Source organism: Camelus ferus, chromosome 6 (genome assembly GCF_009834535.1).
Source record: "Camelus ferus isolate YT-003-E chromosome 6, BCGSAC_Cfer_1.0, whole genome shotgun sequence".
In the NCBI taxonomy this organism is placed as follows: Eukaryota; Metazoa; Chordata; class Mammalia; order Artiodactyla; family Camelidae; genus Camelus; species Camelus ferus.
Genome location: NC_045701.1, coordinates 93013046 through 93081490, shown reverse-complemented (window position 1 = coordinate 93081490; position 68445 = coordinate 93013046). Strand labels below are relative to the sequence as shown.

The 68445-nt window shown below is 59.0% G+C and overlaps 2 protein-coding genes across 5 annotated transcripts; one reads left to right on the top strand and one right to left on the bottom strand.

The window, feature by feature from the left end:
• Positions 1-17678: 17678 nt before the first annotated feature.
• On the top strand, positions 17679-30124 carry TMEM179 (transmembrane protein 179). The gene is made up of 4 exons (XM_006183548.3): positions 17679-18149; positions 24880-25017; positions 26774-26852; positions 28179-30124. The coding sequence occupies exons 1-4, from the start codon at positions 17845-17847 to the stop codon at positions 28287-28289; spliced, it is 633 nt and encodes a 210-aa protein (XP_006183610.2). The 5' UTR covers positions 17679-17844; the 3' UTR covers positions 28290-30124.
• Positions 30125-31051: 927 nt separating this feature from the next.
• C6H14orf180 (chromosome 6 C14orf180 homolog) lies at positions 31052-40496 on the bottom strand. Of its 4 annotated transcripts, none has more exons than XM_032482804.1 (5): positions 40293-40496; positions 35013-35139; positions 34128-34257; positions 32694-32729; positions 31052-32229 (listed from the first exon to the last, which is right to left on the bottom strand). In XM_032482804.1, the coding sequence occupies exons 2-5, from the start codon at positions 35121-35123 to the stop codon at positions 32000-32002; spliced, it is 507 nt and encodes a 168-aa protein (XP_032338695.1). In that variant the 5' UTR covers positions 35124-35139; positions 40293-40496; the 3' UTR covers positions 31052-31999. The 4 variants fall into 4 exon arrangements, with proteins under 4 accessions (XP_032338695.1, XP_032338696.1, XP_032338693.1 ...); XM_032482805.1 differs by lacking the exon at positions 40293-40496 and adding an exon at positions 38643-38674; XM_032482802.1 differs by having other exon boundaries at positions 34128-35139.
• Between the last annotated feature and the right edge of the window lie 27949 nt (positions 40497-68445).

Here is a 68445-nt window from a genome sequence, read left to right as displayed (position 1 = left end):
TCAGACCAGTTGGTGGTATTTCAAAGCCTCACCAGTCACATGAGCTGATAATCAGAAAGATGAACAATGACAGGAAACATGTAAAAACACAGCTCCACAGTTCAGTCGCATGGACACGTGGATGACTGCGCTCAACCAGAGGTCATCTTCCCTAAGCACCCATGGATGACTTGTAAAACTGGTCCCATTTCAAAAAACCAGCAAGTGGGCCCTGCAGCCACTTTCTCTGCTCAAATGATAGTCAACTTCGAAATCAATAGCAAAAGATACTCATTTTGAAGTGAAAAAAAAAGCCACTTCTAAATAATCCAGCTTTGAAGAAGAGACACCAAGGAAATGAGAACATGTTTAGATCTAAACAGTAACTACTTACGGAGAGGCCGTAGGTTTTGCCAGTCTTTGTGTGAATCCAGCTTTTGGCTCGTTCTTTGCTCTGCATTCCGTTGATTCTGCTCACGACTTTGTGCTTTCTTTCCTTCTACATTTTTCAACTTATTCTATTATTTTTTCTCCTTCTCGAGTTGGATTCCTAACTCATGAATCTGAGTTATTTATTCTGTCATAGTTTTGCAGTTTTAGGTTATGAATTTGCCCTTGGTTGTCGCTTTGGCTGCACCTCCCTCATTAGACTCTGCTGCATGATTGTGCTTTTCACTTCTTTCCTCTTCCTGCTACTTTTTATGGTTTTTAGTTTCTGAGTCATATTCAAATCTCCCACTCTGGTTGTCAAGTTTTCATTGTGCACCTGCAAATTTTTGATTTATGGGTATTTGAGTCTGTGTTCACCATTCTCTGATAATTCTTTTAATCATTACTGATGTTTTTTCCTTAAAATCTATTTGGTCTGAGGTTACCGTAGTTTTATAAATGTTAAGGAAATGAAGTAGCAGTTGCTAAATTTATTTTTTTCTTCCTTTCATAGTGAAAACTTTCTGTGTTCTTATATTTTATGTCTCTTATAAAAGTATCTAGCTGGATTTCATTTTGTCGCATCTCCATTTTAACTTGCAAATTCAGTTTATTTTTATTTGCTGTCACATTTGGATTTATTTCTATAATTTTATTTTTATTTGATTTCCACTCATCTGTGATTTTTCTTTGTTCTTTTCCTCTCTTTTTCTGCTTTCTCTGTGGTTAATTTTGCTTTTTTCTTTTTCCTTCCTGGGTGTGGGCATGATGTGGATTTTTTAGATTCTATTTCTATTCTTTTAGTAGTTACTCTGAAGATTTAAAAACCATGTACACTTGGCCTAACAAAGTTAAATTTAATCCAAATTTCTGCAATCCTCTGGAATGTTAAAAGAACCTTAGAATGTTTTAACTCCTATTTTACTATTCTGTTTTGCATGTTATTCTGAACTATTTTAGTTTCGTCTTATTTTTATATCACAAAATTGGTCACCATTATTGTTTAATGATACTTACTCTTTTTTGGATTTGTTTACATATTTTATCATTTTACCCTACTGTTGTTTCTTGATCTCACTCCCTCCTCTGGTTTCAATTCTTTTTCTCTCTGAAGAATATCCTTTAGCAATTTTTTCATTGAAGGAACGTGAATGCTAAATCTTTGGTGTTTGTTGAGAGGTTTTGCTGTATGGTTCCCATATATGACTGGTAGTTTAGCTGGATATAAAACTCCAAGTCGGCCAATAGCATCTCTCGGTATTGTCAAATGCTTTCCACTTTCCTTCGGCTCCCACTGCTGCTGTGGAGGAGTTATGCTGTCGGTTTGGTTGTAGTTTTGCTGCAGGTTGTCCGCTGCTATGAGCTGAATTGTGTGCCCCTCCATTCATATACTGAGGTCCCAATCCCCAGCACCTCAGGATGCAACTGTGTCTGGAGCTAAGGTCTGTAGAGAAGTGATTCAGTTAAATTGAGCCCATTAGGGTGGGACCCCAATCCAACATGTCCCATGTCCTTATAAGAAAAGGAAGAGATACCAGGGATGTGTGTGTGCACGTGTGGGGCCCCGGCAAGAAGGCAGCACCATCAAGCCAAGGAAAGGGGCCTCAGGCGAACCCATGCCCGAGACACTTTGACCCAGGACTTCCTCCTTCCCTGTCACCCCGGTCCTTCTGGTTCTGAAAGTGATGCAGCGAGGTCTTCTGTCTCCCCTGTGCTTCTACAACTCCCTGAATTCCTGAGCCATTCCTTCCCACAGGTGCCTGCTATGTTCTTTGCCACATAACTATTTTCTTTTTGTTGGGGATTGTGTCTTTTTGCATTAAAAGTCCTTCTTTGTCATGCTCTTTGCCCTGATGTCCACTTTGTCTACCTCTTTCCGTAAGGCTTCACTGTATCTTCTACACCTTTTCAGGCCCCTCCTATAGGGCATATGGTAGGATGTTGCTTGTAAGCCAAATAGAATTTTTTCTTTTAATAGATGCATCAAAACCATTAACATTTATTAACATGACTCACCTGTTTGGCCTTGGCTGTTCTACTTTATCATTATTTGTATATTGGAATGCTTGCTATATGGTGTGTGTTCTTTGCTCTTTTTTTGTTGCTGTTTTTATAAGGGTTTGGATTTTTAATTTTATGAATACCTCTGTACTTGTGCTTCTTAAGTACCCTTAGTTTCCTGTTTTCTTATTTAAACTCTCACTGTTGGTTTGTCAATTTTTGGTGGTAACTCACTTCCCCTATTGTGTATGCAACACTAATGAGTTCATTCTCTCTTTCTCTCTTCTTTTTTCTCTTTCCTCCTACTTCTCAAAGTAGCATTATTTCCTATGGTGTCACAACACATAATATTATTGAATTAGTTTTCCATACTCCTCCCCAGCATCAATCCTTTTGCTGAAGTTCTCCCAGTCTTTTGGGTTGGATGAAGTTAATCTCTAGAAGATTCCTTACAAAAGGCTCTTGGTTCAGAATTTCTCAAAGTCTTGTATGTTTGAAGCTCTTTTCTGTGGTCTTGATACTTGAAGGACACCTGCACTGGATATGAACATGTTTTGTGTCTTAAGTTATTTATTTCATCCTGAGAGTAAGCATGAGATGTCTGGGTTAGAGATGTCTGGGTTGGAGGCAGACCACTGGGCAGCTTGAATTTAGTCTTTACTTCCAAGGTGGTTTTGCCTGTTTCTTCCTTTTCTTTTCTGATTTCCACCAACCTTTTCATTTCTTCTTGCTTTTGTCCATTTGTGCTCTTAGATTTTGAATTTCTGACTCAGGATGGATTTCCATATCCTCAGACGCTTTTGTGAGTATATTTAATTCAGCTTGGAGGGTTGCCTCGCAGTATTTTAATGCTTCTTTTTTTTTTTTCCAAGAAGGGTCTTTTTTTTTTCTTTAATCAGCCAAGATGTGTTACTGTTCATGCTCTGATTTTTTGTAGTGACTTAAAATAGACGTATTTTTAATGTGTCCATTTTGTGGATTTGGGGTGGTTACCGGATTCCTGGTTCACTGGCTCCTCTCCCATCAGTGTAGCTAAGTCCAGTGTCCTTAATGGATTTATTTTTCGGTGGGGGTGGGGGTGGGGCAGGTTGAATTTCCTCTAAAGTTTCCGTTCCTTCTTTTTAACAGAGCCTGAGGTTTCCGCCTTTTGCTCCTTTGTGCCGCCGTCACGGGTTCCGAAGGGGCGCATCTCCCCCTTTGCTTCTGCTTCTCCTTTCAGAGCAGCTGCTTTAAATGCAGCGCTTTCGGCCGCGCCTCCGCAGTGGCCGCGCTGACGCGGGCGCCGGCCTCCAGCGCTTCCACGCGGGGGGGGGGGGGGGCGCCGTCCTGCCCCGACTGCGCCCCCCGTCGCGGCCACCGCCAGCTGGGGGGCCGCCTGCTGGCCCGCTCGCCCCTTCGCACGCACGGCCTCTCGGCGCCGGGGCGCTGCCTGTCGCGGGCTGTGCTGACTGACGCCCGGCTTCCGCGCGGCTCTGCGCGCTCCGGACGCCGCGCTGGCTCTGGGGGCTCCGGGGAGGGGGGCGCAGACGCCGGGCGCGCGCCCCTCCGCCGCCCCACGGCCTCCTCGGGTACTTCAGCGCTCGCTCCTCGGTGTGAGTGAGGGGAAGCGCTCGTCCCCGGGTTTGGGAACCAGCTGACCTGATTTTCTGTAATGATTCATCTCGCTTGAAAATGTTCTTCTGCCAAGTTGTGGGCCCTCCTCCTGTTGACTTTTCACGAAGTCTTTACCTAGTAGGAAACCTGCAAAACCTTTCCCCACGTTCCTCGATTTTGTTGACTTTGCTGGAGCGATGCCGTCAGCTTGAGTGCAGGGCCAGCCGGTAGGCCTGGGGACGGGAGGTTTGAGAACAGGATCTGTGTGTGTGGAAGGCAGCCTGGAGCAGAGATGCCGGGGAGGGAGGGGAAGGAGGAGCAGACACGGACCCCAGGAGCGCAGAGGAAGAAACCAGGAAAGTGTGTGGTGGGGGTCCTGCCTGCTAGGTGTGCCGCCTGCCGAGGGGGAGGAGCGGAGACGAGGGTGGTGACCAGTGTGGATGTGAGTGCATTATCTGCGCAGCTTTGCAGAGTGGGGGACCATTTGCATAAATATTGTTTGCAAAAACCAATTAGCAGTTCATTTACATTCAGTGAAGTAGCAATTTGCACTTTTCTTTCAGGAACAATTTCTTTGCCCGTGTGCACAAATTTGATGCGTCGCAGTTGGCCTTTGACAGTAGGGCATGGCAGAGGTTTTAAATTTTTGGTTCTTCTCTTGGTTTCCTGAGCTATAATATTTTTCTTTTAAAAGAGGAAGTGCCAAAATAAGAGCAGAGATTCTCCATACCTGCCCTCCCTGCACTCGTCCCTCCTTTACCACCACCCCCCATCCGATGCTCTCCAGCTGGAGACGGGTTCCACATTCTGTCTGCAGCCGCAGACTTCTATCAATAGTGAGTGGGGGCGTCTGGCCCACGGGTGGGAGAGAGAGCCATCCCTGGGTGTGGGGCACCCCAGGCATCAAACAAGGTCAGGTCAGGGCACAGAAAGTTACCTCAGGTCCCTGAGGGCTTTCCTCCACCCTGTACAAACCGTTTTCTTGACCTCTTAAAAAATTGATGCGTGTATGTAAGTTTTCTCACCTGGGCAGTGGTTGGCCACACCCTCCACCTTGGGTCAGGCTCAGTGACCCAGGGTCTGCCCAAACCAGGACCAATGGCTATGGAATCTTGGTTCAATGAGACAGGGCACGTCCTGGTGTCCTGTGACCCCAGGAGGAGTATGGATGACCCATGCCTTGTCTGTACCAAATAGCTCCAACCAGGCGTGGCTTGCCCTCCCCACTCCCACTGAAGATTGAAGTTGAGTCTCAGCCAAAGCTTTAGCCGTTCTCTTTGTAAAAGAAAAAACATTGCACTGGATAATTCTAAAAAATGACAAGGAAGGCTTTATTCAAGACTTGCAAGTTGGAGAGAGAGATTGGGCTCAACACTGAACACACAGGGACAGGTGAGCATTTGTAGCCATCGGGTTGGGGAGGGAGCAGATGGAAAATTACCAAGGGGGACGCGGGGAGGTGTCAGGGGTGGGGGTTCTTGTAAACTGGACTCAGCAGGCCAAGGACGAGGCTTATTTGCATAGAGAGCTCAGAGGAGACTGAAGTTTGGTCATGAGGGGTCCTTGTCACCCCTAAGGGTTGTGACGAACAATACAGCAGGTGCCTCGTGGGGAGGCCCCGCTGTGCAGGTGAGCTCGCCGCCAGGCACCTCACTGTTTCTGAGAGACGAGAACGTCCATGAGGACACAAGGAAGAGGACTGATGGAGTCAGCAGGGAGGACCTAAAGCAGGTATGATTTGGATCCTGAGAAACGAGACAAACAATTGGGTGTTTCAGAGAAACAGTGCGAGGTCTGGGATTTAAAAAATCATTAGGAACAAACCAAAGATGTGTCTGTAGATGGGCTGAGTGGAGAAAGGACGTGCAGTGGGAGGGGCAGTAAGCTGGGAGGGGGCGCCCAGGGAGCAGGGTCAGGAAGCACAGGGACACACTGAGACGTGGAGGGGAGGTGTGGAAGGCCCCGTGTCCATCTGCCAGGATTCCAGAGACAGAGGGCAAGCAGGGAGGGGAGGGGCTTTTCCAGAGGTAAACTGACCTCACCAAGAGATCACCCAATGCCAAGCAAGAACCCCCAAATTTGCTTCTGGACACATCAAAGTGCAATGAGGCTGACTGATGATACAGAGAAAAACCTAAAGGCTTCCAAAGTTGGGTGGGGGAGGGGAGGGGGACCCCCCCCCCCAGATTATTGAAAAGGAGCAGGGGTCAGACTGACACTTGTCTTCTCAATGTTGAACCCAAGACAGCAAAATCTTCCCAGTTCTGATGTGAAATCTTTGGATAATCTGTCATTTATGTGTGAATGAAAAAGACAGGTAGCTCCCACAGTCCACCAATCTCTGAAAGAGTTGCTGGAAGACGTTCTAGCAAGAAGCCAAGGGAACCAGGCGCTGCTGGCGATGGTTGTTATTACTGTTATTGTTTGGCCGCTCTGCTAAGGGCTGGACAGGGATTATCTAATCCGACCCTCATGGCACTGCTGTGGGTCAAGTGCTACTATTCATGTTTCACAGGTGAGGATGGAGGGACAAAAACGTTAGCGCATTGTGAAGGTCAAGTTGGCATGGGCTATATAAAATGTTAACAATCTGGAACTAACGTTCCACGTGGGAGCAGCATGGGGGGCTTGGGGGAGGGGTGGGGAGTGGAGAGAAGTAAAATTGTGCCACGGGCCTTGTCTTGTTCCGAAGGCATCTAGGCCTGGCCCAATTCTTGACACTGTCAGAAGAATGTAAGCTCAAATCTATAGGCAACCAAGAGAAGACTGGAAATAGAATGTAAATATTTCAAAGTCAGTGGGGGAAAAATGGAAGAAGAGAAACTTTTTCTTTAAAATAAGATGAGGAAGGGGAAAAAACAAACAAATACAAAAAAATATAAAGTAAGATTTTATTTTATCACAAATCACAATAAATGTCAATGGGTGAAATAAATGTGTTAAAAGATAGAGACTCTCATATTAAATAAGAACAATTAACAAAAAAGGCTGAAAAAATTATCAAAAATGCCAACAAAAAGTAAGTAATCCTAGCACTATTTACATCATACAAAATAAAATTCAGGGAAAATATTTTAAAGGGGCAAAGGAGATATTTCTAATTGGCAAATAGGAAAGCTCATAAAGAATGCATGAGAGCCATAAACTGAAATATAATGAAAAGTATACAAAGCAAAAGGGAATTTATGAATCCATTTCATGGCGAGAGATCTGCCCCAGAAATCGAAGAATCTAATGGACTAAATTGTCTATGTAAGATTTGAGTCACACAATTTAAGCTTTATCTAATAGACACATAGAAATATATAATCAACCAATAGAATATATATATATTTAATCCATTTAAAATTCTCACAACTTAAAAAAAACTATGCAGTAGGTGACAAAGGGAATTTCAACAAATTAAAAATAATGTTGTACGGGCCAAGTTCAGTAACTGCAATGCAATAAAACTAGAAATCAAGAGCAAAAAGAAAGCCCCTTACAATGTGTGCAGCTGGAACCACAGTGTGAGCTTTTTAGCAGGCGTTAAAGAGAAACTAAACATGGAAACCGTAAACTACTTGTAAGTGAGTAACTGTGAGGCCATTTCATGTCAAAACCTGCAGGATTTGGCCAAAGTATTGCCAAGAGGAAAGTGCATATTCATTTATTAAAATTAAAAATTGAGAGATAAGATTTTCACCTGCAGAAGGTAGAAAAAGAACAAAATAACCTCACAGAAATAATGTGTTACCCATAAGGACGGGAACAGAGTCACAGAAGGAGAGGCTCAAGACTAGGGCTGGCCAGTGCCACCCTGGCACTGTGGAGCCTCAGGTGCTTCCAGTCACTTCGGCAGGTAGGTGCTGTTAGGAGATGCAGACACCTGCCCCATTAGCCTGAGCTCATTATCATGCACATGACCTCACTCCCCACGTGATTCCATGCTCTCCAAGGTGTCTTCTGAGGATGCCGTCCCAAGCAGGCCTGCTGACAGGTAGCAAACACACTTCACACATGGATGCCTGGTGCTGTAGTCCCGGGCAGATCAGTATCTGACATTCTGGGTTACATGTCAGCCACCTGAACCTGGCGAGAGTATAGTTACTGGGTCCCCTCTTGGTGGACCCGTAAGTGTGCGCTTCTGAGACTGCAGTGCTGAAGGCCACACCCCCAAACAGCAAACTGAACAAGACCATAGTGTCACCCTGTGATAGCTCGCCAGACCAAAGTGTTGCTGCAGGGGTTGGTTCATCATTCTTCACCCTGACCTTTCCACCTGACGACCTGCCTATTTACACATCCATCAACCTGTTTACCCCCACTGCTCTCTCAATGCATTATTCATCCTTCATCCTCCCTGCCACTCTTCCATCAACCTTCCCATTCAGCCACCCACCCCCTCCATCCACCCATCCAACCAATCATCCATCCAACAAATTATCCATTCATCCACCTACCCACCCATCCAACCATCCATCCACCCATCCATCCAACTATCCACTCAACTATGCAACCAATTATCCATCCATCCACCCCCTTATCCATTCATCCACCCATCCAACCAACTATCCATCCATCCATCCATCCATCTACCCACCCGTCAATCCATCCATCCATCCGTCCATCATCCACTGACCCACCCATTCACCCTTTGACCTATTCGTCAAACCACCCTACTGACATATCAGTTCATTGATTCACTTACCCCCATGCACTCAGCCACCCTCCGTCCATCGGCCCTCCCGGCAACCCGCCCTTCCTGACAGTCCTTCCGGAGGGACACACCCATTGCTCTCCCTGCACTCCGAGAGGACTGTGTCATGAGTGCTCAGGTGGAACACAGTGAGTGAGATGATGGATAAGCAGTGTGTCCTCGGCAGTCTTTTAGAAGGAAAGCAGATTTCTTTATTACACAATCCTTTGTTACGTCCTTCCCCAATAAGAACCGAGAAAATGGCATGAAACAGAGAGACTTTCCGAGTCTCCTCTGACCTCTCCTGTCAGCGCCGGCCTCCCCTCCTGTGGGTTGTCCCTCATTGGCTGCAGGTCTCGCGGGCGCCCCCTGCAGGCAGGGCTCTCTGTTCGCACATCCTGCGCGCCGCCACCCCTCAGCCGCCGCTCGCCCACCTGGCTGCCCGCCAGTGCCCCAGGCCAGAGGTGGTGGGGTGGTCGGGGGTGTTCCTTCTAGAGTCTTCTGTTTATGAGCCCCCTGCTTTGGAAAGCTCTCAGGTGTGCCTGGACCCTCTGTGTATTTCTTGACTCTCTCCTGGCCCCTTCCAGACCCAGACAGATCACCACTTCCTCCATCCCAGCCCAGCCTGTCGCTTGGCGTCTAGCACCTACGGCGTCTATGGCCCGATTTACTTAGAAGTCGGTCCTGCATCCTCCAGGTTTGGGAGCCCCAGGGGGGGGGGGGGGCGCGGCAGTGCTTGGCTCAGGGCCAGTAACGGAGCAGGTGTCCGGGAACGGTCCACGAGGGGATGGAGGGACCCTACGTGGATGTCATCCTGAGAACAGCTCTGGGTAGCAGCCCTGCCCCCAGCACACCTGCCAGGTGTGGGGAGACATTACCCCAGTTTGCAGAGGAAGCAGCAAAGTCTCCCTCAGGCCAGGATGGGGCCCGCTTCAGGTTTTCCTCTGCATCGCACCCCTCTTGTGGTCCAGATGCAATGCATCAGCTGTCCTGAGGACACGGGTGGGAGTGGTCACCGTTGTCGGCACCTGGAAGTAGCTGCTGCAGTTAACGAGCTAATGCGGGCGGCTGCCTTCACCCTCCGGAGTGTTCTTTCAAACCCTGGCAGCATAAGGTGCCTGTGGGCCGACGCGGGACCGATGGGTGGGGACACAGGCAGGCAGCCGAGGAGGCTCACATATCTTACACGAGTATCCAGCAAACAGCCAGACCTTTTATGTACAAGCATGCATAACACTGTGCACATTCCTTTGCAATTTGCTTTTTAAATTTAACTCTGTGACAGTTCATCCTTCAAGCCAAAGCCTGCAGACCCGACTTCTTCTGTTTACTAGAGCGTAATTTTCCCTCACAAGCAGGCGCAGGAACGTATTCAGCCTCTCCTTGGTTTTATAAACATTCTGCTTGTTTCTGTGTTTGGCCAGCACGAAGCGTGGTAATAAACATTCATGTGCATATGTCTTCACAAAAGGAAGCCTTTCTGTTGAACCACAGCCTCTGAGAAGTGGCAGAGCTGGAAGAGGCCGGCTCGGAAGGCAGCTTCCCAGATTCACCCCCGAGAAGCAGCACTCTCCCAGCCCCGCGAGCCGTGCGGGCACGTCCTCGGCCTGCATGACTGGCCTTTTATGGCTTCACTGTTTGACTTTTGTTTTGATCTGCATCAGTCACTATTGGAGAGCGTCTCTTTCCACCCACGTTTACGTTCCCACTATGTGAACTCTCTGTCCTCTGTCTCTTCACTTTGCCAAGCTATTTCTATGCCTGGGAAACGAAACCGCCTGTTTGCAGGGGCTGCAAATGTTGTCTGCTGCAATTGGAAAGAAAACTGTGCAAGTCAAAGATGTTTGTTTTTTGACTCAACACTAATATATATTTAGTATACTAATAACAGATTTAAAAATTTTTAGTTTATTTTAAATTTTTATTTATTTTTTCTTCTTTTTTTGAGGGGATAATTAGGTTTATTCATTTTTTTTAAATGGAGGTAATAGGGATTGAACCCAGGACCTCAGACATGCTAGGTATGCACTCTACCATTGAGCTATACTCTTGCCCCCACTAAGAAAATATTTTTATATTTAATATACTAATCTAACATTAAAATACTACTGTATTTCCTTCTCTGTACCTTCCTGCCCCCTGGTAGCCTTGGCCTCTGCTGTGAGCGCTGCCCTTCCCCCGCCCTCGCACTGAAGCCTGCTCCCAGTCCCGGCTGTCCCAGTCCTGCTACTCCATCAGTGCTCAGGGCCCCTTTCTCTGTCCCCCGCTGAGTCTGGGGCTGGGTGGCAAGGCCCTGGTGAATGTTAGGGGGTAAATTGCACCCACTTAGTGGCTAGTGGACAGTAGGGGCTCCTCCGCAAGAGAAAGGGACCAAGGCAGAGGGAGGGAAGGGGAGAAAGGACGTGGGGTGCGTCCTACAGGTCCTTGGAGGCGAGGCCGCGGAAGGCTGTCCTGCATGCTAAGTGTGGTGGCAGAACATCGCCGTGGAGTCAGGCCCACCTGCTGGCTACTTGAGTGCCCTGGACAGGTCACTTAAGCTTCCGAGTCTGTCCCTTTTCTTTTTAATCGAAGTAGAGTTGATTTACAGCGTTGTGTTAGCTTCAGGTGTACAGCGAAGCGGTTCAGCTACATATATAAATACATATTCTCTTTCAGATTCTGTTGTATTATAGGTTATTACAAGGTACTGACTTTGGTTCCCTGTGCTGTGCAGCAGTTCCTTGTTTCCTGCCCCGTCTTTAAAGTGGCTTTCCCAGCGACACCTGTCCTGCCCCTCTCATGGGTTCTTATGGTGATTTAAGTATGGTAATGCTTGTTCAGGAGAAGGGGGGAAGCAAAGCACTGCTATATTTTATGTCGCCACAGCAGGTTTAAATTTTATGTGGTTGAACTGGTCTGTCTCTCCCTTCATTGTTCCTGTCTTGCTTGAAGTGTTGCCCTCACCTAAAGTTGTGCAGATAGAGTCTTAGATCTTTTTCTGTTAGATTTTTGTTTTGCTTTGTTTTGCATTCTGGTCCTTTAAAGCATATTGAGTTTGGTTTTGTATTGGCACGCGGCAAGGGTTAAGTGAATTTTCTGTCCGATGTCTGTGTGCCCACGCCGTTGCGACGCGAGCCCTTCCTCCCTCTTGAACGGACAGTCCACGTTTTCCTCCACCAGGTCCCCGCACACACCTCGGCTGGTTTCTGGCCCCTCCAGTCCGCTCCGCTGGCTCTGTCCTGTACGCCAGCTATTCGTGTGCTAGGTTAGCATGGCTTCATGGCAAAGCTTAGCACTTGCAGCAAGTTCTGCCGATCACTGCATATTCATTCTTTACAAGAAAACTTCACAGTGAAACAGTGGGAGTTGGGTACAGTGCCGACACCTCCGCTGATGCCTCTGGGAAGGACTGGCCTTTGTCTCACCCGGAAACGTGGCATTGCCCTCTGCTCATTGTGTCTTGTTTCCTGTCCTTCAGTGGAGTGGGTGTCCCCGCGTCCGGGCCACGGTGCTCTCCGCTGAGTCGAGCCTTTTCGGTTCAGGGATTTTGCAGCCAGTGCGAGTGGGGTTCCGTTTACAGCTGGGGTTCTGGGGTGCTGTAACAGGCTGCACGGGGGTCCCACTGGACCGAGGTTTTGCTCCCTCACCTGCTGGTGGCCCCTGGTTGCCTCCTCCAAGGTTTCGGTGCCCCCTGGGGAGGAGTGCACACCCAGCGACTGGCCAATGTGGGGCACAAAAGTCCAGCCCCGGCCCCAGCTTGGGGCACTTCTGGAGGGCAGTCACGGTGGAAGTGCCTAGTTCTCTGTGGCCTCCCTGTTGCTGAGCAACTTCTTCCCAGCCCCGTCCTGCTGCTCTTGGTCCCTCACAGGGGCTGTTCCCGAGAGGACCCTCCCCTGTCCCTCAAATCCTCCTGCCCACAAAACCTCAAAGCCCAGTTTTCCCAGAAACTTGACCCAGGTGGTCCCCGGAAGCAGACGCTAATGCTGGGTTAGGGGCCGGGCCAGCCACTGACAGATGAGTTGGACATGGCCCCCGTTGCTGGTGCCGGTGGAGAGGTGATAGGGCACCGCGGTGCCTGGGGAAGGCAGCGCACTGGCTGGCCCCCCATCCGGGAGCTTGACGGAGGAGGGGGCGTAGTGACCGAGCAGCGCGGGACCAGGGGCTGGGGCTGGGGCTGGAAATGGGCTTGAAGGCTGAGCGTGACTGACCTCCAGTTCAAGGCCGAGTGTGAGAGTCTATGATCGGGGGTGGGGTGGGGGGCGTGAACGGCTGGGGACCAGGCCCAGAACTTGATTCTGGGGAGATGGGGTTCTCAACTTTGGCAGGTCTGCCCCCCAGCGGCCGGGTTCCCTGGTGGAGCCAGTTCCAGGAGGGAGGACTCATCTCTCCAGCTGCCCTCTTCCCTGTGAGGAGGCCACGCCCCGTCGGGGCCGGTGCCCTATGACTGGTCCGCCCGCCCGGGGACGGAGGCCCCAGGACTCAGCGGACGTGGCCAGCCCCCAGCTTGCAGCAGGGGCTTCCCCTGCGGCCAGCGTCCTGGAGCCGGGAAGCAAAGCCCCACGGACCAGGCAGCTCAACAGCAGAAGTGTGTTCTCTCAGGATTCTGGAGGCAGGAGCTGGAGGTCAGGGTGCCCGCAGGGCTGGTCCCTCCCAGACCACGGGGAGGAAGCTGTCCTGGGCCTCTTCCCAGTTCTGGGGGTGTCGGCAATCCATGGCATTCTTGACTCGCAGACGCATCACCAGCCTGTGCCTCAGTATGCACATGGCCCCCCTCTGTGTGCATGTCTGTCTCCAAATGTCCCCCTTTAATAAGGACACAGTCCTAGTGGATGAGGACCCACTCTAATGACCTCGCTTTACCCTGATGACCTCTGTAAAGATTCCATCTCCAAATAAGGTCACATTCTGGGCTCCTGGGGGTTGGGCCCCCTGCTATCTTTTTTGGGTTCAACCCCTAACACCTTGCTTGATGATGCAGGGGTCCCTGCCTTCCAAAAGAACGCCTGCCCTCTGGGGAGGCCCCCCCCCCACTACTGATGGGACCAGTAACCAGAGCCTCTGTTTGGATGTGCTGTCTCTGCCAGAGCAGGATAACGTGCCCCCCAGCACAAGGCATCCGGCCTGCCGGTCTAGGGACTATGTTCCTTTCCATCCATCCCCCACCCCTGAGACCGTTTGCATTCCCGTGGGAGGGTCTGCCGTCTTCATCTACCGTCCTGCCCCAGGGCTGTGTTCTCTCCTGTCTTCTGTGATCTTGTGCAAAGGGACTGGACCATCTTACAGATGTCGCAGTCCCGCATGGTCTACTGTGTCTGGCCTGAAGGAACAAAGAATGGCAAGGATGTTGGAGGCCTCATGAAGACGCCTGAGCCCGGCAAGACTCAGGAGCCCTCCACATCATCACCCTTTTAAGGGTCTAGTGGTCTTGGCACATGGGGGCATCCTCCATGAAGCAAAGAGCCACCACTCAGAGGGAGGGAGGACATCATGTGGAGGCCTCTTAGGGTTCTGAAGATCACACATTCCACATCTGGGGGTCCTGCTTGGACTCATTTGCTGAGTGACGTGGGAGGCTTCCAGCTCTGATTGGGTCCAGAGCAGGAAAGGCCCTGCAGACATTCTCAGTTGGGGAAGAGGCAGCCCTTGGGCTTGGGCCATGCAAACGGGCAGGTCTTACGTCAATGGTGTTAGAGGTATTTATGGTGGGAAAAGAAGCCATGTGGCGTTACAAGCCCCAACAGGATCATCCTGGCATAGACCCTAAGGTTCTGGAGCGAGGGCTGGCCACCAGCAGAAGAATCAATACCATTCGTGCAGCAGCCCCTGACTTGCTACTGGGCCCTGGTGGAGACAGAGGGCTAACCATGGGGCATCAATTGACCACACAGGCGGGACTGACCAGCATGACCTGGATTCTATCTGACCCACGACATAATAAAGTCACGCCCCCCCAGCGGCAGTCCACCAAGCATGGAAACGGTGCCTCTAAATCAGGAACAGTCACAGTGAAAGTCACAGCTGAGCTGCTTGGGCAGGTCTGTTGGCATCCACCTGGGAACACTTACAAGAGGCGGGTTTGTGGGACAGATTAGAGAATCACCTCCAAGTCTGCCCTGGAGGCGGGGTGAGGGGAAAATTCTCCGATGCGCAGAGCTTTAAGGAAGCTCTGGGTCTATATGCAGCACGTGGGTCTGGGCGAGCCAAGGTGTGATGGTGTCTCAGCTTGGGGCATCTCCCCGGGAGCATCTGACCTCAGAGTTTGAGACTGGCTGAGCCCCCCTTGGAGCTGCATCCAATCCAGCCACCCCTGCTCACTTCTGTGGCCTTGCTCCTCTACGGGCGCTGCCACACATAAGTTCCAGTGCCCCAGAGACTGTTTCCCAGGGACTTGGACCCACCACGCTGGTTTAGAGAGCAGCTGTTGCGTTTTGTATACTTGTCTTGTGTCCAGTCATCTTACAAAATCCTCTTGTGAATTCTAGTAGTTCTTAAATAGAGTCTCTTGAGTATTCTGGGTATGTAATCGTCCTCCAATAAGTGAAATTTTGCCTCTTTGTTTCCAGGATATGCTGCTTACTTTGTTTTCTTGACTTGTCTCATTAGGCAGAACTGCCAGACAGACTGTGAATAGCCATCGTGGGAGTGAGACTCCCCACCTTGCTTCTGATTTGAGCAAGTGCAGGTTTTTAATGTTATTTTAAGGAAAGCAACTTAAAAAATCATATTTAGGTAGTTTTCTTCTTATTCTACATAGACTTAAAAAAAAGGAATGCATATTCCATGTTTGAATATCTTTTAGGTATCTCTTGACAAAAATTTTGTTTTTTTCTCCATTATTTGTTGATGTAATAAATTACTGACAGATTTCTTAGAGCTAAGCTGTTCTTCCATTTCTAATAAATTCTGTTTGTTCATATTTTCTTATTACATTGGGCTGTATTCAGTATGTCAGTATTTTCTTTGAAAATTTTATGTCAATATTTGTAAATGAAATTTTTTGTTGTTTCTTTCCTTCATTATTCTAAAAGGGTTTTAACGTTAGTGTAATGCTGACTTTTAAAAAATGAATTTTGGAGTTTTCCATATCTTCTATAGATTGAAATTATTTTAATCACAAGGGAATTCCATGACTTTTGAAAGTTAAATAGAACTCATCTCTAAAAATGCTGGAGTTTTTGTGCTTTTAAAATTGGTAGATATTTAATAACCTTTCCAAATTCTTCTGTAGTTTTCCCATTGGGTCACTTGCCTCTCAGCTGTCATAGTCTCTTTTGTTTTGGTCAAACCCTTCAAGTGTAAGACCCCCAGATGTGTTCAAATTAGTCAGTTCACTGGGTAATGGATGGGTGAGATTTCCACTCTTGTTCAAATTGAGAGGCTCTGAATTTCCTGAGCAGGCTCCTTTTGGTTGAATTGGGGAACTCAACAGTAGCAGAAAGCCTACATGTATTCTGCAAGAGAAGGCTTGCTGTCACAGACCTATGGCTGGTCTTCAGTGTATGCTTTAAAGTGAATGCAAAATGAACGTGCAATTCACAGAAGACAAATCACAAATGGTAACTAGCATAGGAAAAAACGATAAGAGAAACCCAAGTTTACACATCAATGTGTACCATGTAAGATGGATAGAATTTTAAGACAATTGATTTTCTCACTTTTGGAGAGGGTGTCTGAAACATGGCTATGAAGATAAATTTGTACAACATTTTAAGAGGCCAGTTTGGCAATTTTTGCCAACCCTTAAAATGTGCATACCTCATGACCCAGCAATTCCTCTTCTAAGAAATACTTGTCCAAGTGCACAAGCATATATGTGCCAGGCAGTTCTCAACAGTATTTGAAATAGCAAAAATGGAAGACATTAATCAGCCACCGAAAGAGGGGTAGTTATGCAAATTGTGGACTCGTCATTGTTATGGAGTGTTCTGCAGTTATTAAGAAGAATGAAGTGGGTCTCTGTGTGCAGGCAGGGAGTAATGTCTGTGATGTATTGCTGAGACAAAGAGCCAGCCTGCAGAATGGTATGCACAGGGTGAAGCGTTTGTGTACGTTGGGGTGTGTGTGCTCACATGCTCAGCAGAAAGGGGGAATGGGAAGGAGTTGTCCTTTTATTTTATGCGATCTGTATGACTTGACTTTAAAAGAATGAGCATATACTACTTTGGCAATAAAACAAAAAGATTTTTTAGTGCTTGCAACAAAGATGCTGATGTGATTTTACACCGCTCGGCAGTTTCTTTGAGGAGGACTTCCTCATTCTGGGAATTGGACTAAACGTGGCTTAGCCTTAAAGGGAACTAGAAAAGGCATTCATTCTATTAATTAATGCATCGGTAGATTCCACCTCAGCAAAGGCTGTCTTAATGAGGTGCCCGGGGCACCACTGTTTATCTTACAAATATCAGCTCAGGGCCCTGGTCGTGTCAGGCATTGTAACAGAGGCCCCTTTTCAGGACGCTGTGCTGGAGAAGCACAGATACCTCCCAGACCCACTCCCTCCTCCAGGCACCCAGTTCACCACCCCCATCTCCCTGTGGATGACCTCTGTGCCATTTTCATCCACTCGCACTCCTCGCCTCTTTGTCCCTTTCCCCTCATACTTCACACGCTCCGGGAACCCTGAGAAAGAATCGTTCCAGCCTGGACTGAAGACCTCACTCCCACCTCTCACTGTGGGCATCTTGGAGACGTCCCTCTGGACATCTCTCTCCTAGACTCCTTTCCTTAGCGCTATTGGGAGACCCGGGGACACGGGAACCATCCTAAGCCAGGCCGACACTGGTACCGTTAATGGCACAGAGTCGAGGCTGGATGAGCTGATGCAGCAATATTCCCCGTCCCTCTCTTGGTTTCCGGAAATTCTGCTTCTGCACGGCGCACCCTGTCTCTGGCGTGGCCCGCACCACCCACTGTCCTTTGCCCCCTTCCCCCGCCCGCCGGTAGCTGTCCGTGGTGCTGACCCTAGGGGCGGCCCGCGCTTGGCCGATGCGCACGCGTCCCGGGCGGGGTGCGCAGGACCCGCCGGCGCCGCCACTGCGCAGCCTCCCGCGCGGCTCCGGCCTGGCCTGCGCGCGGAGCGGGGAGACACCCGCGGCCTCTGCTCCCGGGCCGCGCCCCTCGCCCCGTGTAGCCAGATCGGCCCTGCGGCCTCCTCCGGCTGCATCCTCGGCCCGCTTGTCCCGGCCATGGCGCTCAACAATTTCCTCTTCGCTCAGTGCGTCTGCTACTTCTTGGCCTTCCTGTTCAGCTTCGTGGTGGTGGTGCCGCTGTCCGAGAACGGCCACGACTTCCGCGGCCGCTGCCTGCTCTTCACCGAGGGCATGTGGCTGAGCGCCAACCTGACGGTGCAGGAGCGCGAGCGCTTCACGGTGCAGGAGTGGGGCCCGCCGGCCGCCTGCCGCTTCAGCCTGCTCGCCAGCCTCCTCTCGCTGCTGCTCGCCGCCGCGCACGCCTGGCGCACGCTCTTCTTCCTCTGCAAAGGACACGAGGGGTAAGTGGGGGCCTCGCGGCCGCCCTGCTCCAACAGACGCAGCCCTCGCCTCGGACACGGCGCCCATTCTGTGCCCACAGCGCCCCCAGACTCTCCTCCCCCAAGGAGGAGTGTGAGTCCTTCCACCTTCCCGGGTTCTCAGAGGCCAGAAAATAGCAACTTTGGACCCTCACCACTTTCACGCAAACTGCCCTTTGTCTACATGCAGAACCCAGGGACAATGACGATCACCCGTTCTCCGTGCAGGGCCAGTGCTTCCCTCCCCAAGTGCTCATCACCATACACGCCTCCGGTGCAAATTTTGCACCGTCACCCCGGAGCCCACTCGGACCTCCCTGGCTGGCTCCGCCGGGCCCACACCCGTCAGCACCGCGGACAGCTCCCACCCGGGTTGGGGCCTGCTCCCACCTGCGCTGGATAGGGAGAGACCAGGCAGGCAGGTGGCTACCACGCTTCCTGGGAATCCTCCCCTCATCCCCATCGTCCTGGGAAGGGTGACGGAGGAAGCCAGAGGAAAGCCAGAGGGAAGCCCCTCGAGGCCCACCTCTAGCTCTCACACCTGTGGGGGATGCAGGACAGGGAGCAGCAGGTGTGTGAAGTCCTGTCCTGTCCTTTCCTCACAAGCCCCCTTTCCTCCTGGCCTCCATTTTCCTCGTCACCTTTTCCTCGCCTGGCACTAGTTCGTGAGAGAGTGGGATGTGGTTCCCTGAGGCGGGGTCCTCAGCCAGTAGCGCTCCATGGGCCTCCACCCCCGTGGGACCCTCTGTGGCCCCACCCATGCCCGGGCAGTGGGTCGCTGTATCCTGCGGCAGCCAAAGCTCCTGCAGAGGTCCTGGGAGGCTATTCTTGCCTGTCACCTGCCCTCACATCCACATGGGAAGTCCAGGCCTTCTCCCAAACTCAGCCCCACTCTCACCCCCATCCATCAGCTATTGGCAGTCTTTAGTGGCTTTCCCCTCCTTTTAGGGAGGCAGGAGGGCTCCAAGGGTGTGGGGAGGCGGGGCCTCCTGAGAGCTCTCAGCTTGGCTCTGGCCCAGTGGAAAGAGGGGCTGGAGAGAGGAAGGGAGCTGCAGAATGAAGAGGAGAGGCACAGCCAAGGCTGTGTGGGGTAGGGGGCCTGGGGCAGACCCCGCGAGGAGGGGCGAAGCCCCAGCAACCCACACGGACAGGCTTCTTGGGCTCCTGTAACACAGTGCCGCAAGCTGGCGGCTTAAAGCAATGTATTCTCTCGCAGTTCTGAGGCCAGAAGTCCAAAGTCAAGGTGTGGTTAGGACTGGTTCTCTCTGGAGGGAAAATCCTTTCCAGGCATCTTCCTAACCTCCGGTGGCTGCCTGCAGCCCTTGCTCCTCGGCTGGGGCCTTTATCACTCCGATCTCTGTCTCTGTCTTCACATGGCCTCTCCTCTGTCCTTCCTTTTCTTCTCATAAGGACACCAGTCACTAGATTTCGGGCTCACCCTAAATCCTGGGTGACCTCGTCCTGAGGTCTGTAGCTTAATGACACCTGCAAAGACCCTATTCCAAGTAAGTTCTCATTCCCAGGTTAGTATAAGAATGGGGGTGAAGACTTGGTGGGTGCAATTCAACCCACTGCACTGAGGTTCCAGACTAGGGGTCTGCAGAAGCCACGTGTCAGCCCAGGGAGGCCTCAGGTGCTATGGAGCAGGAGGTCTGCCCGGGGTGAGCCCGATGGCTGGTGTCCTGCGGGACCGTCATCGGCACCCATATTGCCAAGCCCAGGCGTTACCCAGACAGTGTCTGCAGCACAGATCGGGCCTGGAGAAGCATCTCTGATTACCAGGCAGGGTCTGAGGGAGAGGAGGGACAGCCAGCAGGTGGGGTGCGATGACAGCCCTGCAGTCTGGGAAGCTGAGGGGGGTGGGCACAGGCCTTGTGGGGGCCATGGTTTGGCCATCAGCTCATGTCCACCATGCCAGCTTGTTCCTACAAGACAAGTGGCCTCAAGGCGTTCAGTGTCTACCTAGCATACCTGGCAAGGACGCAGAAGCAGCTCTCTAGGTGAGGCCCAGCCCTTGTGGTTGTGAGCAATGTGAGATTTCAGAGAGGCCACCAGAGGCTGGGAGCAGGCCAGGGGGAGCTAAGAGTCCCAGAGCCTTCAGGAAAGGAGTCCTGGACACACAGGGCTGTCCATTTCACACAAATTGGGCAGCAGACCTAGGGACAGCTTCTGTCTTTTCATCTCACCGGAGCTGCCCATCAGCTCTGTGAAACCATCCCCATCTCCATTTCACAGATAGAAAGCTGAGGCTTGGGAGTGTTTGTGCCTCCTGTGCCCATTCCCTTGTTGGGAGAAACTTTCTGGTCTTCTGTCCTTCTGCATCCATACCAGGGGCTCACATGTCCCACCAACTGATGGCTGCTGTCCAGCTTCCATCATGGCAGCCAACATGGGGCCAGCCTTCTCCTCCCCAGGGACATCTGCTGCTGAATGTCCTTCTTGGCCATCAGAATTACTGGCCAGGACCACGTGGTGGTGCAGCTGCCTGCCCCCCACCTTGTCCACCACACAATCCAGTTGGAAGTCAATCAGCTGTGATGACATCTGTTCAAAGTGTCATCCCTTCATCTTAGTTCTGGTGGTAGGATCAGGTCATCCCCTTGTGGCTATCCATCTGCGGGGACCTGGGTGGATGTACTCCTTATTCACCCTTTATGCTCAAGGCATGGACAGGGCATGGTGCCCAGGAGTCACCAAATTAGCGATTGTTGAATGACTGACAGAAAGATTCCTGCATCCTGCTTCACAGAGCCTCTCCTGGTGCTTTGCAGATTCACTGTCTGGCCGAGGGGTCAGCCCTCCGGGCTTGCGATGTCAGCCAGCCACCAGCAGGATGATCAGCTGAGGGCAGCCAATTCCCGTCCTATTGTTGGTCAAGCTGTATAGACCAGGCAGGCAGGCAGGCGCCAGGTCAGTGAGGGGACTCGGGACAGCAGGAGGCTGGGGAGGGCCAGCAGAGAGAGCCCGTGTGATGGAAAGGGCTCTCAGGGCCACTGAGGGCCACTGGATGCTCAACCCACGGAAGACATCACTGCCCTTGTCAGACTTGGGTTTTTAGCGGGCCCTGCCTGTGTGCAACTAACTTCAGAGCCCATCTGGGACCCTCACTGAGACCACGGGTGGAGCCCTACTCTTCCTCAGGGCTGAGTCTCGAGCTCATGTGTCAGGCACTGTCCATGGTGCCAGCTCCCTCCTTGTGCAGGGTGTGTCCCTGAGCAGAGTGGGGACCCCGATGGCTTGTGCCATGCGGTGTGAAGGGCTTTTCGCCCAGGGGGGACATCATCCTGGTTGCTGACTGGAGAGTCAGTGGCACCTGTGGCTTCCTGGGGTGCTGGCCGTTTCTGGCCATGGAGAAATGAGGGGGAGTCTCAGGGATGGGGGCCTGGGGACCTGGGGGCCTGGGGCAGCTTGGCTGTCCAGGTGGCAGTGGTTTGTGATTGATGGCTGGGGAGCACTGGGTTAAAACAACCCATCTGCCTGCCAACACGTGTCCCTCTGCCTGCAAATCGCTCCCAGGGCTTCCCAGGATCCCTGTCGCCATGGAGACGGCACATCCAGGCAGGGCACCCTGAGAAGTGACAGGAGGAAGATGGAGTTAACCCTGTGTGTGCCGGGCTCCCATTCCTGACGGCGGCCCTGGCCTGTCCTCTGGGAGGGAGGGAACGGAAGTGGTGTAGTGAACTCTGGAGGGCTGGGGCCAAATGAGGCTCTGCACACACCCGATTCTTCAAAACTCTGCAAAGCCCAAGCAAATGCCCAGGAAACTGACCAGAAACCAACGAGATGAGGAGGAGGCTGTGAGATGCTGGTGACCCAAGGACGGTGCCCCTCCCCATCTCGTGGGATAGAGACCCACAAATTGTGCCCATTTAATAGGCATGTGGCAGGACTGTCTGGGGTTTCCAGCTCTCAGAGGCTGTGTTGCAAACCTTCTCTGGAGATGGGCAGGAGCAGCTCTGCAGCAGGCCCACTGTGACCCAGGCCTTCCGTGCTGGGGTACCCTGAGGGAGCTTCCATCCACGTAGGGAATGAGGAGTCCTGCGTGCACCTCTGGAATTCGGGACAGAATGTGACAGCTGCAGCCCCTCCCCCAGAAGAGGGAGCAGGACCTGGCCCGGGGTGGGTGGCCCGCCCACTGCTCTCTGCTCCCTGACCATCCCTCCCCCAGGAGGCCTGCCGGGGATGGGATGCTTGAGGGAACGGCAGAGGGCTGCCAGCAGCTGGAGGGCACCCAGGGAACCGGCTGAACTTCTGTGCCAAGAGCCACCTGCTTCTTTGCTCTGTCTGTGGAAGCTAGTCTCTCCCACTCCGTCCGACTCCCAAGGACCGCCGTGCTCTCTGACTGGAGGTGTCGGGGTGTAGGCTCTGGGTAACCTCTATATCCTCGGGGCACCAGCTCCCAGGAAATGGGGCTCCGGGGGACTGGGCCTTCCCGCATCCCTGAGCCCCGCTGGGCCTCACACTGCCCCACATGGGGCACAGCTGGCGCCAATCCAGCCTGCAAGTCTGGTTCCTGAGGTGACTCAGCAGCCCCTCCAACCCCCTCCCACATCCCCGGCTCCCACAGGACCCCGGCTCCAGCCCCAGGGCTCGAGCACATCTGGTGTGAGGCTCAGAGAGCAGCAGGCCTGTGCGGGCCTGGGCAGCGGGCCTCGTCCCTCCTGGGGCGGAGTGGGGGCTCGTGAGCAGCCCGGCAGCCCCCCCGCCCTCCGCCCACACCGGCTCCCAGTTCCCACTGTGACTCGGGGTGGAGGGCCCTCATTATCCAATTGTCCTCTAGAGGAAGAAATCAAGGGCCCCAGAGTAAAGGTCACGCAACTGGCAGAGGGGCTGGGGGGGTGTGACACCCAGCTGCGCCTGGTTACGGCTTCTGGGGGGCTGTAACGAACCCCTCTTTATAACTATCGACCCCTGACCGCTGCTTCAAGGGCCCAGGGACGGATGTTCTGTAGTTCAGAACTGTGTCTGTCAGGGTCCTGGCCGGAGAAGGATGGCCGCCCAAGCGAGGACAGCCAGAGGGCCAGAGCGGGGCCAGGTGTGGGCTGAGGGACCGGGCAGGGAGGGTTATGAGGAAGAGGCCACCTAGAGGGGAATGTGGACCTTTGGTGGAGGGACACAGCTGGCCCACGCAGCCCCCTGGAGGGTGGGGGTGAACTCACTCCCTCTCTTCCCACCCTCCTGTCCCCACCGGGACCCCGTTGCCTGAACTCAGCCAGGATCCAGGGAGAGAGGTCATTGCTGTTGTGACTCAGGCTGGCTCCCCCGGCGGAGGATGGGAGGGAGACAGCAGCCCCCGTGATCTGGTTCCGGCAGCAGGAACGCCCTCCCTCACACGATGAACCACCACAGGGTGTGGGCAGCGCCCAGACTCAAGCACAGTAAACCCACAACCTTGACACGGAGCTGGGCGAGGACCACGGGTGCCCCGTGAGTGCAGGCGAGCTTGTGCTGACGACAGGCCTGTGGGATCTTTCCCCAGAGACACAGACGGTTCCTGCCACCACTCGTGCTGCGAGTTGGGCACTGGTGACCTCGGTTTATCCTCCGCCCATCGGCTGAGGCACCTCCTGGGCTGGTGTCCTTGTTTCTTTGTCCTCGGGCCCCAGCATGGGTGGGTGGGTGGATGCTCAAAGGTGCCTGTCCAGTGGTGGATAAACCAGAGAAGGAGATCGGAGGCAGGAGAAATGCACGCATCCTGGCTTGGCCTCGGCCTGTGGTTACCACGTCCAGTGACAGTGACCTGGATGTTTTCCTGGCTGAGATTCCAGCTGACACCTTCTTTAGTAAATGTTCACCGTGAAGCCAGATTTGGTCGATCAGCTCCCTCAGACTTGACAAACTGAAAGCACTGATGCTCACATCAAATCTGCTGGCAGGTTCGAGGAGGGCCTGGGCTGCCGTCCCACCTGACGGGGTTCCCCTCTGGCCCGCATCCCGTGGGACAGTCCTGTGTCCCCACCCCAGCCTCAGCTCAGCCACCTGCTCTCACATAGGACTCTGAATCTGAGGGGAGATTCAGAGATGGCGGGGTAGTGGATGCTTGCAGGCAGGCAGGAGAGTCTGGTGGGGTGGGTGAGTGTCTGGCCACGTGTATCCTTCCTCGTGCTGTCAGAGAGCACACATTGCCCTCTGAAAGCACCCCAGTGGGGGTCATTCCTGTGTGGACCCCAGAGAGGCCCTGGCTGGCCCCAAGCTAGGTCTGCCCTTGCGACCCAGCCTCCTGGGTCCCCCATGCACCCGCCCTGGTCACTCCTTGGCCTTTCAGGCTTCAGTGGAGAAATCAGAGCAGGGTCACACAGCCCCAGTGCAGGTCCAGGCCCACTGCGTTGATGACCGAGTGGCCACATGGCCGTGAAGGATGACTGCCAGGGGGGTCCACCTTGAAAAGCTGTCTGGCCTTTTCAGCACGTGTGCTGGATCCCAGTCTTTGGAACCGAGTGGCCTTGGGTTTGAACAGTGGCCCCACCTCCCCTGTAGGATGCTGACAGCGCTCCTGCCCCCAGGCTTGGGGAGGATGGGGTGGGGGGCCCGAGCCAGCACAGGGGACTGCAGGGGCAGGGGAAGCTGCAGGAGGGGAAGTGGCCCCTGGTGGCCTCGCCCCTTCACCAGGGGCCCAGACCCCTGCTGGAAACCTGAGGGTCCTGGTCCTGCAGGGGCGTGGTGGATCTGGTGTGGCGCTCAGTGTCCTCCCCGACCCCTGCCTTCACTGCAGCTCCTTCCTCTACGCCTTCCTGAACCTGCTGGTCAGCGCCTTCGTGGTCTTCCTTGTCTTCATCGCCAGCACCATCGTGAGCGTGGGCTTTACCATGTGGTGCGACGCCATCACGGAGAAGGGCACCGTGCCCCACAGGTGTGCCCTGGGCCCTGCCCACCACTTCCTGGACGATGTCTTCCTGCATGAACCTGCCTGCCCCCCCACTGAGCCCACAGCTTCGCTCATCCCACTTGTGTCCCCACCTGTGCCCCACCTGTGCACACCTGGCCAGCCCTTCCCTGGGGCCCTCCCCCTTGACCCCCTTCTCAGTTCAGGGACCCTGAGCCTCACACAGAAGCAGGGCCCTCAAGAGCCCTGGAGGTGGATCCAGGGTGAGGGATGGAGGCCCAGGAGGTCAGAGATTCCAGCGGCCCCAACATTGCTGGCACGTGAGTGGATGCCAGGTCCCAGAAGTTTACACGTGGCCACGCAGTGGACGGCCCTGGAGACCCGACTCTGCACTGCTGTAGGAGGCAGAGGCCTGGGCCCGGGGGCGGTAACTGGGGGCTTTGGTCCCTGAGGGCTTGGAAGATGGGGGTGGAGGTGACAGGGGTGGTGAAGGAAGGGACAGGAGCAGAAGCTTCTGGTCAGAGGGGGTTGAGGACAGAGGCCTCTGGAGCCAGGACGACTGCGCTGGGCCCTGAGAGGGGCCATCTCTGGCTTGGGGGTGGCCCGAGGTGGAGCCCAGGGACTGCCTGGTCCCCGGCGTAGGGCTCTCCACTGCCCAGCCCTAAGAGGCATCGTCCAGTGCCCCAGGCCAGGCCCCTGGAAAGGCAGGGACCCTGGGGTCACCTCTTCCAGAGGCTCCAGATTCTTTCCTTAAGCAAAAGCAGACCTGGAACCTCAACGAATAAAATGGACAAAAGAGCCAAAATGGGTGGGGGTTGGGGGGACCATACCCGCTTATCCTGCATGTCCACCCCGGGGGCCCCCGAGGGGCCTCTGCGGAAGCCTGGGGCACACAACAGAGGGACCTTTGAGCACCCTGGGTGGGTAGCTGCTTCGGGGTCCGCACCCAAGGCAGCCCCTCTGTGGGGCAGGGTCTCGCCCATGTGGAGCTGAGCCCTCCCAGCTGGGCCCCAGCCACCTGCTCCCTCAGCCCTGAGGGCCCTCAGAGCGTGGGCAGGCCCCTGGGTGTGGCCACGGGCTTCTCCAGAAAGATGCCACGAGTTTCTTCACTGTCACAAACACCATTTCCAGCCCTTCAGCCCCATCCTGCTGCCCCTTCCAGAGCGTGCCTGGGCCTCTGGCCTCCCTCTCTCTGGGCATCATGCTCCCGTTAATGTGTCCTGACATCTCGCAATGCTACAGGCCCCTAAGCCCAGGCCTCATTCATTCCAGGCTTCTGCGGCCCAGCCCGACCTGGCCTGCTCAGGGACAGGGGGTCTATGGAGGTCACTAGGGTCTTGTGGTTTGCCCTGCTTGTCCCCACTGGTTCTGTTGGCCTGTGCTTCCAGCCCCAGGAGGTGAAGGGCGAGCAGGTCGGGGGGGTGCTGCCCCCATGGGTGCCCACAGGGCTCCCGTTGGCCACTGTGCAGCTCAGTCTGGGGACCCGGGAGCTAGAGTAGCACCCCTCACCCCTGCTTTGGAAGCCCCTGACTCTGCAGTGCTGTGGGGCAGTGGGGCCAGGGCCAGAGTCTCCAGGAGAGCGGAGGCTGGCGCTGGTGTCCCCTGTGGTCCAAGGCCAGATGGGGGCTGCGTTTGCAGGTTCCTGGCTCCACGGAGAGGGCATTGAGTCTCCCTGTTTGCCCCACCTTGGGGACAGCCCCTCACCATTAGTGGGTGATGCTCCACTGCTCCCCATGCTTTGTGGCCCGCAGTCAACTCCCACCCCCGCGACTTGCCGTTTCAGCTGCGAAGAGCTCCAGGACATCGACTTGGAGCTGAACGTGGACAACTCTGCCTTCTATGACCAGTTTGCCGTTGCCCAGGTGGGTGGGGCTTCCAGGTGGGTGGGGCCGCCCTGGTGGGAGAGAGAGGTATTGTTGGGGAGGGGGCCATTCACTGCTGAACATAAACTGTGTGCACAGCCCAGCCCCAAACCCCCATCGGGGGAGGAAACAGATTGTAGTTAAGGATGGTGCCAGGCTGAGGAGGTGCAGCTGAGTGAGCGCTATGCTGGGGGAGCAGTCAGGCAGGCTTCCCGGAGGAGGGCTGGATCTTGGAGACTGAGAGGGGTTGTTGCAGGAGGGTGGGGAGAGTTGGGGTGCAGGATGTCCTAGGAGGAGCAAACAGCATGACCTAAGCAGTGAGGAGGCCGTGGAGTGAGGGAGTGCCCTGGGCCTGATGGTGCCAGAAAGGAACCCAGGTGTCATGCTGGGTCTGCAGTGCTGGGGCCGGGGGTCTGGGTTCTGGTCCTGGCACCATGTGCGCCCTCAGACAGACGCTCGAGGGCTCACAGCGACTCCCCAGCGGTGTCTGATGAAGCGTGTCCCAGGAGGAGGCCCAGCCTGTGCATTTGGTGGCCTCCCCAGCCACTGCGGGTTGGGGGGGAGACCCTCCTCCTTCAGCCCTGCCCCCCAGGAGGCCACGGGGCAACTCTGGGGACCCCACCTGCTGGAGCACAGGCGTATCAGGACATGTGGTCAAAGAGGGCCTGTCCCTTGAAATCCACATCTGACCCTGATGGCACTGACGGCAGGGCGCCCGGGCAGGAGTGGGTCCTTTCAGCGCCGAGCAGGGCCTGCCAGCACCCGGGTTCACTTCTGGACCCGCACTGGCCAGTGGCTGCTCTGGGGACTCTTTCCAAGACGAGAAGCCTTCTTGGAGGGGGGGGTGGCTGGATGTCGTCTGGGTGTAAAACTTCTTCGCTAAGATGAGCGGAAACTGCCAGAGACAGCTTCACACAAATTTAGTGGGAAATGCTCCAGCCCTAATTTGTGCCAATTAGATTAAGGAAGGTGCGAGCTGGGTCTGATGACAAATACCCTCCAACCAGTTAGTTTAATTGCGGCTGGAGCCTGATTCTGATTAAATTGTTTCCCCTTCAACTGTTTGGAAACAGCAGATAAAGGTCAATTTGTTCCAGCGAGTGGAGGAGCCCCATTCGGGAGGGAACAAGCTCTCGGTGGCGCTGAGCCGGCCGCAGCTCCTCCCGGGCCCCCACCCGGGGTGACGTCCCCATTGTCCCTGCAGCAGCTCATCCCTCGCCCAGCGGGTCGTGTCCTTTTCCCGAGGGGCAGGCGGGGGTGCGCCGAGCGGCGAACACTGAGTCTGGCCGGCCCCCGACACTGCCCTCTGCCCTCTGCCCTCTGCAGTTCGGCCTCTGGGCCTCGTGGCTGGCCTGGCTGGCCATCACCGTCCTGGCCTTCCTGAAAGTCTACCACAACTACCGCCAGGAGGACCTGCTGGACAACCTGGTCCACTGAGAAGGAGCTGCTGCTGGCCAGGCCGGCCTCCCGCACCACCTTCCAGGATGAGAGGAGCGCTGTCATCTAGGCTTGGCGGGCGGGCCCCGGGGGGCCCGCGGCTTGCCCCGGGGCAGGGACCAGGGCTCTGCCCAGCCCCGCCTTGCCTTGCATGTCTCCCCCCAGCCCTGTACGCATTGCGTGACCCGCCCTCCCGGGCACCCCATCCCTACCACGAGCATGGCGGCTGACAGGGGTGAGGGCTGCCCTCTGGGTGTGGGGGGCATCGTCTCTCAGGGGGTGGGGGAGGCAGGTGCCACCACGGATGTCTGTACCTGTGAGGTCACGTGAGGGTGTGGATATGTGTGTGGTGTGCGTGCATAGTGATCGGTGTGTGCACGCGTGAGCACGCGTGTGAGCGTGGGTCTGCATGGGAAGGGTGAGTGTGTGTGCATGTGGGTGTGTGCATGTGCACGTGAGAGTGTGCACGTGGGTGTGCTCATGCACAGGTGTGTGGGAGTATGCGTGTGGGTGGAGACCGGAACGGCCAGGACATGCGGTGTGTGCATCAGGCAGCTCCCTGCACAACTTGTCCACAGGGTGCCCCCAGCGCCCCCAGCACCCCAGAGGAGGGGCTGCCCTCCCATCTCAGGAGGCCCCAAGGGCACAACCCTGTCCCCCAGTGGCCAGTGAAGGACGAGCGAGGGGAACTGGGAACCTGGGGCTCAGTGGTGAGGAACTCGTGCTTGGCTGTGGACCCCCCTCCTCCCCTTCCGCACCTGCGCACTGTCTCCTGTGTCCTGTCCAGGAGCGAGAGGGGGAGGGGGAGGGGCCCAAGGTGTAAAAGCCCATCCCACCCTCCCTGGGGCTCAGTCAACTATTTCGGCTTTCTGGGCTGGCCCTCGTGCTCTGGTTTGCTCCCCACATCAATGGCTCTCACTGCCAGCGACTAGTTTGGTCCCCCAGAGAGGGGGGTGGGGGCACGGAGCCTCCAGAGGCCTCCGGTCTGGGCCTGGGTTGAGATGCCGGGGTAGGGGGCAGCCTGCGTCCGGGAAGCGAGGCTGCAGATCACTTGTCGTGATGCTGCTTGCCTGGCATCTTGGGAGGGTGGGTGGGTGGGGCTTGGGTTCAGGGCAGCTGAGGTTCCTGGCATCTCTGAAGGTCTGGTCCCGGGACCTGGCCCTATTCTGGGCGGGGTCCTGGGGGGAGGTGTTTTGACAGTTGCTGAGGCTCTAAGGAGACCTGCCCAGCCTAGTCCACCAGCTGTGGGGATGTTGTCCGCCCCTGAGAGCTCCTCGTCTGCCTGGTCCCCCATCAGGCAGCAGCCACCTGGGCCCTGGACGGAGCAGGGATGGGATGTGGGCTTCTGGAACTGAGGGTCTGCTGCAGGTTTGAGTCTGCGCTTGGCATTCGTGGATTGCCCAGAGTCGGTCTGGGCAGCCCCTCGGTCAGGCTAGCAGAGACCTGAGTCCACTTCCCCACAAGGCCACCTGCAGGGCGGGGCTGTTGCAGACACTGGGGCTGTCTCAGGCTGGCTGCACCTGGCACCCCCAGACATCCCCACCCCGGGGGGCTTCCAGGAGAGGCAGAACTGGCCCCAGGAGGGCTACTGGGACAGGAGCTGTGCGCCCATGCAGTGGGCTGGGGAGGCCCTCCAGGGCTGGACAGGGAGGGCGGGCTGCCGCCAGGCTCCTGAGTGGCCCCCTGGACCTCTTTGACGCTGCCTTGCGTCCCCCACCCCACTGCTGTTTGACAGCAGGTGTCCTGCTTCCACTCTGCTTCCGGCTAAGCGGAAAGTAAATATCCTTAAACCTAAATGTATCTCTTTCTCAAAGTGCAAATAAAAACAGAAACACCTGAACCTCTAACTGATCGTCGTGGGGCCTGTCTCGCTTCTCTGTGGCCATCTTTTCTGCATCTTCAGTTTGCCTTGTTTTCATTGCTTGAGATTTAAAACTTGAAACACTGCCTTCTGTGTTTGTTTCTGGAGTTGCAGAAACTTCTAGGAACTCGGATTGGCCTCCTGGTACCCTCCCATCCGCACGCTTCCTGGTGGGCTCCGTCCTGGCTGCTTCCTGGCGTGATCTCGTGGGTGTGAGGATGTTGACAAATTTCAGAATTCTTGGGGTTGTGGTGTACGCCTCGAACAATATTTTTCCAGAAGCAACAAGGGTCATGGCCTCGTGGACCCTCCAGAGCTGAGCACGTCTTTGCAGTGAATGCACCCTTAGCTGAGGGCAGGGGGCTGACAAGAGGGGGCTGCCGCATCCCTCACTGCAGGGCACTGGGGAGGCCAGCCGCCCTCCAGGGGGCTTTCCCGACCGGCCCAGGGCTGAAGGGGGCTGAGCCTGAGGCCTGCGCCTGCCCCCGTGGGCTCACACACATGACCTGACCTCTCGGAGCCTTGGTTTCCCCATCTGGATTATGGGGCAGAAACCTGCCCGTACTCTTCGGGGGGTGGGGTGAAATGAGGCGGGGTCTGGGGTGGGTGGGCTGGTATGTATAGGGGGTGGTAATGATGGTCCCCGAGGGCCAGGGGAGCCCCCACCGTGGTCCCTCTTGGCCTCTGCTCCTAAAAGTGGGGGTGCTGGGACTCAGTCTTTGCTGGGCTCCCCGCTCTGGGCTCCCCGAATTGTGAAGTCAGAAGGGACCCTGGAGACCGCAGCCCTGGCCCCTGAGGCCCAGAGGCAATGGTTTGCCCAGCGTCCCCACCTCTACCCACAGTAAATCAGTCCCCATGTCCCCTCTTTGGGTACAAATCTCCAGACTGAAAGAGGTGGCAACGTGTTTTAATAGAAAATCAGTGTCTCCCCACTTAAGTCGTGGGGACAGACGCTTAGAGAACAACCCACGGCAGGGGCAGCCCGGTACTGGCCGCCATGGGGACACTCGTCTGAAGGGTCCCCGGAGGTCCCTCCTGGTGTCTGACCCCGGGCCTCCCAGCTTTGCTCAGGCCCCCACTCCATGCCTTGCTGCGCAGGCGATGACACGGTGTCTACACAGTCCCGGGACTCATGGGCCCTGCAGCTGGTGCTGCGCCGGCCGGGATCTGGGCACAGATGGCGTCTCGGCCCTTCTACGTCCCCTCCCAGCTCCACACATCCGGGCAGGACGCGGGGTAGGAGCTGGGCAGGACACGTCCCCTCGGGTGTGAGGGGACCCCAGGTTCTTGGGTCTAGTGCAGGCTTCAGACAAGATTGGGGTGCTGGGACCCAGCCTGTGTGTGGCTCCCCCACCCCAGCAACCAGACTGGCCTCTCCCAATGCAGTTTTGGGGTCTGGGCCACCAGGGTCTAAGCAAAAAAAGCTGGTTTTACCTCTCCTAGGGGTCCCCCAGATACAGGGAGAGGGTCCCCGTCCTTAAGGGACTGCACATGGCCACACCCAGGCCAGGCCCAAGGGCACCAGGATTTCCTGTTGGGGGGAGAGAGGGGCCCAAGGGGTCTCCGGAGTGCATAGGTCCCCAAGTTTTAGTGGTAGAATTCTTTTTCCCAGAAAACCTCCCAGTGAACCCCAACATGTGGAAATAGGAGGGGGCTGACTGGAGTCGGGGGCCGCCTGCTACAGTCCCGAGGCTGTGCACCCCACAACTGATCTCCAGCCGGGGCCCCCCTTTTCCTAGTGGGCCTGCCTGCAGCAGCCCCTCAATCTCTAGGAGTCAGGACCCCTGCCTGGAAGCCCCGACCCGCCCTGGGGGCTCTCCCCTGCAGCCCGGCCCCCCTCCCGGGGCCGTCAGAGCCGTAGGAGGCAGCGCCAGCACTCCAGGGCCGCGAGCCGCAGGCGCAGGAGCAGGACGAGGAGCCGGGCCCGGAGGCCCTCCAGGGCCAGCGAGATGGGCTTGGCCCGGCCCAGGTACAGGCCCAGCACCAGCAGCAGCAGGACGCACACGGTCAGCCGCAGGATCAGGGCGCCGCCGCGGGGCCGGGGCCGGGGCCGGGGCCAGGGCTGGGGCCGACCAGGCCCTGGGGGCCAAGGGGGGCTGTGGTTAGCCCGACCCACAGGCCTGACCTCCCCAGCTCTGGGGGGGACCCCACGGGCGCCCTCCTCCCTGAAGGGCCGGCGGGGAGGCTGTAGGGAGAGCAAGGCTGACCCCGAGGATGGCGCCTTGGTGCTGCCCACTGGGCAGGGCCCCTGGGATGACTTCCCAGGTCCCCACGGCCATGGGCCTCCCTGTCCCCGCCCGGGCCGGTGGCCTCCTTGCAGCAAGGGCCTCCCGCTGGTCCTGCCCCTGTGCCCTCCCTCAGGGAAGGAATTGGGGGGCAGATGGCACACCAAGGGGTTCTGTTGTCCACCCACGTCCGTCAGGGGCCCCTGACGAGCGGCTCTGCTGGGGGTGTGGCTTTGAGGGCGGCGTGGGGCCGGGGCTGCACTGGGCATGCATGTGGGGGAGGGCCTGGGGGATGCGGGGCAAGGGCTTGTGACTTACCCTGGTTGTCGGCGGTGGGCTCCCTGCCTGCGATGTCTGGGGAGGAGAGAGACAGTGGGGTCGGGCAGGGAGGCTCCCCTCCCAGAGGGCACGCTGCTCAGCCAGCCAAGCCCCCAAGGCCTCTGCTCTCATCCCACCCTCCCTAAAGACCCCAAGACGGCCGTGTCAGATACAGCTGCCCTGCTTTACAGATGGAGACCTAAGCTCCTGCAGGTTCTGACCTGGTCAGGCTGTCCCCACCCCTTGGCTGGACAGTCTGCCAGGTGCCACCCAGGGTTCTGCCAGTCTCACTGCTTCAGATGCCAGCTGCCAGAATGTGGGGTCCCAAGACTCTGGGCGCTGCTCTCAGAGCCTTCTGGGGGCCCGGTGGGAGTGGGGGTGTGGTACCCCTGCAGCAGCCTGGAAGGAGGAGACTGTGGGGGTCCTGGGGTGGGGGAAGCAGGGGCTGGCACTCGCAGAGGGGTCCATCCTGCACAGCTCACTGGGGGACGCCAGACCAGTCCCTGTCTGGTCCCTGACTCCTCATCTGAGTCTCTGCTTCTGGGGCCGTTGGGGGTGGGTGCTGAGCTGTGCGAGGTCTGGACCTGAGGCCAGGAGGGGCAGGGGAGGAGCTGGGGTGAGGACCTCCGCGGGAGGCCTGGACAGGACGGTTGCAGTGGCTTTCAGGGGAGACGCTAACACGTGTCAGGGGCAGTGTTTTATCTACAACTCAGCAGGACTCAGGAAGCACCCTCTATGGGGGCCTATGGCAAGCAGAGTCTAAGATGCCCCCAGGTCCTTCGCCTCTGTGTGGTCCCCTCTGCTGTAGTGGGGGGGCCTGTGGCTTTCTTCTACCCCACAGAACACGGAGAGGGGAAGGGGCTCTGCAGCTGGGATGGAAATTCCCACGGTGGACTGAGTCAGTCAAAGGGAGGCTACCTTGCGTGGGCCTGGCCTAACCAGGTGAGGGCTGCACAGAAAGCATCTGGAGGTCAGAGAGAGACTGTGCCGCTGGTCTTGAAGGGGCAGCTGTGAGGATATGAATTCTGTAGCTAGCCCCATGAACTCGGGATAGGGCCTTGGGCCTCAGAGAGGCCCAGCCCTGGCTGACACCTTGATAGCTGCCTTGTGAGACCCTGAGCGGAGGACCGGCTTTGCCCAGACCCCTGACCCATGGGACCGCTGAGATAGTCAGCGTGGGCTGTCTGAAGCTGCTAAGTTTGTGGGGATGTGTTATGAGGCACAGCGAGGGCTGTGTTATATTTTTCCTGCCAGCTGCTGCTTCGTGGACTGTCATTCTGTGTCCACACTGACCCCACAGGTCCGGGCTTATTGGGTTACACCTGAGAAGACAGGGCAGGTGGCTGTGACCCCCGCAGACAGCCCTCTGCTAGGTCCTGGGACCTGGTATGCCCCCGCCCCGCTGGCCCCAGGTCCACCCGCCCCTCCTCTTACAGTGGACGGCCACCTCCAGGGGCTCCCGGAAGTGCACGCGCCTCGTGGTTCTCTGTGGCTCGGCCCCACGATGGCTGCACTCCCTCCGGCTTCGTCTCAGGATTGAGGAGGGGCCCTTCCTGCCACCCTCCTGGGGATGCAGGAAACAGAGGGAGGCAGGCAGAAGTGAGTTCCTTCCCCTCGGCCCTCCGGAGGCTGGGGACAGGCCCAGCTCATGGCTGTCCCGTCCCCTCGGTGGGGACATCTGTGTTTGCAATCTGCCCTGGTTGGCAGCAAGCTCAGAGGCTAGAACAGGACTCAGGCCTGAAGTCAGGGTCCCACCTGCTCTTTGGGGGACCCCCCGTCCTCCCTTACAGTCCCTCTCCTGCTGTCCCCACTGGCGCCCTCGTCCAGGACCCCGTCCTGACCTAGCTGCATTCCCGATACCTCGCCGTCCTCCCCTCTCCACACCCCCACCCCAACACCCGCCTCCCTGTGCTGCCAGGGCGACTTCGCCCGAGAAGCACCAGACACGCTGAGCCCTCCATGGCTCCCACTGCCTGTCTCTGCCCTCCTTTCCCAGACGCTGGGACTTCCCGGTCTGGCCCATCCTCCCGGCCCCTTGCATGCTGTACCCCCGCCCTCAGCCCTGTCAGCTGCTGTGCACCCTTGGTCATGCTGTGCCCCACCCTGGGGGCCTCCGACCCTCTCTGCCAGACGTCCCTAATCCCCCAACCTGGCGACTTCCCTCTCGAGATTCCTGGGGCTGAGGACAGCCCGAGGAAGCGGCAGGGACCACACGTCCCTCTTCTGCGTCACCCTCTCCACCTGCAGCGGAGCCTCAGCTCCCAGGGCTGAGTGCCCTCGGCTCTGGCCCTGAGACCAGCACCCCGGGTCCCTGCGCACCCTCCCCGCCCTGGGCATTGGTGAGCCTGGAGCCGTCTCTTCATCATTTCTGGTCTGATGTTGCGTCTCTGGCTGGGAGTCGGGGCTCAAGGCGTGCGCTGCAGTCTTCATTTACTGGAACATGGTCCTAAAACAAGCAAAGACATTATTTATTGCACAAGCCACCCTCGGAGGAATAACAAAAGGAGGAGAGACTCTTCCCGGGAAGCCGGCTGGCTTCCTGTCTCCCATCAGCCTCACCCACAAGCAGACACCGCCTTCCTTTCCTTTGAGGTGCTCCCGGCACAGAGGAGCACTGCTTGCTCAAAACTGCGACCCCCAGCAGCTTCTCCCGCTGCCGGTCTTCCTAATTATCAGTTTTAATGGTTGCATAATATTCCATAGGGCTGATTTCATAATTTACAGCCACCCTCCATTATTGGGTGTGTTCAGGAGGTTTGCATTTCATTATTGTCACTTGCCATTTTTTGAGGCTGTAGATAAGGCTGCAGTAAACATCGCTGCTCCCTCCCTTAAGGGGGACGCTGGAGGGCGTGGATGATGGAGTCCTGGGCTGGGCTGTGTCAGGGCCACGTGGGGGCTAGGACAGGCTCGTCCAGAGGGTCACAGCCACCCACTGTGTGGGGCTGCAGCTGGGGGCCTGCCCCTCACCCTCAGTCCTGCGCAGACTCTCTCTGTCTCTCCCTCCCTCTCTCCCCGAATTTCAGATTGCTCGCGTACTAGGTGTAAGGTGGTACCCTCTCTGCCTGCTCCCCCACCTGTGAGACTTTGACCGCAGTCCTTCCCATCTCTCCTCACTAATTTCAGCCCCTCTGGTGTGGATTCTCTTGCACAGTTTTTGAAGGGTCCTTCACTTCTGAGACCTCCCCAGTCCTGCTCAAGGCACAGGCACCCTAGAGCATCTGTAGCAGGTGGTCAGGTGTCGAGCCTCAGTCCTGCGGGGGCCCACCCGGCCCCTTGTGCCTGTGGGGGAACTGAGGCCAGAGAGGGCTGGGCCTTCCCCAGCTGTTGGGGCGGGAGACAGGGATGGGGTTGCCAGGTCTCCTCTGCGCACCCCCCGCCGATCATGCGAGGGAGGGGTGGCACGGAGCCACCTGCCCCTCCAATCCTCAGCCCTAGGCTCTGCCAGGGTCCCCGGTCTGGGGTCCTTGGTGGACATTCCCGCCCCCACCATCCATCCCCCAAGGACCCTGCGCCCGCGGATGGAGATCAGGGCTGAGTGAGGGGCACTGTCCGACACACTCCTCCAGGGCCCCCCAGCAGGGCTGCCGGGTGGGAGAGGGCTGCAGGAGGGCCGGGGTTAGGGGAGGACTCTGTCCACCTGGGAGATAACGGGCTGGTGGCTCAATTATTTCAAAATGGAGCAATTTCCTGCTGTCTCAGCATCAGGCTTTTTACTGCAAGTAGCGTCACAGGGGAGCCGCGTACAAGTTGGTGTGCCCACGCGGGGGCCGCAGGGCTGGAGCCTCAGCCGTGGGGGAGGGGACGTCACTGCCCTCCGACTGTTGAGCCCCTGCTGTGCCCAGGGCCCTCCTCCCAGGCCAGGGGTGGTGGGACGTGTGAGGGTGTGCACACCTGTGTGAGCTCCTGTGTGTGAGTGCACGCGTGGGATGTCCGTAGCGGTGCCCGCGTGTGTGCGAGTGTAACGGCACACGCGTGTTGGCGTGAGTGGGTGTTGTGCGCACACGTGCGCGGGTCTGTGTGTGAGTGCCCGCGCACATCTGCGAATGCTGTCATCGCTCAGGGAGAGGGTGCGGCCATGCCCAGAGTGTGTCCCGTGCGGACGGTGAGCTCTCCCTACGGGGCGCTCCCTGCCCCCGCGCCTCTAGGGCGCCCTGGGCTCGCTCTGGCCCTGGCCTCCGCCTCGCCACTTTCTGTTCCCGGGAGGCCCTCTGTCTCCGCGCCGCCACCCCCGCCTCGTCTAGGCAGCCTTGCTTAGGCTCAGACTTCCACTGCGCGCCATTTCTGCCGAGAGGAAGCGGGGACTTTGCCGACCCCCAGGCCTGGCCCAAGGTCCTGGGCTCTGTAACCTCAGGCGGTGGGAGCGAATCGGCCTGGGCCCAGTTTCCCCACCAGTAACGCAGGGGGAGGGTGCGGCTCTGGTCCCTCAGGACTTAAGGGCTGCTCTTGGTACCAGCTCCCGCCCGCTCCCCCTAAGGGCCCCCTCCACCCCGGGCCGGACGGCTGAGGACAGGGCCTGTATGGGAGCCAGGAGGCCCTGGGGCCTCTGGCAGGGACAGCGTGTAACACGAGTGCCCTTGCTCTGAGGCCAGCTCGTGACAGATGGGCGATAAAGGGTGGAAAATAGCTCCGGGCCTGAGGCCTGCAGAGTGTCACCTCCGCTCTGCAACACCCTCCACTGCCAAGGGCACAGCCCCTGATGGTGGGGCTTCTCAGATCACTGCCTCTGACCTGTTAGAGGGGGACACTTTGCTTCCCCGGGGGTGGGGAGACCGCGGCCCTTGGGCTGGGGCACAAGGGCGCTCAGCCTCGTCTCTGGGTGTGCACCTGCCTGGCTGGGCAGGTGGTCAGAGGCAGACAAAAGGGCCGGGACCTGCCCAGGCCTCCCCCAGAGCTCCTGCCCAGACCAGGAGCTGGGGGCCTTAAGCTCCAGCCTGCTTTCCAGGAGCAGGGGTCTGACCAGGGCCACACGCCCACAAGGCCCTGGACAGTCGGTGGGTTTGGTTGAGTGCGCCCCTCACTCACTTCCCACCTTGCCTTGGAGCCTTTGGAAAACAGTGCCAGCATCCCTGGGGTCTTTTCAGCCCAGCCCTCCTAGCCCACCAGGCTCCCCGTGGCCTCCAAGGGTGAAGGCTGGGCGGGCTCTCGCCTGGCTCAGTGCCTCAGGCTGACCTCCTGTCCTGCCATCCACCAGCCCCACCGCTGGTGACATCGCCCCGTGGGCTCCCACCTCCCCACGGCCAGCCTGTCCACACCTTGGGCCCTGCCCACCCCATGTGCCCCGTCTGCTCCGTGACCCTGCCCACTCCACGTGGCCCCCCAACCCATGCCCACCCCTGCCTGCTGCCTGCTGGCGGGGCTTGGTCCCATCCAGGGCTCTCTGAGGACCCCCCTGCCGTGCCCGGCCTGCTCCAGGGGCCCCGCCTCGGCTCTGACGCCATGGCTGACGCCGGGCTCAGCACCCACACCTGCTCTGTGACCCTCGAACCCTCCCTGTGCTCATCCACCAGAGGGACCTCGGACTCAGGGGACCAACGAGCTTGCCAAGTCCCGCAGCCCTCGGGCCGCCCTGCGCCTGGGCCAGGGCGCTTCCGCGGTCCCGTCACTGGCGACACTGCCTCCGGGGCGTTTGGCTGACGACGGTGGGAGAACCTCGCCCGGACCTCCCTCAGGAGGCTGGAGCTCATGGGGACCTTCCCCCCAACTCACACACCGTGTACAGGTGTACACACCGTGCACACTCACACACATCACACACACACCATGTACACGTGTACACACACCACACACATCACATATAAACACACACGCACTGATACACACACACCACACACAGTGCACACTGACACACGTGTATCTCCACGCTCACGCACACCACACACGCAGCACGTACAAGCACACACATTCGCACGCGCACACTGCCACACGCCAGCGCGCTGCCCGGCCCACCTGGGCTCCTGCAGGTGCCGCATCTCCGGGTGAGCTCGCCCCCCTGACAGGCCTGCTGTCCGCAGGCAGAGCCTCCAGCAGAGTGGGAACCGGAGCTGCGGCCGCTCTCAAGCCAGCAGAGGAGTTTCCATTACAGCCATGGGACAGTGGCCTCCGTGGCCCTCTGAACCGCCCTGCCCCGTAGAGTCTGTCACTGTGGGGTTGGTGGCCTGCTGGTGTTTGACCTCCTGCCTAGAGCAGCCTGGCTGAATTAAGGGGCCTGAGGCCACAAGCCACAGGCCATGCCACCTCTTCTCAGCTGGGAAAGGAGACGGGGGGCCATGGACACCCCACGGTGGCCTCCCCTCGGGAGGTGGGGAGCAGAGCGAGGGCCAGCTGCTGCTCCCAGCCCAGTGCTCACAGCCAGAGCAGACCGGCGGCTCCCCAGACAACACCACTTCTGAATTCAGCCAGAGGAAGACTCCGGGGTGACCCTGCTGGGCCGACCTCCCGCTCGCTGGGCTTGCCTGGTGCCTCCTGGCCCAGAGCAGGGAGCCTAGGAGCAGAGGAGTCAGAGAGCAGGGCCTGGCCTGATGGCCCCTGAGGCCTTTTCCACACTGAGATGCAAGGCCCACCCGTCTCTGGGGTGCGTCTAGGATGGGGGGCAGCAGCAGGCCCGGGTGATGCCTGCGTGCCTGCCGGGTGCAGGGGGCAGCTGACCTCGCCCTCGAGAGGCCCCAGGAGGATGGGGAACAGCTGGACCCTGCCCAGACCCTGGCCACATTCACCCCGAGTTCCAGCCCCTGGGTTCTGACAACCACTCAAAGTGCTGTAAAGATAGAGACCTAACTCCCAGGGGGCCCTGCACACAGTAGCCGCCGAATAAGTGACGGGTCCTGAGCTGGAGGGGTGCCCCCACGTGAACGGTGGGCAAGCCAGCTGGGTCCTGAGCTGGAGGGGTGCCCCCACGTGAACGGTGGGCAAGCCAGCTGGGTCCTGAGCTGGAGGGGTGCCCCCACGTGAACGGTGGGCAAGCCAGCTCGCAAGAGAGCCACATCTCAGGGGATTCCCAGATGCTGTGGCCAGGGCTCCAGTGACCCGAACAGCACATCTGCTCCCTCAGGGCCTGGCCCTCAGCAGGGCCCCTGGGGATGGCTTGCGGTGTCAGTGCCCTGCCCTGCCATCCTGGCCGCACCCCCTGCAAAACCCCAGAACCCTGGCTCCTGTGCCTTCCAAAGGCTGGCTCATCTCTGGGCGAACGGTGGATGACAGGCCAGTGGGGCTCTGGGGTCAGGCCTGGCCGCTGGGGAGTGGCTCAGAGTGCCCGGGGCCTAGAAGTCCCTCGGTACACCCAGCACCCCTGCTGAACAGACGAAGCATGAGGTGCTGAGGGGGCCAGTCTCTGACATCACCGACTGCCTGGTTTGCCTGGCACCGTATCCAGAACACCAATGAAAACTCATGGCCCAGGTGAAGGGGGCGGATGGCCCCCAACCCCTGTCCAGGGCCGCACAGGCATGCTTCGCCTGGCCTCTGTCCACTGCCCGCCCCCCCCCCCCACCGCCCACGGCAGGGTCCCGCCTACATCCGTCGTTGGAAATCTCTCCACTCCAGTAGGCTCATTCCCAAATGGGGAGTGAGCCTCACCTGTTCCCCTGAGCTGGCTCTCACCTGGCTCCCGCCCGGGTCTGAGGGTCAGTGCCAGCCAGGCTGTGTGGCGTCCCCCAGTGGGCACCGTCCAGCACGATCCTGGCCCGGTCTCCACCTCCACCTGGCCCAGCAGCTCCTCTCCTGCCCCTGGAGAGGTGGGCCCCCTCTGCTCAGCTCGGGAGTCGCAGCTTGCCGGCCTGCGGGGCTGATCCGTGGCCGCCTGTGTCCCCGCCCCAGGCCCCTCTGCAGGGCTGCCGAGCTCGGCCAGCTGGCAAAGGCGGAGCTATAATTACCTCTCCCCTTTGGCAGAAATAGCAGTGACCCCGAGGACAGGCCGCCGGCCCCGGAGTGGGAGAGGAGGCGGCCGTTTCCCAGGCCCTGAGAACACAGGCCAGGCCTGCAGACGAGAAGAAGGGTCAGGGACCTCCTGCCTGCCCTCCAGGCCCGCATGCGTCCTCTCAGGCCGGCTCTAGAGTTGTGCGGCTCTTGGAAAACACAAGGGCTGGAATCAGAGGCAGAGGCAGAGGCAGAGGGTGGGGCAATGAGGGGACCAGGTCCGAGGGAGACCAGTGCCTGTGGCCGCAGGCCTGGGGCTTGGGCCGCTCCCTGGGGGGGGTGTGTGGTGTCAACCAACCCCGGGCCACCCGGCGGTGTGGAAAGACCCACACTCTCTGCTGGGTGTGGAGGAGATAAAGCTGCAGGGTCCCCCCACCCCCGAGTGCCTCGCGAGGCTGGAAGGGGTCATGTGACAGAGGGTGACTTCCTCTCAGGGTCCCAGGGTGGTCCCCTGAGGGCTGCCCATGGCCGCAGTGGTCTGAACCCCACCGGGTGTGTGTTGTCCGTGCGGAAGATGGCGAGCAGCTCTGGGGCTGCCACTACCTCCCCTTGCCCCCTACGTGTCCGCGCTCGGGCTGGCAGCAAACTCCTGGTGGCTGGCCAGATGGCGGCTGCTTTAGGCCCCACGGCTGTGCTCAGCTCTGCCTCACAGGGCGAAAGCGGCTGTGGACTAGCCAGAAACCAAGGGAAGCCCTGTGCACCTCTATTTACAGAAGCTGTGGGGTGGGCAGGCAGCCAAGGGACGGAGTCTCAGAGCCTCTTCTGCAGGAGGACTGGGCGGGGGTCCTGGAGTCAGACCAGCCCCCTTCCCCTAGATCCCTGGCCCCGTGGCCACCTCTGTCCGGCTCCCGTCCACAGGGGCTGGTGCCTGTCCCGCCGGCAGGAGCCGGCTGCGCTGCCCAGGCCTGGGCTGCAGGGTGGCCCCTAATGTCCCCTCTTGGGCACCGGAGTGGAGGGAACAGCTTGGCCCGGGCCTTGGTCCCTGGGAGCGCCTGGTCCCTGCTGTGCCTGCAGCTGTTCGCTCCAGCTAATCCATCAGCTCTAAAGCCCAGCTGCGTCACATCGGCCGGGGCAGGCGCTGTGGTCCCAGCCCTCCGTACTTTCTGGGCTCATCTGAGCAAATTCGTGCTGTGCATGCCTGCCTGGTCTCTGCAGGGTGAGATAAGGCCGGCCTGGAGGGTTCTGTGCGGGTCCTGGTCTGTCCCTGTGCCCCGGGGGGCGGGCAGGCTCCCGGGCAGGGCTGCGAGGGGCTTGGTCTTGGGTCTGTTGCTGTCCAGCCAGGAGACCCTGGGCAACAACCTGTGACTCACTCCTTCTGGCTGGAAATGATGAGAGGCTCCCCTCTGCATCCCTCCACACTCCCCCTTCCCTTCTGAGGTCTGTAGTGCACACCGGCCCCGGGCCAGGCCTGGGGGCCCCGCGCCCTCGCACAGCTGTCCTGCGGCGGGAGGTGGAAGCCATCTCCTCAGTGGTGAGGTCCTGGGGCCTGTGAAACCCCAGACAGGAAAGGACGGGGAGAGGGCTCACTAGCCGGGGTTCCCCGAGCAGCGGAGCAGTAGAACGTTTGCGTGCAGAATCACCGCAGGAGCCGGCTCACGCGCCTGTGGAGGCCGAGAGGTCCCGCCGGCTGCCGGCAGTAGGCTGGGGACCGGGGTGCCAGCGCTGCTTCCAGCCTGCATCCCAGGGCAGGAGGGGACCGCTGTCTGAGTGGGAGGGCCATTCGGCAGGGAGAGTGGATTCTCCATCACTCCTTTTTGCCCTAATTCCGGGATTGAATGAGGCCCCCCCGCGTGGGGGAGGGGAGGCATCCGCTTTACTCAGTCCATCTGTCCAGACGTTCACCTCACCCAGACACACCCAGAATAATGTCCCACCAGACACCCGGGTACCTGCGGCCCAGCCCAGCCGACACACAGACTGGCCGTCACAGGGCTGGTCTCCACGCTGAGGTCGGGGAGGGTGACGTGGCGAATCCAGCAACCTCGAGCTCCTCACGGCGACCTCCACCCTCCACGCTGTCTTCGCCCCAGCCCACCCCCGCCCCCGCCCCTGGCCCTGCCTGCCAGGGCACCATCCTGGGACTGAGGTCTTGCCGGAATCCAGAAAGCCGTGCAGGGGACAGGCAGGAACGGGGGTGGGAGAGCCCATGGGGCTGGATGGGGCCCCTCCCGCACCTGCCACTGAACTTCAGCTAATGCTGCTGGGACAGGGCTTGTGTGGAGACACCCACGAGAGGGGCCCAGACTGCATCCCTGCCCGCCGGGGCCGCCCCAAAGCCCTGGGCCCCTCCTGGGTGGGAGAGGTGGGTGCAGAGAGGCGAGGTAAGGGGCTATTGCCACAATGCGGGGGGGACAGGGAGTCGGGAGGGGTGGGTGATGGGACGGGAGCCTCCTGCAGCCACTGTCACAAATGACTACAAACTCGGTGACTTCACACAGCCCAGATTTACCCTTGGCAGCCGGAGTGAGAGATGGGCTAAGGCCCGGGTGTGAGCAGAGCCTCCCCCCGGAGGCTCCAGGGACAGTCCTTCTCCGGGCTTCTCCGGCCTCTAGACCCTCCACGCTCCTGGGCCGTGACCCCTTCCTCCAGCCTTCGCAGACAGGACTGTCTGTCTGGTCCAGCTGCCTCACGTCACATCTCTCGGACCTCCTCTTCTCCGCCCTCTTTCACCAGTAAGGGCCCTGGAACTGCTCCGCCCCCTCCCCATCCAGGATCGCCTCCCTGTATTAAAGTCTGACTGGCAGCTTTAATTCCCCCTGCAGCCTGATTCCCCTTGGCTGGATGACCTCACAGTCACAGACTCAGGGCATTAGTGGTGGGCACCTGAGGGAGCATCGCTCTGCCCCCCAGCAGACGGCGGGGGTGCAGGCTCGGGGGATGCCACGACGACTGAGAGGTGAGAGCCAGTTAATCTGAGATGCGGGAAGGACTTCCAAGGGCTGGGGGCTGGATGTACGTGGCTGGTTCAAGACGGCTCCGAGGTGGGGCAAGATAAGAATTCAAGGTCACCCTCCTGGTAGCTTGGAAAGGGTCCCCCAGAGCAGGTCCACATCAGATTTCTGGAACCTGTGAATGCGGGCTTATTCAGGAAGGGTCTTGGCAGGTGTGATTAGGGGCGGGATCCTGGAGGAGAGATGGATTGTCCCGGGGCCATCATGTGTGTCCTCGTAAGAGGGAGATCTGATACAGAGGAGGACGTGGTGATGTGAGCCGGACAGAGAGATCGGAGGGCTGCAGCCACAAGCCACAGAACCCCGGCAGCCACCAGCAGCAGAGAGCGGCGGAGGGTCCCTCCCCTTGAGCCCTGGGAGGCAGCGCCATCCTGCCAACACCTTGATTTAGGACCTCTTAGAACTGTGAGAGAGTAAGCTTCTGTTGTTCAAGTCATTGGGCTTGTGACATTTTGCTATGGCAGTGACAGCAAAAGGACCGGCCACCTTGGACATAACACAGAAAGCCATGGGGCAGGGAGAGGGACTCTGGGGCGCCCAGTGACAGAGGAACAGGGGGGCTCTGAGCACGAGCCTGGGCCCTCCAGTATGAGGACACCTGGCTGGTGTGGCAGGGAGAAGCCGAGCAGGGAAGTGGAGTGGGGGGCCTGTGGGGTCCTAGGGCCCAGGGTAGGGGAGGGTGGGAAGAAGGGTAGGGGCACTGTCAGGGCCATCGCCAGGTCAGGAGGGATGGGGCGTGGAAAGTCACCGGTGGGCTTGGCTGGGAGATCACAGGTGGGCTTGGCCAGAGCCCCTTGGTGGGCTGGCGAGAGTGAAGCCTGAGGATGGGGATGCAGGAGAGAAGGAGGGAAGGCCAGGGTGGGAAGTGAAGTTCTGGCTTCGTGGGGAGGGACTGATGCTCGACCTGGGTCCATCCAGAAGAGGAGCCTGGGCTGGGGTCCATAGGTGCAGGCCCTTCGTTGGGGGCAGGCGGGGTGGAGAAGAATTTCTACCAGGCAGGAACAGCCGACAGTGAGGTAGTGAGTCGTCCATCATGGTAGGCAAGCAAAGGATGATTCCTGCCTTCAGGGCCTCTCAAGGGCTCCATGCAACTCCAGGATAATGTAGGTGGTGGGGGAGGGCAGTGGGTTAAAAGCATGAATGTTGCGTGTGCTGGGGTCCGGCCCCGTGGGCACTGGGGAGAGACACTTCTCTTCCGGTGTGGACACAGCCCTGGACATGCCCCATCGATGCCCTTAACCACGGAGCGTGGACTCTGGCCATCAGGGCCATGTCTGCTCGCTCTGCAGCCCAGCCAGGGCCCCAGGTCAGAGGACGGGGTAGCCGGCAGTGTCCCCCCAGAGCCTGGCGGGGCTGCTCCAGTCAGTGCCGTTGGGCCCAGTCGTCCTCGACAGCCAAGGTGACGGGAACCTCTGGGCCCCATTGTACACTAACAAAAACGGCCCCTTTCCCTTCTTCCTAAATTATGCATGGCCTCCAAGAGGCCGTAAATGTCTCCAGCTCTGTGCAGGAGCCATAATTACGATGACACATTTTATTTATAAAGCCGAGCCTCCCAGGAGCCTGCTGCCTGGGGGGCCGTACATAAGCCCTCACCCAGACGGGCCGCCCAAAGCTGCCTGTCACAGCTGTTTTTCCAGCCAGGTCTCGGGGCTGAGGGGGGGGGTGGCTCGGCCCGCTCGCCGACCCGCTGAGGGGTCCGTTTGGGTTTTACGAGGGCAGCCAGGGGACCAGGCGTGGGCTCCCAGGGCAGAGCTGTCCGTGGAGGCCAGCGCCCCGTTTTGTGGGACTGCTCCCATTCTTGGTTGGGGTCCTGAGAACGCACCACGGGGACCGGCCCTGAGGCTGAGAGTTTGTGTCCATCCTATACACTTGCACCTACACACACACACACGGGCACGTGCTCTGTCCACAAAGTACGGTGTGTCCACTGAGCATGCTCGCTGGCCAGGACGTGACTCAGCGCCCTGTAGACCCCTGAGGGATGGAGCCCGGGGGAGGCCCCAGTGTTGGCCCAACCAGGACACGGGCTTAGTGGGGAGGTGCCCACACGAGGCCCCGAGGTGGCAGCGCACAGAGTCGGGGTGGAACTGGGGCCACTGGGGCTGTCCTTGCGTCCTGTGCCCCACGGCTGTCCAGACCTACACAGGGAACATTAGAAAGAGCTTGGCACTGAAGCCAGAGGGTGGGGTGTCCTCCAGTTCCCCACCTTCAGTCCTTGCCCCTCCCAGAGCTGCTGACCCCTCACCTGGAGGAATCCTCATCTGGGGGGCTGTCGCAGGCTCCAGAGGGATCTGAGCCCCACACGCTGCTGCAAACAGCAGGGTGAGGCTGGCAGGGTGGGCACGTGGTGCTGGTCCCCATCGGTGCTGGCCCAGCCGTGGGACCCGGCGGCCCGCAGGTCTGTGTGGCCGGGGTGTGCTTGCCACTGTGTGCTGCCACCCCTGGACTCTGTCTCAAGCCTTCTGGGCCAGGGTGGGGAACGCAGGTGCTTCTGACCCTCCGCTACATGCGGGGAGCAGCCGCCTTGGGCGGGCTGGCCTGGAAGGGCAGGAAGAACCATTCTGTAAGACCCTAGGAAAACTGTGCTCTGGGAAGGAGGAATAGCCACCTCTCCTGAGAGCTGTCGATTGAAGGGTCCAGGCTGGCACTGACATCAGGGAACCCCTCAGGGATGGAGCCGGGGGGAAGGCACCAGCGTTGGCCCAGCTGGGACACAGGCTTCTGGGGGAAGTGCCCACACGTGCCCCTGAGGTGGCAGCTGCCAAGATTCGGGAGAGGGCTTGCAGACACCCAGGGACGAGGAGAATCCGCCTCACGCTCGCCTCATGGTGGGTCCAGGGGTCTACTGGCTGCCAGCGCACGGGTTCCCAGACCTGCGGGGTTAGAGGCATTGTGGTAAGTAAAACCGACCCAACCAACCGAAGAAACAAGTGGGAGCTTCTGAAGTCGCCCACCAGCCTGAGAAAGACATTCAGAGCCATCCACCTAAGTTCAGGGGGTGCAGGGTTGGTTGTCCCCACCTTGTCCCCACTCAGTTCACCCGCATGACTCCTGCAAAAACCAAAGAGATGATGGTAGGAGGCGGTGAGTGACCCCAAACCCAATCAAGGCTCTGCCCAGTGGAAGCCGCTCCGCCCGAGGCGGCCCCTCTGCGGCCGTCCTCTGCAGGGCCGTGCTGCTGGCTTGGGTAACTGGTCCTCAACCGCCATCCAGGAGCCAGAGCCAGGCTCGTGGGCTTTCGCCGGAGGAGGACAGGAGTGCGGCTCGCGGCCTTGCTTCCTGGCTGTGCCGACTTCTTGCTCTCTTGTTACCGGGACACCCCGGCTGTGCTGCAAGTTACGCGGATTCGCCACATTCAGTGCCTCGTGCTGACCAGACCTGCTAACAAGAAGCTGCGGGCGCTCAAAGTCCCAGAGGAGGGAAAGTGAGTGCACACAACACGCACGCGCTGGGGGCCCGTGCGCGTCGGAGCAGGGGCGGGCTCAGGGTCCACGGGGCACAGATACGCGGTGGCCTCTGGGCCTCTTCGTTTAAGACTTGGCTCTGGCTCCCTGGCCCCGTGGCCTCCTCCCCGCTCCTCAGACGTCATCCTGCCCTCCTCTGCTGTGGGGGGAGGGGGTCAGGGAGCCGGCCTGGGCCCACGGCTGCTGCCACTTGGCTGGCTGGGGTGGGAGCCAGGGCGGGGCCCTTCTGAGTCCTGAGCGCTGCTTCCCGGGCCCTGCAGCGCTCCTGCTCTGTATCTGGGGGCGCAGGCGGCTCGCCTGGGCCCAGGGGCACGCCCACGCCACGGCAGCTGGGGGAGCTGATGGAGCTAGTGAAGTGCTAGGCTTCACAGCACTTGGGCGGTGCGATGGTCCACAACGTCACAGTGAAGGGGACCCAAGTGCTCCGGCCACGCAGGTTGGCTGTAAAGACTGGGAGCCCCACGCACGCTGCGGACAAGGCAGACTGGCAAGGCTGGGGGCTGGGATGGAGTTTCTTGCGCCCCGTCTGACAAAATAGTGGAGTCACTACGGTGAAGTACCTTTACAGAGCATCAGAGCGAGAGGCGAACTGATGCAGGGGTAAGGCTCCTCCCCCTTGGGGCTTGCTTAGAGCACGTGTGCCGCCTTGTCCATGCAATGCTGTTTAAGGAGCCGCTCTACTTGCAGGGCCTTGTGTTCCTGGGCTGGCTCTGGCCCCCACGCAGGGCTGGCTGGCACTGGGGACAGTGGGAGTGGGGGCGCCCCCCGGACCAGCAGGCGCCTTCCTGCTGGAGGTGTGGGAGGGGCTGAGGGCGGGGGGCGCGCAGAAGGCCTTGGCAGGGTCGCGCGGACTCCCCTTAGCATGAGCCTGTCTGATCTCCCACTCAGCATCTCTGCGCCCAGCGCTGACCCTGTGTCGGCCATACGCAGCCCGGCAATTTGGTTGGGAATCTCAGGAAAACAGGATTTTGATTCTGGAGGTCTGGCCAGTCTCAGAGCCTGCATTTCCAGGACTTTTGTGGTGACGCTGGTGCTGCCGGACCAGAGAGTGGACTGGAACTCCCTGGCCAAGACAGTTGGGCTGCCGGGTAGGGCCCGGGTGGCCGCAGCGCCCCCTCCCTCAGACCCATTGGCCACCACAGCCCCTGGCCCTGGGGTACAGGGTCGTTGGGTGCCTGTCCATACCTGGGCGCGGTGAAGCTTGGTGAGTGAGCTCTGACTCCTGCCGACCCCCTTCTTTGGCAGATGAGGAGTCACACCACCCAGTTTGGTAAAGGGCCCTGGGACACAGTGCAGCCGGGCCTCCCACCCACAGGACCAAGTGCCTGTGAGGGGCGGAGCTCTGAGCGGGGGCCACGGGCGCTGCAGGGCCCCTCTCCCCGGCTGCTCCAGGGCAGAGGCACTGTGGTGCTTCTGGGTGTCTCTCCGGGTGAAGACCCGCGCTTGGCCGGCCGAGTTACGGTCTGATGTCTGCAGCCGAGGGAGACTGGCTGTGCGGCCCCATCAAGGGCTTGTGCACTTGCACCTCGGCGGCGTCCTGGGAGCGTGCAAGGGGCCAGGAGCCGGTGTGGTGGGTTTCTCCGACTGTGTCTGCTGGCCTGCTTGCCTCTGCTGGCAGGATGTTGCCTGGCCTCCTATCCTGCAGTCCCGAGGGCGCTTTTAAAGGTGGGAGAACACGGGAAACAGAGCCCTGGGAAGTGGAGTGAGCCCTGTGCGGCTCTGGGGCGCTGGCCTCCCCGCTTCCCTCCTCAGGTCCCGGAAGCCCCTCCCTGCAGCCTGCGGTGGCCCCAGTCCCCTGGCTGACCTCACCTTGTCCCAGTGCAGGCCTCCCCTCCAGCCACTGCACAGGGAGGCCTGGGTGGGACCCCTGGGTGGGGGCCCCACGCCCCTGCGGACCCTTCCTGGAGCTTGCTTCCCGGTATGTCTCGCCTGGCAGGGGCTCCAGGGGGCAAAACCCCTCTGCCGGTTGTCGTACCCCTGGGCCCCCAGCCCTGGCTCCGAGGAGGGTCCTAGGGATGGCTGTGGACAGATTTCCTTCTGCCCAGGTCAGGGGCACCCTCAGAGGGAGAGAATGCGGTACCCTCTCTGCAGGGAACCCCCGGTCCGCCCGAGGGGCCAACCCCACAACTTCATGGTCTTGCACCCCTGCTTTCACACCCTGCCTACAACTCAGTGATGCCACAGCCCCTCTGGGGCATGTTCATGACTTGGGGGCAAGAAAGCCCTTCGTGATGTCCCCAGCAGGCCCGGGTAGGGAGGCCAGGCCCACGGCCATAAATAGGCTGGGGCCTCTGCAGAGGCCGAGGTGATATACTGCCTGACACTCCAGGGACCCCAGTGAGGTCGTCCTTCTGTGCACGTGGGGCAAGGCCTGGACGCCTTCACTCTGGCGTCTCATCGACCTAATCCAATTGCCCTCTGGGGACACAGGGGTTGCCTGGAGAAACATCCTGTGTTAAGTGATGCCTGTCCCCTCCTCCTGCGGCATTTCACACTTGCCTCTGGTGAGGCTGGACCTGCAGCCCCCACAGCCCTCTCCCCGGCTCTGTGGGGACAGGGCTGCCCACAGCCTCAGGGTTTTCTCATTACCCGCCCAGCTCCGTGGGCCTGCAGGACTGTGAGGGCCAGGCTGACCCTGGCGGGGGAGGCGGATGCTCTGGGAAGACGGTCCTGTTGAGGGCGGTGCTGGAGGAGGCTGGGGTGCCGTGGGGAGGGGACCTCAGCCTCACGGGGATGCTGCCCCCTCGATCCGCTGCCCCCGGGTGGGCAGCTGTCCACCTTGGCCCCCAGTGCGGCACCCTTCAGGACTGCCAGGCCAGGTGGACGGGGCAGAACCGGGCAGGAGCCTGGCCCACGCCCCACCGTGACTGTCACACGGATCCCTATGGGGGTGTGTGGCCCCAGCCCAGGCCCGGGCAGGGAGGGAAGGCTGCAAAGTCTGTGCTGTGAGTCAGTCATTGGGGCCCAGTGTGGGCGGGGTGTGTGCCTGGGGGCCCCTCTTGCCTGGGCCTCCCCTCTCTCACCTGGAGCACAGGAAGGAGAGAGAGGGGCTCCTGCCAGCTGTGGTGCCTCCCAGGGGCACCTGCTGAGCCTTTGTGCTTGTCCCTGTCCTCGGGGCCGGCTCCCGCCCTCCTGGGAATCTGGGGAGGGACGTCCATGTGGGCACTGGGCAGAGCCTGCAGCCTGGGTGGGGAGGGGACAGAAAGGAGGGCTCCCCCCTCAGAGACAGACATGGTCTATGCCTCCCAGTCCTCCGGCTGGGAGGGGCACATTGGACCGGGTCCCCCGCTCCCTAGGGACAAACCCTTCTGTCTCTCCCCAGCTGACCAGCACCACCTGGGGACAGGCTTCTGCTGACTGTGGGGTAAGAGGTGGCTCGTCGGCACCTGCCTGGGGGAGCCCACAGCCGGTGGGGAGCTGGACCCCCTCGGCTGTGACTAAGCCCGAGACTGTTCCTGGCCCAGTACTCGTGGTTTCCACTGTGGGGACCTGGGGCTCCGAGGATGAGTGAATGCTCAGGTCTCACTCAGGCAAGGTGTCGAGCTGGACTCCATCCCAGAGAGCCTGACTGCCCTAGGCTCCAGACAAAGAAACCGAGGCCCAAGACGGGATGAGCTGCAGATTCCCAGGGGGTGCTGGGCCCAGGCCTCCAGCTCTACACGCTCCTCGTGGCCCTGGTCCAAGGGGTGATGGCCATGTCCTGGGTGTACCACGGCCGCATGGGCGCACCTGCTGGAGGACTGGGCAGCCAGCTGCTTGGAGCCTCCGACGCCTGCCCTGCTCATGGGTCTGCTGGCCGGGCAGGGCCCCTGCGGTCTCCAGTCTGGCAGGGGAAGCAGAAGGGGATGATGGTGGGGGCCGTTCGGGCCGGGGGGCTGGAGGCCGCCATTCACATTGATGACATGGCCCCCACCTCTCGGGCGCCCGCCCTTCCTGCCCTGGAGACGTGTGTGGAAAACACTGGGTGTTAACAAATAACTTCCGAGTCACAAAACACGATCTTTATCACCTTGGTGCGCAACAAAAGCAGTGAGGCTGAGGGGCGGCCTCCGGGCGTGAAACGGCTGGTAACAGCCTGCCCGGCCCTGCGCAAGGTGCCTCGGCTTAAGACCTGTGCCGATTAGAATTTTTTATGAGTTTTTAACACACGAGTAATAACACCTCTTTAGAGGAGGATTCTAAAGACCCTCAGGACGGGAATTTGCTTAGCCGGCGGCCCTCTCCCCGGGCCAGCTCTAAGTCCTGCCTCTATGTTCTTTTTATTGTCTTTCCTTCAGGGGACCAAGCTCTTTCTGATGAACAAAACTCCTTTTCAAGACCCAGGGTGTCCCTCCCCAGCCAGGACCGAGGGCTGGAGATGCCTGGACACCAGGCTCTGCTTGGGGAGTCCGGCCAGGTAAAGCCCACGCCAGCGGGCCAGCAGGTGAGGCAGAAGAGGTGCGGGCTGGCTGTTGGCCGTGGGCATGGGTGGGCAGGCCACCAGGTGGCGTTGGAGGACCGGCCAGGAGGCCGGGTGCATCCTAGCTGGGCGTGGGGGGCGCGATGTCGGGGTCGGCAGATCCAGCCCCATGCCCGAGGGCCGTTCCACGCCAACCTAAGGCCCAGCCAACTAGATGTCCACTGGGAGCCATTGAGGGCAGCGTATTTCCCAAAGGCAGGGACCCTCCAGGGGTGCAGTTTCAGGCAAGGTGAGGATAGCCCACACTCACAGGCCCCAATGGTATGCCTGGGGTCTTGAGATGCCCCGGCCATCACAGCCTGGCTGGGGCCACACCCCACTGCTTGGCTGGCCCTGCCCTGTGGACCCCAGGGGCCCCCTGCTCATGTCTGAACGGCCTAACTCCGCTGTATCTGGAGGGAACGGGGTGCACGCAGGGGCCTAACAGCAGGCCCCACGGGCAAGTGGAGGGGGCTCCCAGCCTGCAGGGGCCTGGATCTCAGCACCATGCCCCTCTCTCTTCCCCGTGCAAGCTGCAAAACTCTGTCCTAGGAGCGGGTCTCAGCCCCTACTCGTGGTCATGCACTGGGCATCACCTAGGGTGCTGGGTCGTGGGGTCACAGAACATCCTGGGAGCGTCCGCAGAGGGTGGGAAAGCTGGGTTCTCCTGAGACTCTGTCTCCCCTGCTGGGGTCGGGGTCCTCCTGACCAGGAAGAACAAGAAGGTGGCTGAGTGTTCCCTAGGACTGCTCTGAGAATTGGCTCTGGGGCTGGGGGGCAGGAGGCCCCTGCCCCCTTCCCCTGCCTCCTCCCTCCAGGCTGCTGTGGTCAGTGTCCAGGGAGCTCAGAGGGACCCATGGTCCGGACATGGGCTGCAAAGTCTTAGAAAGGGTTGCTCAGATGACCAGGCCACTGGACTGGGCTCTGCCGCCCAGCAGGCAGGAGAAGAGTGGTGGGGACCAGCCACACTGACAGTGGGGGGAGGCCCACCAGCTGCTTAACCACGAGAGAGTCAGACCATCTCCCCAGGCCCGTGCCAGGACTTTTGCCTCAGTCTTACACTGAGCCCTGGTTCCACCAGGCCCAGACCCCCGCCCACACAGAGTGCAGACTGACCCAGGCAGGGCTCTGGGGTCTGTGCTGAGTGGCTGGGTGGACACCAGAGTGGCGGGGCAGGCGCGGAGGGCCACCGCTCCTCCTGCAACGGGGGTGGGGGGGTCTTGGAGGACGTTCTAAGGGGTGTTTGATGCCCTCCTGCTCCTCCGAGCCACGTGTGCAGGGCTGGTGCCCTGCGACTTGCTGGGATGAGGGCATGCCCCTTTGGGAGGCTCTAGACACGGCTTCTTGCTGGCCTTCCCTTTGCTCAGGGCCTGATCCTGCCTTCAGTGCTTCCCTCCCTCAGGGGAAGACTTCCCACTGTTAACAAGCAGATTCAGAAGGGGGAAACGTCCACCCCGTCGGTCCAGACCCCGTCCGAGGGGCTCTGGGCTGGCAGGCTGCAATCGGGTGGCGTCTGGACTGTGGGGTGGGTTTTAATGGGTCGGGACTCCGTCAGGGGAAGAGCCCAGGAGGGGAGGGCTCTTCCTGCCCCGGGAGCCCTGGCCCCTGGCTGACCGGCCAGCCACGCTCCAAGCAGCCCACCTTCCTCCATAAACTCTCCCGGGTGACGGGCCATCGGGCCCCTAGACCTGTCTCAATTCATTTTCTCTGCACTCCCCCCACGATCCTGCATAACCACGCGTACCGTGCGTGAGTGTGGGGGAGTTCTGAAAAATCACCTGCCACCAGTGCTTATTTAAATCCCAGGCGATTTATGAGTGTGGACGGCTTTAAGGCCACTGCCGCGCAGGCAGTTAGCCAGACCGCTGAACCGGCAGTTTCCAAAGGGAGCGCCAAGGCCCGCCCGGCCGCCCCGCGCCGGAGGGCGTGCGTGGGGGCCAGGCTCTCCTGCGCCCCCACCTCCGCCCCCACCCCGGCCCCGCGCCCCGGCCTGGAGACAGTTACTGTGTCATAGGCCGTCCTTGTGGAGAAAGCCTGGGGTGTCCTGTCCGGCCGCAGGCTGCTCTGGGAGGGGATGTGGGCTGGCAGGCCTCGGCGGTTTGTGGCTGCACAGGGCAAGATGCAGGTGCCTTGGGAGGGCGAGGAGCAGGGTGGGGTGGAGGAGGCACCCCAAGGCTGGAGGGCTGGGGCGGGGGTGGGGAAAGGAGTGGGGCCCGGGGTGAGGAGGTGGCCCGAGGAAGCTGGGACTGAAATTTTCTCCCTCTGCCTCTGGGCACAGCCCAGGACATGGGGTAGAGACAGATGGCTGGGCAGGGGAACAGCTGGAGGTCCAGTGTCAGGGCCCTGGCACCCAGCGCCGTCCATGGCTGGGCACTCCCTGAGTCCTTGGAAGGGGGTAGGGGAGGTGGGCTGGAGACCACACCCAGCTCCCCGACAGGATGGGATGATGTCAGACGGGGTTGTGGCTGGGAACTGCTGCCCGACATCCCTGCTTCTGCTGGGACACAGATACAGAATCTTCTGCATCTTCACACGTTGGTGCCCAGTTAAGACGTGACAGACGCCACTGTGTGGGCCACCCCATGTCCACCAGTGATGCACGAGGACTGGGCCACAGCGCGGCGAGGGGAGAGAGATGTGGACCCAGCCTGGGCGAGGACAGGCCGTGGGGCCTCTGAGAGGCATGGACACAGACACAGGTGAAGGGGACGAGGACTGGGCAGGGACAGTGTCACCCCTGCCCTGCCAAGAACCAAGCTCGCTCGCCTGGCCCAGCCCTGAGGGGAGCCCTGTTTCAGTCTGGCCCCAGCTCCCTGGGAGACCCCAGACGAGTCCCCTTTCCTCTCCTGGCCTCAGCTCCTCTGAGAGGAGTGGACCTCACGGGTGGGCGGCTCCCGCCTGGGCCCGGGGGAGGAGCCCCCACCAGCGGCTTCCAGAGCATCTGTGTGGCTGTGGGCATGCGTGACTGTGTGCACGTGTGGACAGGGGTATGGGAGTGTGTGCGTGTGTGTGCTGGGTGTGTGCTCGTACATGTAGGCATGGTAGGCATGTGTCTGTGGGGGTGGGTGTGCACTGGGGGCAGGGCCCACTCTCCCTATGTGTGCAGGGCCGGCTGCCACTGGGGGTCAAGAGTGAGCCACGTGCGTCTCCCCAAGTCCAGTGGGGAAGCAAGGGGCTGGTGATTGACAGCAGCTGCCCTGTCCCTTGTGGCCCTCTTCACGTGGACTTAATTGAGTGGGACATTTGCGAACAGCATGTGGAGTTGACCTCTGGTCCTGTCTAAGTCACAGGAGCCAGAGGGGCAGGGCGGGTCCTTGAGGGACCAGGCTGGGTCCTGGAGCAAGTGGCCCAGGTCTTCGCGTCCCCGTCCATCAAGGGCGGGCTGCTCTGGTGGCAGCAGAGGGACCTCCAGCGCTAAGGTTCAGTGATTCTAAGATTCCCACGTGGTGACCCCACCCAGCAGATGCGGGTGCTCCTTCCAAGACCCGTCCACCTGCCTGTTCTGGCCTGGTGGTGCATCCCCTCAACCTGGTCACTTAGTATCATCTGCCTCGTGCACACCAGCCCATGCTGACCTGGTGCTGGACAGGCCATGAGTGTCCCTGCTGGGGTGGACGCCGGGGCGCAGATGCTGAGGGATGGAAGCCCTGTGAGAGCCTGGTGAGACTGGTGCCCAGGCAATGAATACTGAGCAATCGGGAGGGAAAGAGGGTGGGTCCCAGGGGGTTCACTGGCACCTCTGAACCCCCCAGGCCCCAGAGTCTGGGATAGGAGGCGGGCGGTGCCTCCTCGGCCCCCCACTTGGTTTGTACCTCCCAGGGTACAGATGGGGGTGCCAGGGGGACCCTGGCCTCTCTGCACCAAGAGTGGTACCGTGGGACATGCAGGGACCCCAGGAGGGAGGCTGGACGTGACAGGTCCCTGGTCAGTCAGGTGGGGGCACCTGCTGGGTGGTGAGGCGGGTAGCTTGCAAGGAGGTCCCAAGGCCAGTGATACCTGGGTGTCTGGACAGCCGCCCCCACCCCCACCCCCACCCCCACCCCCACGCAGAGTGGGGCTGCGGTCACAAGTGCACAACCACAGCCAGTGAATCTTTAACAAGGCCTCACAAAAGCGCATGCATAATTAACCAGGCAGGCTCAGAGGAGCCGGAATAATCTGTCTTCTTAAAGGGAGCTCGGTAATTTGTTAAGCTGTTTTGAAATCTGCAGTCTAGCTGCGCGAGTCGCTCTGATTTCTAAATTAATTTGTGTGATTTAGAAAGTGGGAGCTCCACCCGCCTCCCGGCTCTGGAGCTGCCCCGCGCTGGGGCGGCCTCCGCTGGTGTCGGCTCCCGGGTGTTCTGTTTGCCTCCATTGGTCAATCGAGGAATTGGCCCGCTTGTTCATTACTGGAGTCCCCACCACGGCGGGGTTTCCGTGTGTGGGACCCAGAGGTGCCCCCACTCCCAGGTGAGCTAGTTGCAGCAGTTCCGCTGTAATCCGCATCCTTGGAGGCTGCTCCTAGTACCAGCCTCCTCCTGGGCTGGCGGTGGGCAGGCCTGTCCAGGAGGCCTGGCGGAGCGGGGCTGCCGCTGGCGCTGTCCCCAGCCTTACTCTGAGGCCAGCTGGCCAGCAGCTGGAACAGCGAGGCCCCTCAGGGCGAGTAGTGACTTAGGTGGCGTCTCCCAGGTAACCACGCAGAGCCCCTCCCCTCTCTAGCCCACAGCCCCCGGACCACTATGAATCCTGCAGGACCCTCCTGGACAGGGTGTGGCCACCCAGCTGGCACTGTGTCACTGTCCCATCAGGCAGTGGCTGCAGGACGAGGGCGGGGAGCAGGCTTGGCCGTGAATTCCGTCAGCATCACCGTCACTGCACCTGGTTGGCTTGAAGGGAGGCCCTTGGTCAGCAGCAGAGCTGTGTGAATGGCCAGGGGGTGGGCAGAACCCTTGGGGCCAGGGAAGGCCAGTCCGGGTCCACATTGTCTCTTCTGTAAGAGCTGCAGGTTGGACAGGCGGGACGGCCCCTCAGGTGCTCCGGGGCGGGGAGCAGAGCCCTGTGTCTGGAGCCCAGTGTGGGGGCTTTGCACCCCTGCCCCCGACCCCCTGCAGTGTCTGCAAAGCTCTGCCCGCTGGCTGCCTCCCCCCCAGACCAGCCCCTCCTCCAGCGACACCTGCGGGGTCAGCTGCCATACCCTTTGGCTCTTTTTCCGCCAGTGGTGCATTTTTCAAGCTCTGAGTGTCAAAGCAGCCTGGTGAGTCCAGGAGAGACTCGGCCTCTGCTGGGGGTCGGGGGGAAGGTGTGGGGAAGACCCTCCTGGCCGAGGCAGGCCCAGGACGGCGCCGCCAGCCAGGGTCAGGTCGAATTTAAGGCACAGCCGTGCTTTCCCTTTCCTGGGCTCTGAGGGGAGCCCTCTGCTCCCACAAGCCCATCCAGCCCCTGCCCTGCCCCACTGCAGGGGGGAAACTGAGGCTCACACCAGCAAGGCTCCACCCTGGTCCCTGTCTCAAGCAGGGCCGCACACCCCTCTGACTTGGGGCAGAGATCTCCATCTGAGGACTCCCTCGGGGTCCTGGCAAGCCCGGGGGTCTCTCTCCCACATCAGGGCAGCTCTGTGAGGCCACCTCGCCTCTACGTCGTCTTTGTTCCACCCGGCGAGGCCCTCTGTAGCTCTCTCCACGGCTGGGTGAGTCCTGAAATTCTCTTTCCATTAAAAATAAATGCCCCATTTTATCTGCCTCAAATGGCCCTGTTCTCTGATTGTCTTCTCCGTGCCGCTGCAGATGGAGAACTATAAAATCATAATACAACTATTAATCCCCTGTATCTGCTTGTACCTAATTTTTATTAAAAATATCCTGTGCTCCAGCTGCCTTGTAAATTACAGTGAGGTGAGAAGCCCCCGGCTGGATGAGCTGGGGAGCAGAGGGCCTTGAGGTGGAGACAGGTTGACTCGGGCCCGCCAGGCGGGCGCACGGGCAGCCGGAGAGGAACCTGGTTCTCCTGCCCGGCCACCCCTGCTGGTACACGCTCCCTGGCCTGGGAGGGACTCAGGCAGGCCTCAGGTGGGCCAGGGTCCCTGGACGTCTCGGCCCCCTGCTCACCTGCCCACAGGTGCCCACGCTGGGGCCGGCTTCTCCCTTGCCGTTTCCACCTCTGCAGAGACTTTTCCCTTTGAGGAGAGAGCTGGGCATCGGGGAACGTGGCCCACACGGTGTGCGGATCAGGCTCAGGGTGCTGCAGCTGGTGGCTTCTACCCCTGCACAGACACAGGCTGAGTGCAGCCCCGACTGGTGCACTCAGCTGGCTTGAGGGGTGTGGGCGCATGAGGAGGGCAGGTGGGAGCAGACGCAGACCTGCCGGGGGTCCCGAGATCTCAGGTGGGCCGCCCCACCCCTCCACCTCCCACCACCCAGATGCTCAGTGTGGCTCCCTCCCTCCCCTCGAAAGACAGGGGCCACTGGTCTGTGAGTCCCCGGGCGGAGGCCCAGGAGGGCACCATCAGTCGAGCCACGCCTTGTACTGGAGCTGGGACACAGCCCTGAGGGCACCACCTGCCCTGTGGTGCTGGCAGTCCAGACAGAGGAGCCCTGGGGAAAGTCCTGTCTGGACTGTCATATAGGGACAGGAGACACCCTCGTGGCTGGGGTGACTGGTGCGGAACTGGACATCACCTCACTGCCACCCACAGCCAAAGCAGTGGCAGGAATGAGGCTGCAGGGGCCGAGGGGCCTTGGCCCGAGGTGGAGGGCAGTGGGGGTCAGTGAAGCCACTGGGGCTGGGTTGGGAGGTCTGTCTGGCCTCCACAAAGAGCCTTTAAGAGGGAGGAAGCTGGGAGGCTGCCTGGTGGAGGTGGCGGGCCGGGGGAGGCTCAGTGGAGGTCCAGGGTGGCCACGTGCTGGCTCTGGGGCTCCGGGAGGAGCAAGGCCGAGGCGGCCCCTCCTCCGGGGTCTCCCCCCACAGTAGAGGGGGTGGCAGTGAGATCCACAGGCGCAGCGATGTAGAGGGCGTCCGGGGCTGCGGGGCCCAGCCATCTCCGAACTTAGGGTCCCACCCAGGGCTCTCCAGCTCCCAGCAGGGCCCCCAGCTGTCCCCTTGTTCTGCCCTCATCTTCGGCTGGCTGACCAGGGGACCTTCCCCCAGCGCAGCCTTGGACCTGCAGTCCTGGAGGAGGGGGCTCTTCCTGCCCCAGGGAGGGTCCAGCCCACAGTAAGGGTCTGGCTCACAGTGGGGGGAGCCCTGTACTGAGAACAGGAGAGTCTGTGCTGAGGGAGAGAGCACTTCCAGGGCAGCAGCCCCTTTCCCACCAGCACCCAGGGCGGCAGGCGCTGCCTGCACGTCCGTGCTTGAGTTCCTCGAACAGGACGCAGTTCCGGGGAATCCAAGCTCACCCCAAGCGAGGCAGGATGAGCAGTGGGCTCCCGTGTGCCCCCCAGCCTCATGGTCCTCACCCCTCCCCACCAGGCTTGCCTCTTACTACCTGCACCCAGGTCCCAGGTGCCTCTGTGCATCTGTGAGTGTCTCTTAACAATATGGATTCTCTATTTTGCAGGGGGTCAGGCATGTTTTTGTTTGTTTGTTTGTTTGTTTACTTATTTATTTACTAACAGAGGTGCTGGGGATTGAACCCAGACCGCGTGCACGCTAAGCACATGCTCTACCACTGAGCTACACCCGCCCCGGGTAGCCACAATATCCAGGCAGCCCCCTGGTTCCCTCAGCCGCGGGGGTGTGTTAGGTGTCTGTGGCTGTGTCACAGATCAGCCCTCGCTGAACAGCTGAAGCCAACACTCGCCCACCCCTCGCGGTGTCTGTGCGTCAGGATCCAGGTGCGGCCCAGCCGGGGGCCTCCGGCCCAGGGCCCTGCAGGTGCGGGCTGGGGCCGCCGCCGCGCACAGGCGCCCACTTGCAGCCTCCTCGTGGCTGTAGGTGGCCTCTGGGCCTCGCTGGCTGTTGGTGGGATGCATTCGTTCTTTGTAGTGTGAGCCTCTCCGCGGGGCTGTCTCGGGACATGGCAGCTGGTTTTCCCTGACCCCGGGGAGCTGGGGGCCAGGGAGACAGCAAGCAAGGCCCCGAGATGGAAGCCAGTCTTTTCATAACGTGACCGTGGACATGGCATCCCATCTCTTCTGCTTGTTTTATTCATCGGAAGCACGAGAGTTAGCCCAGCCCAACCCAAGGCGGGCAGCCACGCGGGACTGTGAAGACCGGAGTCCCCGTGGCTGGGGGTCTCCCCAAGGCCTGTCCAGGTGCTCATGCCCCACCATTGAGTGGTGAGCTGGGGTCTCCCACCCCGGAATAAGGCTGGTTTCGGTGGGTCTCCCCAAGTGAATAGGACGTGGGACCCTGTGTGACTTCCTGTAAAGGTGACATAGCTTTACCCGGCTCCCCAGGAACCCAGCTGCCATGCAGTGAGGAAGCCCAGGCCACATAGGAGGCCACTCTTAGTGTCCCTTGCCATGTCTCCAGCCTCAGGCACCGTCCATACAGCCACGTGAGTGCCCCTTATGCTTTGTCCCAGGGCCATTTAACTGTGGCAGGGCTTCTCCCCACGTCTGGCACCATCCAACTTCCCTCTGAGTCCAGATTCATTGGAAATCAGCCTCCAAACCCAGGAGCTGGCTGCAGACCCGCGTCTCTGCCGGCTCTCTGTACCTGGGGCCAGAGGCCTAACTCCTTGCCTCCTGTCCTGGTCTGCTCCTTGGGTCCTATCCTGCTGGTCCCCATGGCTCCCATTTGGGACTGAGGGCAGGGGGAGCAGAGGCATCTGAGGTTCCTGTCAGCTGCACCTTTGAGAAGCCCCCTGCCCTCGCGAAGCCCCTGAGGCCCCACACCAGCTGCCGGGCCATGTCAGATGCTAAGCAGAGTCACCTGCTTCTCCAAGACACACGGGGACATAAAAACCGATTTCCCGTGGAAACAGAGCCTTTAAACGACATTTCACTTTTATGAACAGTTTTATTACAAAGGAGGTTTCCCACCGTCAATTCCATCAGCCGACCCCTCGAAGGCTCCATTCAGCACCTGTGGGGGGCCCTGCTTGTCAGTGTGGGGTCTGCTAATCGGAGAGGATGTAGGGGCCTGCGAGCTGTGCCAGGAGCCCCGGGGATGCCTGAGGTCAGTCCCCTCCCCGGTGCCCTGTCTCCTGTCTAGAGGACCCCCTTCCCCAGCTCTGACCTGCTGGGCAGTGACAGGTCAAATAGCACCAGCCAGGACAGGCCAGAGGGCTGACCTCACGGGGAGGCTGCAGCCGGGCCTCTGCTCTGGGCTGGGCCGGCCTGGACAACCTCAGAGGCCCTGCTGACAGGGCATCCTTGAGTGCTGTTCAGGCCAGCCCCCAGTGGACTTCAAGGACCCCGTGTGGGACAGAGCACCTGATGTGCGCGAGACGGGGGCTGGGACCCTCGCATGCATCTGTCTGCCAGCCTTCCTGGCTCTGAATTACTCATCTGCAGACTTGTCTGGGAGGTTCTGCCTGGCGCTGAGAGAATCGTCTCCCACCTGGTGGACAGACCTTCCTCAGCCTCAGAAGGGCACCCAAGGGACTCCCTGCTGGACGGAGATGGCAGGGGCATGAGGCTCCCTCCTGAGGAAGGGCTTGTGGGACGGGCATTCATGCTCTCCGGGAAGGGCTGACTGTAATCTTGACCCTGACCCCCATTAGGGGAAGCCAGCTGCAGCCTGGAGTGCAGCCCCCTGCTCTCCTGCCCCCTGCCCCCAACACTCCACCATGGCCTGGGGGGGTGGCCTCCCACGGTGACAAGCTGGGGACTCTGGAGCCTTGACATCTGCAAGAGAGGACTGGAACTTGAGCCTTGATTCTCTCTGGAGGGCCAGGCGGTTCGTCCTGGTGAACAGGAGTGGGGATGGAGGGCGAGACGGGCTTGACCTGAGACCGAGAAGGGGAAGGGGCCTGCTGGGGACCCAAGGAGGGCTCACAGGCCCCCTCTGGAATCCTGGGAGCACCGATGAGAGACAAGGATCTGGACACTGGACAGACAGGCCCTGCCCCTCCGAGCCGTCCAGAAGGAGGCAGCCAGGCCCTGCCCGCCATCCCTCTCTAATCCCAATGGCCCGCCCTCCCCTGGCAACCCTAGTTCACTTCCAGGCCCTACTGGTCAATCTCTCAACAGTGGCCAGTGCTGGGGACTCCAGGCAAGATACAGCGTGACAACGACCGCATGGCATTGCAGAGTTTCAAGGGGTTGATGAGAACAAGGGTGGGGTTGCCCAAATGAGGGAAAAGTGGGGTCATGCCATTCAAAACTGGGGAAAGACGGCAAGTGAGGGTGGGGAAGGAGACACTTCCAGGCAGAGGCCCAGAACCCAGAGCCTCGAGAGAGGCCTTGGTGACTGGTGGCGCAGGCCCAGGTGCAGGCCCAGGTGCAGGCCCACGAGCAGGCCCATGAGCAGGCCCAGGTTCAGGCCCAGGTGCAGGCCCACGAGCAGGCCCAGGTGCAGGCCCAGGTGCAGGCCCAGGTTCAGGCCTGCATGCAGGCCCACATGGCTGTGCTACCCAGAAATTTTCCTGGAAAAATTAACAATAGTCAAATGATGTATTTTCTACTCATTCTGAAAGTCACTGCAGGGCTGCAGTGAAAACCTAAATCTCTATTCAATGCAATAGAAAACCTTTATTTTTTCATTTTGGCTTTACTTTTCAAGATAAAGACCCACCTAAACCTTTCCCCCACTGTTTTCAGATACGTTGATTTCCACTTGTCCTAGTCAGGAGAGGCTGGGCCAGGCCACAGTGACAGACAGTCTCTGAGCCTCAGCAGCTTGGAAGGCTGACTCCTCACCTCACACAGCCTGCCGACCGGTCCCCAGGGCAGCTGCCCTCTCAGCGGTGGCCGAGGGAGGATTTCACATTTGCACGTGTTTTTTGAAACAGGAGTAGAGAGGGCCGGAGAGTGGAGTGTTGGTCATTGAACGTGCCTCCTGGAGGTGACACGTTTCCTAGCTGAACCTAGGCCGATGGCTGTGCCTGACTTCATGGGGCAGGGCGGTACAGTCCTGCTTGGCCCAGAAGGATGGAGGACCCAGGGATCCAGAAACTGAACAGTTACAAACGAGTGCACTTCAATCTGCAAGTGGCCTTATTGGTCTTGTTATTAGTGCCGGTTATTCTTGGACAGAGTAGCTAGGAATATACTCAGTTTCGTGTGTCAAGAAACCCGGCTTACGATGATTTTACCACCCAAGCTTTATTTTTCTTAGGTAATTAGAAGTTTGGGGTAACGTAGGCAACCCCGAAAGTGGACAGGTTCCAAACTCTGCTTTGGGGGCTCCATGGTGCTGGCAGGGACTGGGTTCTTTCTGCTCAGCTACCCTGAATGCAGCTTGTGTCCTGCTGCTTAGAGCCGCATGGTCACAAGGTGGCTACTCCATCTCCAGCACCACATCTGTGTTCTAGGCAGGAAGCAGGGGCGGGAGAAGACAAAAGAGAGTGAAAAGCGAAAGAAAGCCTCATGACTCTTTTCCCTTTTGTGTTACTGTCTGGGAAGCCCAACCCAGTACTTCTACTTGCATTACATTGGACCAGATGGGGCTGTAGGACCCCCTGCAGCTGCAGGGGGGCAGAGGAACACTCACTGAGAAAGGGCGGGCCGCTGTGCTGGATGCGAAGGGGCTGCGGGTCATGGCTTCAGAAGGCGGAGTGGATCATGGGAAGGTAACCTTTAGTGTCTGTCCCTTGGATCAGGAGGACGTCCTGTATGTCACCTTTATTTTTAGGGTGAGGAAGCTCCGCTTTTAAAAAAAATTTACTCCTTTTAACAGAAAAGAACCCCCAGCCCCAACGCACTGACGGCGCCCGGGACGGTCGGCGCGCTGCCCGCCCACGGCCTCTCTGTAATTAACCCCGGGCCTGAGATACTGGGGAGCCTGGCTGATTAGTTTTTTTATTAAAATAATGACGCCTTCCAGGCAATCAGGGGGAATTGCGTGAAACTCAGCAGTTTTCACTGCTTATTTATGGTTACATCGAGCAGTGGACAGTCTCATCACCGTCGGTAAGTACCCAGGGTCGTGTCCTTGACGGTGAAATACCGCCTTCCGGGGCGGGGGGGCGTGGCCACCCGGCTCCTCGGGGACTATAAACCCTCCGGAAGTAATTACCGTGCACTTTAAGAGGGCGTTTGACAATCTCGTCTGGCGACTTGGAGCCTCTTAGGCACCCGCAGTCCTGGAGGACGCGCAGAGCGTGGGCAGGGACAGCCAGATGGGGCAGGACGGTGGATCTGAGACGGGTGGTGGACCCCTGGGGGCTCTCGGGGGTAGCAACAGGTGTGACCCCGGCCAACTCCGGCAGAATCCTGTCCCGATCAGGGAGCAGGGCTTCCGGGAGCCAGCCTGCTTGGTGAGGACGCTGGGGCTGCGGGCTGGGCTGGGACCCGGCCTTCCCCACGCCTTGGACTGTGGAGTGGGAGCCTGCGTGTGGGTGGGGAGAGGGACTCTGGGGCCTGCTTGGCACCTACACAATCCTCGCCTCCCACTGGGACTCATGGTGGATTTGGGCTAAGATGCCTGCTCACTGGGTCCTTCTAGAGTGAGCTCGGGGTCAGAAGCAGCGTGTGTGGGAGATGGACCAGGGTTCTCTGGAGAAACGGACCGACGGGGTGTGTCTTGCCAGAAAGAGGTTTATTATGAGGAATGGGCTCAGGTGGCCATGGAGGCTGAGAGGCTCCCCCCACGCCGGCAGCGTGATCTGAGAGTTGTAGACCAGGTTTAGATCCCAGTCTGGGTCTGAAGGCCTGAGAACGGGAGGCTGGAGGGCAGGAGCAGGTGGCCGCCCCAGCCCTGCAGTCAGGCAGTGGGCGGGTCGTCCCTCCGCTGCCTCGTGCTCCACTCAGGGCATAGGGACTGGACGAGGCCACGATTCAAATGCTGATCTCACCCAGGAATAATGTCATACCAGACAACTGCACTTGCCAAGGCCAGCCAAGGTGACACATGAAATTAACCATCTCAGAGACCCTGATGGACAGAGATACTTGGAAAGTCCATGATGGGGGAGGGGCTGGAGACAGAGTGACAGTCCATCCCTCCATGATGGGACAGACCCAGTGGAACCAACCTGCCACCAGGAAGCTGGCAGTGTCCCCTAGGTGGTGGTGGCTCCGGTGGGCGCCTGAGACCGTACAGAGCCACCTGGAAAATGGGCTTCTGTCTGGTCCTCTCTCCCGCAGTTGGCCTAGGAGCCACGGCAGAAGCCACGGGTGTAGTGTTGGTGGTGGAGCAGCGTGTGGCATGGTGGTTTGGACATCTGTTCACCCCAGACACCTGGCCACCTGGGCATTCGGTGTCCCACTGTCCGGTGTCCACAGCCCACCCGGCCCAAGCCAGGAGCTGTTTCTCAAAGTGAGGATGGTCACCTGTTGGGACCCACCCACTGGGGCTTCTGCAGGCAACCTGCACAGAATCCCCACCTGCCTGCCTCGGGCACTGATGCCCCAGTCATCAGGGACCTGCTGGACAGCATGACGACCCCGTGGAGGAGGAGGGGAGCCCCTGCTGCCTAGCAAATCCGAAAGTCCTTGGTGATCATTTCACACTGCTGAACCTTCACTGGCTCCTTATTCTCCACTGTCAAGTCCACTCCCCGCGCTGGGCCTGCCAGGGCCCCAGGGTCCAAGCCCCGTGCACCCCCAAACTCCCCTCCCACAGTGGTCCTCCCTGACCGTCCCTGCTCATCCTTCACACGTGCCTCTTCCCTTGGCTCTGGGAGCAGGGAGGGTGTCTCATGGTCCCCATAATGTCTTGTGCAACCAGGACACTGGGCAGTGAGAGGGGTGCTCCTAACAGTCATGCAGGGACCCCGGGCACACTGGGCACCCAGGACACTGGGCAGTGAGGGGGCTGCTCCTAACAGTCACTGCAGGGACCCCGGGCACACTGGGCACCCAGGACACTGGGCAGTGAGGGGGCTGCTCCTAACAGTCACGCAGGGACCCCGGGCACACCGGGCACCCTGGACACCGGGTGGGCAGTCATCCTCTCTCCCGCCCACCGCGTGGCAGGAGGCATTAGCTTGCCGTCTGTCCTCGGGAGGAAGGACGCTGTTCTTGCTGGGTGCTGTGGAGAGAGGGGGTCGTAGCAGACCTTCTGGCTTGTCCGTTTGTCTCCCGCCCTTGAGGCCAAGGGCGGGCCACTCTCACGGCCTGGATGGTCGGGCGTGTCCCCGAGAGGACTGTGGCTGGTGACTGACCGAGTGTTAGCGCCGTGGGCTGCAGCCCCATTGCTACGTGCCTTTTGGAAGCTGGAAGCCTATGAGTGGACCTGGGTCCCAGGGGTCAGCCAAGCCCCCAGGACTCCAGCGGGCTCTGATCCCTCCCCAGGCCCCCGAGGCCTCCCGCACATCCCCATCCGCCTCCTTCACGTCCCCAGGGGTGGGGGGTGGGGGCCCTCAGCTCCTGCTTCCTGCTGAGTCCGGGTCCTCATGACCAGCACCCAGGGCAGCTCGGACTCTCCCCTTCTGTGGACTCAGGCCTTTCCTGTTGCCAGGAAGCCGCAGACAACGCCCAGAGGGCTCTGGAAGGTTCCAGACCCTGCTCACTGGCAACTGATTACTCTGTCTCCACAGGGGGCAGGAGCTCCTTGCAGGTGGAGAACTTGGTGCTGGGGGCCACATGGGGGTTCCCTGGCTGGGGCAGGACCCTAAGGTGGAGAAAGGGCAGCTGTGGCAGTGGCTGGGGGAGGGGCAGGCAGGGCCCCAGCTCTGGAGGGCGCGGGTGGGGCTGTTTTAACTGGGGAACTTGGCCCGATTGAACACCTGTCCCTTAGGCTCCCCAGCCGGCAGGGGTGGCCGTTTAACCACATTGGCTGCTCTGTTGAGAACTTTCTGGATCCAGTGTTCCCAGAGCCCCTGTCTGGCTCTGTGGATTCTGTCGCAGACCGAGAACCTGCTGAGAATGTCAGGACCGCCAGGGGGAAATTGCAGCCTGCTCCGGCTGGCACTGAACGCACCTCCCCAACTGTTCCCGGTGACAGCCCGGGGAGGGGTCCCACTCCAGCTAGGAGTCAAGGCCTCGGGGGCCTGCTCTGGCACTGAGATGTGAACCAGCCCCGCTGTGCAGCAGTGCGGATGAGTCAGAATAAATTAGCATGCTAACGAGGGAGAAACTGCACAGGAACCATCTGGAACGAGGCAAGTTGTCATCGGAAGAGCCAGGTTGCTTCCAAATCCATACTTAATGCTTCAAATCCATCCCTCTTCTCCTCCCACAAACTGGGAGCTGGTTCAGGCCATCTCAGCCACGAGGGAGGCATTCCTACAGTCCAAGCAGGGGCAGTCTCATTGTCAAGGGGAGCGTGGCCCCGTGGGGGTGGGGTCTGAGGGGCTAGGCCAGGGACGGCCGAGTGGTGGGGGACCCTGCCTCCCTCCATGCCCCCTAGGCTGCCTCAAAGGGGAGGGAGGTGGCCACAAGGCGGGAAGGTGGGGACCTCAGCCCCTAGACTCAGGCGCTCACAGACAGATAGATACAGTCATGTGCACACACTCTGATGCGCAATCTCTCTCATAAACACCCCTCTGACCCAAGCCAGGCATGACATACTTAAACCCGGAGCGACTCGTGGCCAGATGGAGCAGCTGCTGTGGGACCCGGGGTGCTGCAGAAGTACTCCGGAATCTGTGATTTTAAACATCTGGCTCTCACCTGATGTCCATGGATCCTGGCTCGACGCTCCCTCTGTGCAGTCGGTCAAGTCCCTCAGCCTCTTCCAGCCTGTTTCCCCTTTGGATTAGGGGTAACAGCAGCAAATGTGCCCTTCCAGAGCTGAGACGGGGCTCCACACCAGGATGTAGGTTAGCTCACGGTGGCTGGGACCCAGAGGAGACCAAATGTTGGCCCTCACGTTTCCAGGTGTGGCTATATAATCTTGACTATTTTAAAACAGGTATTCATTGTGGTGAAAAATCATTTGAGTTGCAGAATATACTAATTCTCTCTTAAGTCCAGATGGGGTCAAGTTGTGGCAGGTATGTAGGCACCAGCCTTTGGCAAAATTGAACAAAACATGATTTATATTACTTGGGCTGTGGGGCTAACATTTTCGAGACTTTGCATTTATATTTCAGTTGTTAATTTACTGTGCTGTTCCCTGTGGTTTTGCTTTATAGATTTCAATGGTAAGTTATTTTGTGCTTAAAAGTTAATCAGTGTTATGCCTTCACTGGGTCTTGAATTGTTCCTCAGGACAAACTGCTTTGTCCTTTTGAGTGTTTTTTTACTTTTTTGGGTATTCATTTTCCCAGTCCTCTTTCTTGTTGTCTACGTTGGCCAAGCATACCTTTGCTTTCCTTTTTAACATTCGAGTGTTTTATTTTAGGTGCACCTTGCGTAAAGAGTGTACATTTGGATTGTTTCCTTGCAGCTGAGTGTTTGCTGTCAAAACAGACATGTTTCTTGATACATCTGTTGTTTATGCCGAGGTTCCCTTGCTGTTTCCCTGCCTTTGGCTTTGGGAGCTGTTTACTATTTTATTTTTCTCTAGTGTTTTGGAAGGCCTAATTCTTATTTGTATTCCCTTGGTGGAAAATTCTAAGGTTAAAATGTATCTTAAAAATAGTTTTATTGAGATATAATTGACACACAATAAACTGCACATAAAGAGCAAAATTTTAAAAGCTTTGACATAATGCATTTTTGAAACCATCATCACAACCTAGAAAAAGAACAAGTCCATCACAGTAGGTGTCTTTATGTCCTTTCTCCTTCCTGCCTCTTGCCCCGCTCCTCCCTCCCCAGGAAACCACTGATCTGCTTTCTGTCACTACAGATTAGTTTGCATGTTCAGACTCTTACACAAACGCAGTCATAAAATATGTACTCTTTTCATCTGGCTTCTGCTCAGAATACTTACTTTGTGATTCCTCCCTCTTGTGCCATCTATTGATGGCTCCTTCCTTTCCATCGCCGAGTAGCGTTCCAACGTGTGGCTAAGCCAACAATTTGTCTCTTCACCCGATGGTGGATATTTCAGTTATTTCCAGGTTCG

Bases quoted from the DNA above. Each gene is read 5' to 3' on its own strand.
- TMEM179 (XM_006183548.3), top strand. From the start codon at position 17,845: ATGGCGCTCAACAATTTCCTCTTCGCTCAGTGCGTCTGCTACTTCTTG. The intron at 25,018-26,773 runs GTGTGCCCTGGG...TTGCCGTTTCAG, and splicing joins AAGGGCACCGTGCCCCACAG to CTGCGAAGAGCTCCAGGACA. The intron at 26,853-28,178 runs GTGGGTGGGGCT...TGCCCTCTGCAG, and splicing joins ACCAGTTTGCCGTTGCCCAG to TTCGGCCTCTGGGCCTCGTG.
- C6H14orf180 (XM_032482802.1), bottom strand. From the start codon at position 34,734: ATGCAAGGGGCCGGGAGGATGGGCCAGACCGGGAAGTCCCAGCGTCTG. The intron at 32,730-34,127 runs GTAAGAGGAGGG...TCTCCTCCCCAG, and splicing joins CCTGGAGGTGGCCGTCCACT to ACATCGCAGGCAGGGAGCCC. The intron at 32,230-32,693 runs GTAAGTCACAAG...CTTGGCCCCCAG, and splicing joins GCCCACCGCCGACAACCAGG to GGCCTGGTCGGCCCCAGCCC.